Here is a 71535-nt window from a genome sequence, read left to right as displayed (position 1 = left end):
AGGAGAACTATGTGTGGAGAGAAAGAATTTGTCTTATATTAAGATATATAATATTTTTTAGAACAAGCTTGTCTCAATAGTTAGTATTTATTAGGAATCAAATGGTTTATTGTGTGTCTTATGAATATGACTGTTTTTCAATGTTAGTTGATGTGTCCGTCGGCATCGAGACGTTTGTGATCATTTTATCCATCTTCAAGCTACATACTTGGATCTTCAGTAGACGTATATGATCACTTCGTGAATCTTAAAGTTACATATCTCCGGTCTTCAATATGTATTGTATGAGTATAGGGGTATGGCGATGTAAATATATGTATGTGTTTACGAGTTATAGTGGTATTTTAAAAAAATAGATATATAATATACTTTTCATTTGCAGTTATCAGTAGTACTTTTCATTTGCAGATACTATATAATTCGAGTCGTAGCAGGTAAACCTGGAGAATTTAGGGACAGCCATTGCCGACGAATGGATGAGCGCGTGAATGCTTTCTTTTCTTTGCAGCGTTGGAGACTTGGAGTTCTGGTCTGGATCACAGTAACAGTCCTGCCTGCTGCACAAGCCACGCGTCGCCCATGCAAAATTGGCAGGCAGGCAGGCAACCCGTACACTAATTTCTGTGAAGCTACCGGCGAATTGTTTACCCGCTGCTCAGGATATGGATGGACGGACGGTCAGCCGAACTACCACAGGGTTTAAGGAAAACGAAAGGCCGGATAGAAAACGTGCTGAAGAATGGACCGAAATATATATTCTTTCAAAAAATTCTCTCGGTTGAGTTCAGCTGGCAACCATGCTTGCGTATGTGGAGTACTAAGAGAATTATGTATTACTCAACGATGGAGAACCGTGCAAATATATCAAAATAAAATGGAAATGACTAGTATGTGACTTTTTCTTCAAACTGGTAATTCGCATATGATTTATAGGTGAATTCCTCATTCGCCACTGCTAAAATCCTTAATCCTCGATTTACTATTAACACTAGGCACTAGCGATGGTAAATCTAGGATCAAGGAGTTTAGCAGTGGGCGTATCACTAACATAGACGATGGCAATCCAGGAGTAAAGATTTTAGCGGTGGAAAATGAGTAATTATCCTTGGATGATTTATGCTTCAAGTATGAACCCTTCAATTTAAACAATCCTAAATAAAAATATCTACCAACCAAGTGCAACTTTTTTTTTAGCAAGTGAGATAATATTTTGAAGGATCTAGATGACTGCCTAAAGGAGCTGAATATATATTTTTCTAATTATTATTACAGAAAAGTTCATCAGTGCCAATTTAAAAATGTCATCAGTGACGGTTTTTAAACCAATATTAATTACTCGGTATTCATAGTCTATGAATTTCATTGCTACTTTAAAAACTGGCACTGATAATAAGTATCAATGCCGGTTCATAACAATGAACATGCATTGATACGAAGACTATCAGTGATAGTTTATAGGATAAAATGGTACTGATACGAAGACTATCAGTACTATTTTTTATCATGAGCTGGCACTAATGCCCCCCTCCCCCCTCCCCTAATCTAGTTGTTCCCTGATGCAATGCACTATGCAAAATGAAAGCTACCAAATAAACTTGATAGAATAATTGCACAATGATCTTGTAGAAGAATCTAAACAAATTATTATTACTCTGTATAAAATTACTCATGATTACACACATACTCATAATTATACTATAAATCTTATTATCAATCTATGTCATGCTTCCATCAAAAGTCACTAAAGAACAAAAGGAAAAGATTGTACAACAGGTAGCATTTGTATTCATATCTCTCTCCACAAGCATACTATCATAGTTGTCCAGCATTCTTTCCACAACGGCCTCCAACCTTGGATCCATTATTTCTCCTTCCTATGTAGCTTGGAGCTCGATCTATACAAAGTGCATCTTCACATGAAATTCAGTTAGGCAAAAATGTAAAACAAATATGGAAAGGTAAATTGAACTGGCTTTGAGATGAACTAACAGTTATATTTAATTGATCCCAAAAGCAAACTCTAGTATACAACGTATTCAACCGCACAGACATGTTCCAGAGGAAATAACATAGCTATGATTGATACAGTAAAATCAGGGTAAAAAAGGAGCCAAAGCATGAGTCCATAACAACTCTGTGTTAGCAAACAGAAATCTTTTGTGATACAACAACAAGCAAGTACAAGATGTGAACTAAGCAGCAAAGGCTCTGAAATTGGCTCCAATGTCCATCAATATAAACTAAAGTTTAGAATAATTCATGTCATGACCATATAGCAGCTTGATCCTTGCTCAATTACCAGAACAAGGTAGCAATTTCTGCTCTGTTTTTCTTTTTTCCTTAGGGAAGGGTTACATAAGGCATATAGTACAGCATTTGGGTTGCAAAAAGGAGTGAAAGAAAAGCTTTCAAGTAGACAAATTTTAGCAACAGGTTTTTTACTTGCACTATGATATATGTGTCCACATTGTGCTAGAGGCATCTCCAGAAAATAGGGTGAGCGCCAAGTAGAAGACTTTCAATCAGGCAATCAATCTCACGTACAATCATCAATGCTAAAGCTCAAAAATAGGCAAGTACCACCATTGGCAAAACATAGCGCTATATACACCAGACAAGCATACCACTATACCATTCCACATATATAGTGCTTCTGACAAGATAACTAGACAAGTAATTGCCCAAAATAAGAGCACCGGCAACCTACCTATTTCGATTCTTCCCAGTGGTAGAAGAGAACGAGCCACCTCTTGCAACACATGGAATCGATTACAAGCAAGCCTCGGTTCCTCACCATCACCAGCAAATGAAGGAATCGACCCTGAGTTCGGGCTGATCTCCACCCCCACGCCAGTCCAGTGCCAGCAGAGGGCAGGGGCAAGAGGAGAGGGATGCCAACACCTCCCATGGCGACCTCGAGCCCTGCGGTGGCTAGCAGTATGCATGGCGGCGTGAGCAGGACCGGGGCGGCCTTGTCGCGCATGCGGTGACTGAGGTATGACGCCACGACAGGGATCAACAGCAGAAGGTGTGGACGCTGGTGGAGATCTCCAGCCAGAAGGTGTGGACAAGGGAGTTGAGGCTGGCGAGCGTGTGCAGCTTGAGCTCCGGCACTAGGGAGAGAGGAGATGAGAAGAGGAGAGTTCAAGAGAGGGAGGAGATAAAGGGGATCGGAGTGAGAGAGAGAGAGAGAAGAGAGGATGAGGAGAGAGGGGTGCACGACGCAGAGGAGATAGGAGAGAGCGGACGTGAGGCTTATGAGCTAAAAGTTTATTGAAGTGAATTTTCGGGTCCGGACTCATATCAGCGTCGGACATGTTTACGAACCGGCACTGAAATATTAGTGTTAGTTGGCAACTAGAACTGGCGCTGATAATAAGAATAAGTGCCTGTTCAACATGGCTTGATCGTTAATTGAGCTCATAATGTTACAAACCAGCACTGATGCTTCATCAATGCCGATTTGTGCCTAACCGACATTGATGGGGCGACATGGATGATATATTCTGTTGTAGTGAGTTTTCCTCAAAACAAGCTAAAACTTCATTTTAATGAAATTAAAGCTACTCTAAGGCAAGTTATATGATGCAATATAAGAACTTGCAATAAAGTAATAAAATAAAAGAAGTAACCAAAGACGAAGACAAGATAATGATGTTCCTGAAGTTCGGATATGTGAAGGGATTCTACATCTCCTTTGAGGGGCTCGATCATACTTGAGTCGGGTCTCTTTCAACTATTTTCCTTCCGAGACTGCACAAAGCATTCCCCAGCTTCCTTGTCTTGTGGAGGCGAAATCCAACCTTCACAATCCTCCTCACGACGCATCACAAATGAGTCAGTAGCTCGTGAGCAACTCCTAGCCGTCTAGGACTCACCAATCTCCAAGAGAAACAAATGCAAACGGAGAAGCTCAAGATGAACCCTAGTGTAAAAAATGGACTCTTTTCTTTCTAGCACTCAATCTCTCTTTTCAAATCTCTCTCTAAAGATGAATCACTTTTTAGAGAGAGGAGATGAGCTTTTGCTTCAGATGCATGCAAATAAATTCAGCAATCCAAGAACCTAGAGTTCTCAAATTTTTGACAGCCCGACTTAATGGGAAGTTTGATATACCCATCGGAACTTTCGATTTCACTAAGAAGCTTTTGACCCGGTGTCTGTGTTGTGAATTCTCTCTCTCTCTCTCTCTCTCTCTCTCTCTCTCTCTCTCTCTCTCTCTCTCTCTCTCTCTCTCTCTCACACACACATATGAGTGTAGATCATTTTGAGCCCTAAGTTCATAACCAAGCTATTATATTGCACCCTCTTAATATTATGACGATCATATACTCAATTCAAAAACAAGAGTATTTTATAAAGGAAAAACCATGCACTATCTTCTTTCTTCAATTTTTAAGGGTTACTACATCATGATGCTTTCATCAATAGAACTTTCACCAATTCAAATACTAATTGAACACATTAATCTCTTAATCACTTATCATCAATCATCAAAACCACCCTAGATGCACTTTCATATATATAGAGAGAGAGAGAGCCACAATGCCTAACTATCACTACTAAAAAAGTGTATTCACTCTCAGCTCTAAAGTGACCTTCACTAACGGTTTTGGAGCCGGCAGTGAGCAATGGGTAGTGATAGTCCCAATTATCACTGTCGGTCTGGGGACCGGTAGCGAAGATGTTATCACTATCAGCTGAAGGTTTCAACCGTAGTGATAGTCAATGCCCGAATCGATATTTTTTTGTCCCGAAAAAACAAAAAAAAAATTACCCGACTAGGCATCCCCACGCGCGCTCAGTCGCAAGTCATACGAAATACGTGCATGTGTGGTTTGTGGCATTCAAACTTGGGATCACTCAGCTCGCTTGATATGTCCTTACCATCTCACCATAGAAGTACTTATGATAATAATAGTATATACGATCCTTTTGATCTCTTCTGTTTGAAACTTTAAACGATTATTTAGACATCTAAATGACTTTAAATGAAAAGGTTTTTAACTACAAAGTTATAGATCTCGTCGAATGCTATAATTTTCGTATAAAGTTTATCCTCGTCCAATTTTGTATGAAAAGTTATGATTTTTTAAGGTAAGTTATCATCTATTATCATTGTCGGTTCATAACATATACCGACAATGATATCCATTGTTATTATCGGTTGGTAACACGACAGTGATACTTGATGAATTATCACTGCCGGTTCGTGGCTAGAGCCGCATTGATAGTCAGCCCATCACTGTTAGTTCATAAGAAGGACCGGTAGTAATAGCATCATTATCGGTTCGTGATTAGAACCGACAGTGATAGGCAAGTTTTACTACCGGTTCTTTTTAAATACACTTTTAATATCAATCATTGATATGAACCGACAGTGATGGAAGCTCCATCACTATCGGTTCGTAAGGAACCGATAGTGATGTGCCGGTATATAAGACTTATTATGCAGTAGTGTGTGTCAATTTAATTAGTTTAGCCGCAATGAAATTACTGCACTACTATTAATGGCAAAACTATACTCTGATATCATCTTCTCTTGTATGTCCTCAATATTTAGTATTTGTTGCTCATAAGTCATTACTTTTTGTATAAGTGCAAAAGATATTGGTTTTCCCATAGTTTTTTTTATTAGTTTCATGTTGTTACAAGGGGTGGATTGGTTCCTTCTACGAGCAGGTGCATTGGAGTTAGTCTACAAATCATATACATGTGCAAGCATACATAGATTCATCCATGACACAAGCACGAATAATTCAAGTATCTGCTAAAGTAAAAAAACAAAAGCCATCTAATCACAAAAACAAAAATTAAGAAGCATTATCGTAGGAGAAATCTCTATCAACAAACAACACCAATAGCCGGTTAGTTCCTGCACCAGAGATTGTGATTTCAAGTTTTCAACTCAGTCTTGGATCACCTCAGCCCCCCTGCACCTGCAGGCCTGTACCCTTTTCCTTTTCGGGCCTGTGCCTGGAAGCCGGCAGTCGGCAGCGCCTCTAGCGTGAGTGAGACGCTGACACGCCACGGCCAATGATTGGGAGTTTGGGACGAGCTTGGTTCTGAACTTCTGATCTCGTGTCTGTCTATCTTTGTTCATGCTTGATCTTCTGGGTCACTAGAAAATAGAAATAGAAATGAGTAGAGCTCTCAGGCCGGACAGATCGAATCACCTTCTCTGCAAAATTTATGGTATCTATTATCTGAATATCGATTGATATGCTTCTTACTAATTTATGAGCGAAAATATAGCTGAGAACTAGTTAAGCATGCGAGAAGTTCGTTATTTTTCTTTAATAATCTAATGGAGAACATGTACAGCGCACATCTCGAACGAGCCATACCACAGCACTACATTACGACGATATACATAACTTGCGAGAAAGCCATGCATACATCTAGTGCTATGCTGATAGCTAGCTTTTAAAAAAAAAAAGGCTGATAGCTAGCTTTACCAGCTGCTTTCGCATGGTTAAAGCTGTAACAGTAGTGCTTCTTCCTCTTGTCTGAACCTCTTGTTCTGCCATCGTTTTCCCACTCGCGTCACCGCCTGTTCATCACTGCTTGCGATGAAACTAAAGCGCTTGCTTTAATTTGCAAGAAAAAGCGCTTCATTTGTTGAACTCCCTAGTCATCCTGACGTGTTTTCGCTGCGTTTCGACATGACAATTCTGATGGTGCAAAAGGAAAGGTACTTTGATTAATCGAGAGTCGGTACACTAGTGTTAGAAATTTATCTCTTATTTTCCCCTGACATTAGATGTCTTCTTGTAAACATTAGGTAAGATCATTTTCTATTGTCCACGTGCTAATGTTTCCTAGGGGTCGACTTTGTAGGTTGTCATTTGAGAGAACAAGTTAGCGAGTGGAATGGAATATATTTTGGGGAAAAAAGTCTACTAGATCATCTACGATGAACATGTGCCCCTACTTTTATTTGGGTGGTGGAGTTGTGGGTGTCCGAACGAATAATATGTGCTGATTTTTCTGAGATATAAGTACTTCAGAGAAGCAACAAGCCATGCGGTAGCTGCATAAACACCTGAGAGTACTAACCGGAGCATACATTATACATTATATATATATTATTGTAACTAAACACGCTTTTGACAATTTTATCGATTATTGTACCCTCGACAAATCAGAGATTGACTGACCAGGCCAGAGTTGCGCAAGACAACAGAAAGAAACTATTTAGTAATAATTTAGTTAGCCGACCATCATATGCGACGAGCATACTCAGCTAGCTAGCCAGGGATGCAACGTATGCACCATGATGATCTGGAATATGTGAATTAGTAATCGTAATTGAATTTTTGTAACACTCATATATAGCCCGAAATGTCAAGCCTCCAATAGGACAAGCACGTGCTAGCATCTCGCTAGCACTTTCGTTCTTGCTTTATTTGTCCGCACTTTCGTTCTTGCTTTGTCTAAAAATGGTTTAACTCAAAAAGTGCTATTTCTTAAGGTAACATGTAATCTTAGCGGGACTGATCATTGCAAACTTGCAGCGTCTGAGCAAGGATTTGTGAGAGCTAATTAACTCTCACTTTTTCAAAAAAAAAAAAATGCGGAACAGTAAAGACCAACACATTGATTTTCCACACTATTGATTGATGAAGAAATGTTTCCAATCGCCCCAAAAATCTGAATTCACTTCCCATTAAGCAATGATGAAAAAAATGTACGGGCGAATATAGCCTGCACTGGATGCAGCCTCAAAATTGCAGGTCAGTGCTGGCTGCCACTAAGCAAGTACAGCACTCACACTCACGCCGGTGAAACAAAAAGGACATTGTTTTTTGGGTGGCCCCTTCAAGGTGGGAGCTTGACCCTACCTGAAAAAATACTATGCAGATCAGATCAGATCAAATCAAATTCCTCTTGTGCATGCCGAAGAGACACACGCATCACGCAGTGTGCCTTTCTTTCGCACACATACAGAGCTCATCCTGCAGGTGAGGTGCATCTCACAGATCTTTCTTTGGTGTGCCTTTCTTTCGCCCAAGTCCCAGCGCTAATCCAAAAGAATGTTTGGTTCGCCACCTCAAACTTTAGCTTTGCACAAGCTCATGGTTCGTACTATTTTCCCAACCAAATTATTGAAACTAGTTAATAAACCAGCTGAATCGAATTAAAATTCAGCAGATATAGCCATATAGTATCTACGACCCACGTGTCAGTGAGAAACGACCTTTTTTTCCTACGTAACTATTGTTTAAAAAAAATATTTGTCACATAACAAGTAAAGTTATTTTCATGAAAAAAAAAAAGTAAAGCTATAATAGCGGTGCTCAAGCAACATCTGGAGCAAAGCCTCGAGCCAAGCAGTTAAAAGATATATAACAGGTAAAAGAGGTGATCACTTGCACACGAAGAAAGGCACCAAAACCTTGCTTTTCCACATCAAGCTGAGAGCGAGATGCGTCTTTATCCAAATTGGAGAGGTAGACTTTGTTAGAGGGAGTAGAAACAGAAAGCACTACCACTAAACATGCACCCCACACAAGACAGAGAATCGAATCCACTCGCCGCCGGCCGCTTTATCCGCGCTCACACGGACGGACAAGAGAAGAGACGGAAAAGGAGCAAAAAGGAGAAGGTAATGCGACGTAGAACCGAGGTGGCATTTGCCCTCTCGCTTAGATCCTTCCGAGAGTCCAAAGACTTCGCCTCCCCCACACCAGATTCCTCCGGGGAGCCAACGGGGGCACGACACGACGCCGGAATCCACTCACTCGCCTGTCCAGATCGTATCGGAGATTCCGATCGGCACTCAAGTGCTGTTCGGTTCTCCTGGTGCTACTGCATGGCCGCAGCTGCGCATGGCTAGCCTCGGTTTTGTGAGGAACCAATACGATCAATTGTGACCGCCAGGGACGGTTGCTTGTCCGTTGGAGAGGGGGTGTCTCCGCAACGGCAACCACCCCTTCACCTTGTATAAATTAAACGCGTATCGATGGAATCAAACACACGTCTGTAGAATTCTCTACTCGATTCTCTGTCCAATTACTTTCCACTTGCAATAGGTTCCACTGACTCAGAGCGGCAGCTGTAACAGCCACCTCGCTTGCTCTCACCACAGTAGCATGCACTGCATGGTGGTTGATCTGAATCAGTTGCAGTGTTGCACTGCAGGAGTGGCGGATCTTCCATGGTCGTTGCAACTGAAGAAAAAGCCGGAGGTATCGCGGTAAAAGGCGCGACGACCGCGGCCGGTTCGCTTCTGCAGTTCGGTGCCATCGTACCTGCGCACTGCCTCGATGATGCAGCAGGGAAGGGAAATCATGCGGTTCGAGATGCGACTTGCTTTCATGCGCTTCAGTCCTGATGACGTTTGACGCAACGCTGGGAGGACCTGCTGCTACGTGCGTCCGGCGGGGGAGGCTTAGCTGCTAGCTTGTGCGCCACGAGTCGTGCCGGTCATTCAGGCGCACTGCTCACTCTCTCTCTCTCTCGTGATTATTCCGAGTAAAGTGGTGTAGCCCATGGCAGACACGCGTGCATGCGTTGACGCGTACTCGGTGAACAATCATTTGCAGGAAGGAAAGAGGCGTGACGTGAGAGCTGGAATGATGCAATAGAGGAAAACGAACAGAACTGGATGTGATTGAGAAGGCTGCAAGAAAAAGTTGGCTGATTCACTCCGAGTTTTGATTTGGAACCGGCCAGTGGAAGTATGCATCATTGCAGCGACTTCTGTGCCAGGAATTTGCGTACACGCGTTGAGCATACATCATAGAGAAACGACGAGCACATGCCTTGCTATTTCAAGATATTTGTAGGATGTCACCAATACTCAAAATGGCACCAAACAGTACTGACAGTGATCCATACCCTGACATGGCATCTAAACATTGTGCACATGCTCTGCAAATAGCACCAAGGTCAACATTCAGGTAGATGTGCGCACACTACAAGCTAATTAGATTAACAACAGATCTGCACTCCAGTTGGCAAATTAACTTATATACATGCAAACAGATCAATAAACTCTGAAGATACCCACCGTTAGCTTTACCAAGCATTGAAACAGTGAGGCCATTACCCAAGCAGAAAATTGCTCCTTGAAGATATTCTGATCTCCCATAAGTGGCAGTTTCGATCGAGCTGTTTTACCTCCCCTGAGGCACCCTTTAGACATTTTTCTTATCCATTAGGCAGTTAAATATAAGAAAACTATTGTCCTGTCAAAAACCTCAGGACAACTAACTCCCACTCGTAACTTATCTTCTCCTGCCATAACTGTGATAGAAACCACCCGCACCCGCGATGTGATGCCGTTGCCGACCACCTCCCCGCATAGAACCATCCCAGCTGCCCCGACCACCTGATCTAATACTGCTGGTATTGCTACCTCCTTGACTCCAATTCCCCATTTGTGATGCTCCTCCATTCAGTTCTTCCTCCTCCCTTTCGTTGTATTCAAGGATCCTCCGCTTAATGCTCTGCTTCTCCTCAAGCTCAGCAGCTTCTTGCTGCTTTGTGCTTTGCACGAGTGAGCTGTCAGCGGGAATTAACATTTGTTTTGTTTGTTGTTTGTGTCCTTTCTTCATTAGCACCTTGACACGAACCTTGCTACCACCCCCAGCATTACCACCCTCTTCATCCACAGTTTCTTCTCCACTCTCGGATTCTGTAGCCCGTGGGTCCTTTGAACCCTCGAGGACATTCATTGGGACCTTCATGTTCAAAGTGAGCCTTGAACGAGCCTCTGATTTACGCGACTCCAAGCTCTCCTGAACAAGGGCTTTCAACTCTCGATCAAAGTCTTCTTGCTCCTTTGGATCAACCTGCACCACTTTCTGTCTAATCTCAACGCTTTCATCTTCATCAGAACCAACCGGAATGTCATCATCCTCATCATCACCTTCATTATCTGATCCATCATTTGATTTCTCCTCAGACAACAGATCTTCCTCATCTTCCCGCCCATCAATGCTACCACTATCTGAATAGCTCTCACTGCCTCCTTCATGATCCTTGCCGTTTTCCTCAACTCCATTTCCTGAAGTTTGGCCATTCACAGATGGAGCAGCATCTTGTGGCTGCCTTGTCTGAGATTCGTTGTCCGAGTGTCTTTCACTTTCAGCCTTTTCAACTGGGGCTGCACATTCGCTTTCTTCTAGCTCAACTAATGCAGCATTTAGTTCTTCCATTGATGAATACCTAGACATGTTTGGTCGTAGCTCAACAAACAAATCCTGCAAGAACACATAAAAAAACTGTCCTCAGTTCTCACTGAAGATAATGCACATCTTCAGCATCATCAAACATGATGATCAGTGTAATAAATCCTAAATAAAATGATCATATGTACTCAGCTCCACCACAAAGCCACAGAATTACATTCACTTATATAAACATGATAGCAATAACACCATTTATCAACAACTGACAGCAATATTGCCTGGACCAGATGCAGTGTATTGGTCTAACTGTATAAGGCAGTACATTACTGGAGCATTCATAGTAGTGTACCCTACGAATTATGGTTCAGGTGACCCATAGTTAAAAAGTTTACATGATATGTTGAGTAAACAAGACATCAAAATGTTGACAGACATGAATCGTTATAATTTTGCCCTAAAAAAAGTTCAGTACCAGGATTTAACTATTCATAAGTCAACAGATGTAAGATAACCCTCAAAATGTCAAATATGCGTCGATTAAAATTCTATCAATTAAGGGCCAATATATACTACCAAATAATCAGAACCCACAACCTACTAGGAAAGCATCTAAGGAACTAAGCCTAGCTCAGTTGGTTGAGAGTATGGGATGTACGCCTAGACCACCTAGGTTCGAGTCCTCTTCGACGCGAATTTGGGTGTCTATTTCTTCTTATTTATAATGACACCTAGTTCCTCTTAGGTTGATCGAGTTTTTTTACTAGGAAAGCATCATTGGTCATACACAACATAGATTCAACAGATGTAAGATAACCCTCAAAATGTCAAATATGCATCGATTAAAATTCTATCAAGTAAAGGCCAATATATACTACCAAATAATCAGAACCCACAACCTACTAGGAAAGCATCTAAGGAACTAAGCCTAGCTCAGTTGGTTGAGGGTGTGGAATGTACGCCTAGACCACCTAGGTTCGAGTCCTCTTCGACGCGAATTTAGGTGTCTACTTCTTCTTATTTATAATGACACCTAGCTCCTCTTAGGTTGGTCGAGTTTTTTTACTAGGAAGGCATCATTGGTCATACAAAACATAGATTTAACTACATACATGTTACACCTTCTAGATTAGTTTTTGACTTCATGACCCTGCACCCTATAAAGGAGATGATTCACAAAAGTATTCATGCATTTTGGCAAGTTGTATACATGAAGGACTAACCTGAATGTCAAACTCTATGTCGAGTGGTAAGGGCCCTTTACTAATGATGTATCTTTGGAAATGTAGCAAGAACTTGTCGAGCTTTCTTTTTGAAGATCCCTTACTGAAGTAGTGACCACAGGTCTGTAAAAGTGTAATGATCAACCTGATCCTGAAGCAATCTTCTGGTGGATCCAACACATCTTGCTACAGAAAGAGAAAAAAGGGAGGGATATGCTCAGGGAAAAAATGATACCAGCTTAACCCTATCAGTCATCTAACTTGTTGGCGATTCTTTATCCCCACATAAGTATGCAGAATGTTTCACACATCTGTAAGGTTTGTAGTCTTATAGAATACAGCTAACAGGTACAAGCAGGATAATGCCAGACGTAGAAATATTACTACATTTTGCTAAAATTTCTTTAGTTACTGAGCTCTACCAAGCAGAGAAAAGGATCGGGTTACTGAGATATACCAAAATGCAATAATTTTCAAATATACAATTACAAACATGTGAAACCATTGTGAGAACCGCGGGAATATTTACACTTTACATGTTTGCATCTAAGCCACATTATGGGCAATAATATATCACTTAATTTGAAGATAGCAAAGGTTTTCAAATCTTTGCTGAAGGATGGATTTACTTACTTCATGAGTTCCATGACCAAACACAATGATAAGGTATAGCGTCTCAAATACAACTGATGAATCTATATGCTTGTAGCTGTAGAGCTCTCCAAGTAATCGCATGTGGGCAAGGCGCCTTTGTTGCATCCCATAGTCATTCAACTCTAGTCCAACCCTTATCTCTTCTAAAACCTATATAGAATAATAGAATAAATAACTTGGATGTTAGCTGGTTTATCCACAACGCAACAACTGAAAACTGCCACATAATAAAGGTGTCACAAGTTAATTTTACTGCTGACTTAAGAAGAAAAACAGACGCCAAGGAATACCAAGTATTTTTATGCATTGAAACAAAAATGAGAAGTGAGAGGGAGTGGGTAGAGATGCTCCAACTAAAAGCAGATCCAAAAAACTTATTCATAAATCATAACTTCTCGAAATCTAAGAATATGACCATTCTTCATCAATGAGGCCATAACTTTGCATGCCATGTAGAAGTTTGAGTCCTGAAGTATATGCTTAGGCAGTAAGAGACAATTACACCAATCAGAAACTTCTCTTGGGATCGAGAACACCATAGCGACATAGCGTAAGAACTCAGCAGAGGGAACTAACCTCATCTACCACTGCGACAGCAAAGTCATCATGATAGCGGTTGAGGCTAGCAGTGAGAAGAGCAATCAGATGAACTTGGCTGTACTTTCCCTTGTGAACCTTTAAAAAGCACTTTAAAATGTATTGCTGACACTCCGCCCAAGGTAACTTGCGTAATTGGCGAAGAACATGTTCGACACTTGATTTGTCTAGATCTGAGAAAATTAACTTTCTTATGTACTGCACAGGACAAAAAGATGAAGGTATGTTCACTGTTAAACTTTGTACATAAGTTAAATGAAAGTGTACAGTAGATATATCAGAGTACATGGAAATCTTACTTGATGCAAAGGCGGCTGAACTTTTGAGATTCGGGCAGATCTTTCCGGTGGTTTACAAAGGTAGTAGGCATTTTCTACTAGTGTACTGTGGCGCGGATCCAAATTCTTGACGTTTTTCAGTCGCATCAGTATCTCCAACATGTTGGCCATGCGAATTGTAGTTTCAGGTGAACGATACAAAAAACGGCCACAAGTCTCGAGAAGGTTGCAGGCCACATCAATGTTATGATGACTGAAATCATCTAGGCAGGCCTGCAAAATACAGAAAACAAATATTCCTTCACTAAGAGACATGTAAATGCGAGATAGATGTTACTACTTACTAGTTCCCTGTGTAACAAATGCATACCTTCAAACAGCTAAAAACAAGAGCTGGAGGTGCCATTTTGAATTTGCACAACTCCCCAATAAATCTTATGTTTTTTATTTTTGTTTCAATATTGATCTGGTCCTGAAAGGTAAGAGAACAGAGACAGAGAAAAATTAGTCACAGTAAATAAAAAAGTTTGGGGGGCGGGGGCATGTTTGGAAATTCCATAAAAAAGCCATTTTTATTGTGGCCATCTCATGAATTTCTTGTTTACATTGACTTTAATAATGTGACTCAGATTGTAAAGCAATTAACAAATACCAGGTAGCCAGCAATTAAGGATTAAAAGAAATATGTTAGGATTAAAAAACAGGAAGTAAGCACAAACAATGTAAAGGAGCAAAGTTAATATGAGCATACCTTCTTATTTATTAAAAAGTTGAACTCCTCTTCAAGCATAGACAGAAGCATACTTGGGACATCTTTCATGCAAGTTGACAGTGTGGCAACCAAACGAGAATAGTAAGGCAACAGTTCCAGTGAAGTCCTGGGAACATTGAATAAGGTTCGTACAAGTTTCTTTCGATTTGCTTTAGAATTTAGGTAGCAAAACTCAACCTGGAGAAATCAAAAGTAGCTTGCTAATGATAATCAGTCCTAAATGTGGAGAGTATCAATTATAACAACATGAGCTAATACCGTCAATTGATCAATAAGATCACGGCTGACACATCCTGGTAGCCTCTGCAGGAGGCTATCCAAACTTGCACCATCCAAGGCTCTTACTTTCTCTTTCTCTCTATCAATTTTTCTATCCGGGTCCTTCTCTTTCGATTTTTCCTTTTCTGCATCTTTTGCCTTATCTTTATCTTTGTCTTCTCTATCTTTAGTTCCGTCATCTGCCTTTACTTCCGGTTGATGTTCAGTGGCCGAAGAAGTTTGAGCGATATCATGTACTTCAGTCTCTTGTTCTGCAGTGGACTCCTTCATAACAAAATTCATACAATGGTTTAGTGTCAAACACAAAAAAGAAAATAAAAAAAATGATATGCGAATGCATATTTAGAAAAGGAGTAAGGGCATTCCTCCTGCCCTCTCTCACTGTCAAAAGCACATAATGAGAGAAAAAGGTACAAAAATAACTGTATGTTGGATATAAAAATTCTATTGAAACATGTGATCAATCTAAAAAGTAAACAACATTCACAAGACCACACTCAGTGAATCCTATGTGGGGTCGAGAGAACAAGAAGAAAATTAAGTCATATTTGACAGCTAAGAGACCTCTCTTTGAGATTACTAGGACCAAATAGAGATAACTCAAGTGACAACATAAAGATTTTGTAAAGTTACATTACATAATATTGTAGGGATTGTATCTAAGTCGCCTTAAAGCTTATGAGGAAGCTAAGAGACAATTTCAGAGGTGCCACCATTGTACATACATGTCCTTGAATGGATTTTGCTATCCAAAAGAAACAAGCAAGAGATACTAAGCAAAACCCAACCAAAGATCTAGGCTGCCAAAGATATATGAGAAAAAGATCGGTGCTGAAATGTTGCAAACAAGCAGATAGTCATAGTGTCATCTAAATTTTAACAAAGTTATTCTGAAACCTTTTCAGACACTACAGATAAGAATTTAAAGCATGTCCTAGTTTTGAGATAAAGATTCTTACACTAGATTGTTCACGGCCCTTAGAGTGTTGCTCATTTGACTTCGGTTCGACCTCTCCCAATAGTACAGCGGGCACAAATGCTCTGCTCCAAGAGGTAGGTTGCATAATCTCAAAAGAATAATAAAATAAAGCTAAAGAGTGAAACAGATACTGGAAATAGCATGAAAAGTTAACCTGAGATCAGATAAAGACTCATAAAAAGCTTTCGTATCTTCATCGTCCCAAATAGGTTCCAGCACAGATGATTCTTTTCCAGAAGAGGGGGAGACTTCAGTTCCTGTAGTAACCCTTGTTGTATTTCCATCATCTGGCATCACTGGAGGCTGCATGTCAAGAGTTTCAGCTAGCCTGCGAAAGAGGGCATTTAAGATAGCCCAAAAACCATACACAAAAACATAAGAAAGAATGATAATATTGACATGCTAAAAGAGAATTATGAACACTTGTTCAAGTCATGTTAGAAGTAATGGCCAATTTATGGTTACTGCATTGCGTTGTGGCATCTAGATACAACAACAACAAAGCCTTTGTCCCCAGGCTAGAGATGAAACCCACAAGTTCCAACTAAAAAGATGACGAGAAGACAATAATGATAATAAAGGTACTAGTAATAGTAAAAAAATAAAAATGATTACGGTACAAGGAGACTGATGCATAAGTTATGGTTCTGACACGTGGATTGCTAACTTCCACGCACTTCTATTCGTGGATAGTTCTTTGGGGATATTTCATCCTTCAAGTCTCTCTTTACTAATTTTTTCCAATATTAGGTTTGGTCGACCCTGCCTCTCTTCACATTATCAGCGTGCCTCAGTATCCCGCTATGCACAAGTGACTCTGGAGGGCTCCGTTGGATGCCCCTATTGCGTATATCATTATTTCGGATCTGATCCTTTCTTGTATGGTCACAAATCCATCGCAACATACATATCTCTGCTACACTTAACTATTAGACATGTCACCTTTTAGTTGACCAACATTCGGCGTTATACAACATCATAGGTTGAATCACCGTCCTATAGAACTTACCTTTCAGCTTTTGTGGCACCCTCTTGTCACAGAGGATGCCAGAAACTTGACGCCATTTCATCCATCCGACTTTGATTCTATAACTAGCATCATCATCGATATCACCATACCTATGTAGCATTGATCCCAAATATCAAAAGGTATCCTTCTTGGGAACCACCTCTCCACCAAGACTAACACATTCTCCCTCATGCCTAGTATCACCATGGATTTGTGGCATCTAGATAGTGACAAGAATTTTACTAATTGCAATAATTGTTTGTTTTTGTTTTTATGACTCCAAAAGAAGATGCTTTCAACTAACTGATATAACCAAAAGTAGAAGAAAATGTGATTTGAAAAGGTACCGCAACATTGTAAAAGTATGTGTGTATCAGTACTAGGACGCCGAGACAATCACACATCTTATCGGATGTGTGTTTGCAAGACAGGTTTGGTTCAAGGTTCTCAAGGGGTGGGTTTGCACCGAGTGACACCGGCAGACGATGACTCTGTCTCATTCCCGGATTGGTGGCGCGGTGCGACGAAGGAGATTACCAAGTTGCAAAAGAAAGATTTTAATTCCTTGGTGATCCTAGGAGCATGGCACATCTGGATGCACCAAAACAATTGTGTGTTTAATGGGGCATCACCCAACACACAATTGGTGGTAAGCGAGATCTTAGAGGAGGCAGAGCTTTGGTGCCAGGTGGGTGTCCGTGGCCTGCGCTCCTTATTGCCATGAGTTAGGGTTGTTGTTTGGGTCGTTTGTTGTAACTTATGTGGCGCGCATGCCAGCTTGGACCTGGAAGGTTGTGTATGTGGCGCGCAAATGTTTCGGTTGTTTTGCCATTCTCTCTCGCTTAATATAATGACACGCAGTCCTGCGTGTTCGATAAATATCAGTACTAGGACAAACAAAATAGTTGCTTGATGCAAATAGTTACTTTTGTCTTTTCCCCCTTCCTGTTTAGTTTTCAGCAATTTATGTTTTTCTTTCTCCTCGTGTAGGTTGAAAGTGAGGATGAAATTTTGAAGGATGGTACATCAATATTTCCTATATCCTGTCTTGTTTTAATATGCCCAATTTATGATGCATTTATTTTCCTAAAAAAATCACTTCATTCTAGGATTGTACGGGGTGGGGTATGGTAGGCAAGAACAAATTCAAATGGTAAATTTCAGGGGCCATGCATGCGCTCCAATACAACTCAACCAGAAGCCCGCAGACAGAAGACCAGATCTCATTACATTCAATCTAAAAGAAACAGGATTGCAATACCACATGATGTCAGTTTGTGTTGATGCGGTCCAACCGCCCAATAAACAAACAAATTAAAAATGGAACGTCATTATGTTCAATGAAAAAATGGAAGTACATAATGACAGCTTCTGCTGATATTATCCAATAAACAAACCAATTAAAAATGGCATTCAGATATACTCACGAGGATACACCACGTAGTAACTGATCGAAGGACTTCCTGAGTTTCTCATATGAGGCTGTGTTCTCATCGCTAAGTTCACCTTTGGCACTTAAAACTTTTGCATTATCTGCCTCCATCAGACGAAGAGACTGGGTGCAGCAGATAGTTTGGGTTTATGCATGAAGATATTAGAGGAAACCCGAATGACGACAAATAAGAGCATCCGAATTAATAAAGAAAAGGGATGAGTTACCGCATGTTCTGATTGTAGTAGCTCAGCTACAGCATCATAGTAAGAGTTTAAGGCTTTCTTGAAGAATTTCTTCTGATCAGCAGTAACATTTAGGTCCTTAAAGAACTGCATCAATTCAAGCTTTTTTAATAAATCACTTGACACAGTATAGATATTGTATAATGTGAATAAATTGACAAGACTTTGTAGAAATCATCGAAACATGTCTTGTGACAATATATTACGTGGTATATACAATGCACACATGTTGTGTCTAGTAAACTCCCAGGATAGTACATAAAATAGTATATAGGTGGTGACATCACAGTCATCATCTCCAATGCTGAGGCCCTAGAGTGAATTGTGCATCAACAAATCAATGAAACTTCCTGAAGTAAAGTGAAGATTTAAATTCTAATGATTCAATTTGCCTTTTATAGTGGGAGAATAATCAATTTAGTATTCTCTAGTCATATATAAAGGTTACAAAAAGTATGTCTGCTTGTTCAGAACGACAGAAACAAGAAACAAAATGATAGCTTTCGAGCACAAGGATGCACAATGAACTAAGAGCAGCTAGATGCCTAGATATGCTAGTGCAGTTGAAATGTTGTAAGTTTTTTTAGGCCTTAGATAACCTTAATAAATCATGTTGGTACTTAAATTTCTCTTACCTCATCATAAACTTCTTGACCATGAGACTGCAGCCCTACAAAAAACCTCCCTTGACGAGCAAAGGTAGAGAGAAGAGACAAATTTGTCTGAGTTGCTTCACGGTCCTTCAAATGCTCAGCTGATGTAAGATCTTTTATAATGTTTACAAAGATACTAGCATCTTCAACAATTCCAACAAAATACAGTTCAATCAGAAGTTTCAATGTGCTTCTCTTCTTCATGGCTCTCGAATTTTTGTCTGCATCCAAATCATCTCCAGATTTTCCAGGAAAGAAGACCTTCAGTAGACCTTGAATAAGACAAGGAGAGAAGTCCTTGTATCTTTGATGAAGCAGAGAGCAAACCTACATTACATTGCTAGAAAGGTTATTTGGGTTACTATACTATATAGATACACACAGAAGTCAAGCATACGAAAGTTCACACCTTTATCATCAATTAAACCTTAATCCACAAAGTACAGTAATGAAGCCATGTAGTCCAAATTAAATAACAAAAATTTGCAGCACCCATTAAGGCGATCTAGGTGAAAACGAAACTGTTAGGCCTATAGCACGTAGTTATTAAACCCGGAATGGATTGGTGGTAAACTAGAAAAAACTGGAACAAGCTGCTAGTCTGGTGTAGCCATCTAGTTTAGCTTTTAGTCATTCCCGCGATACAGCCGCTTTGAGCTGAAAAAATCGCAGTTGAACCACTAAGTTTTGAGCTAAACCGCCAAAAACACAGCTATGCCCCAGCCAAGGGTCAGCCGTCATGTATTGCCTCAAAAGCCAAAACTTGGCTTGAAGGGGCATCGAAACCACAACTTGAAGGTTGTGGAATGAAAACCAAGTGTGATAATCACTCCACCTGAGTTTACTTTGGTACAAACTGTAGGACAAACATGCTATTAAAGATTGTGCCCTATTTTTGAAATGCTAATCCAACCAAAGAACCTGTGGTTGAAACCGCAAGCCACTGAACCAGACACCTCAGGGAATCAGCAGCTGCCACGGTTACCGTAACTATGCAACAGCATACATCAGAATGGTTGGTATCCAACATACCGTAACAGAGAAAGAAGTCCTAAGGCTGTCATAGGGATAACGAACAAGCTTCATTCTGTAACCCAGAAACTTGGCATAGACAAAAGGCCTTGCTCATGTACAATGGAGAGTTCAACAGCAATAACATGATAAGCATGTCTATATGAAATGGACACTGTTGTGTAGTGTAACACAAAAGGAAGTTACTGTTGTAAATCACCTGAACAGCAGCTTGTATATCAGCAGAACGAAGTTTGGCCTCACAAATATAAGAAACTGCTTCACTGACAAATTTGCTCAAATTCACACTTTTCAACTCGTCCATTAGCCCATCCTTCTGTTCATCATTTATTGTTTTCAGCTTCTTTATAACTGTTGTATTTCGCCTAATACTGGAGTCCAGAGTCCTCAGGTAGTTTGCATCTGGAAGCAGTCAATCGTCACATTGATTACAATGATGATGTCATGATACAAACATTGTGTTTACTGATCAAGATAAGAAATTTTCTACTCTATGATCAAAAGACTAACCATCTATTTCAATGCAAAAGAACCCAGAATTACAGAATGAAATAAGCAAAATAAGAAAAATGAAACCATTGATTAATTCATCAGCTTCCATTGCCAGGACTCAAGAATATATAAGGTGCAAAAAAAATAGAACTGTCACACTGGGTTTTTAGTTGACAAAAAAATCAATCAAAGTTAAAAGTGCCATGTCAAAAAAATAGGGACATCTGAGCTAATGTGTATAAATTAACACACTGAGTTGTTCAGTAAGTAGCTTCCATGAGATTGGGGTAAGAGCTCCTTTAACCTCGTTCAACATGTCCAGAAGCCTAGAACTCCAAAATATGAGGAATCTCAAGGTACATCTTAAAGTAGAGCTAACAAAATCAGTATGATCAACCTAGAGGCATTTATATTTCTTGATTTATTTATATACCATCTACAAAATTTTGCATACATTTGCAGTAGCACTGCGCATAGGTTGTCTCCTTCCCTCAAAAACTATGGTTTTATGGTTTTACTAAAACGCATCCCCCTCCCACCCTCTGTGCATTAAATAATCCTTAAAGCACCCATTGCCCCCAAAGTCTGCAAAAAAGGCTCAGGACCGATTTGTGGCTGATGTGTTACTCTGTGGAATAAACTTAGTTGCAGGAATCTTTACTGATTTCGATAAGATGATATTGTCATGACTAAAAAAAATATTCTTCAAACTTATTATCATACCCAAAAAAAGAATATATAAGTGCTTTCAAAAAGCCACCGCAATGCCAAAAGGAGACCCGCTCTACAGAACAAGAGTTCTAATTCCTAAACACTACATAGCTGGTTACATAGTTGGTACATCGCTGGTCTACCAAATGAACAGAGTTGGAATGCACGACAAAGATAAAGCAAGCAGTCAATACTGTCGGCAGCATCTATATTACAAATTCATGCACCTTTACAATATTGTTTGTTCACTGTAGAAATTAGTTCCCCCACCAAACAAGGATAGAAACCAAGAAATTTTTCCAGCATTTCATTTAAATTGTTGTTGGTGCATCTCAGTGTTCTATGGAATAGCCATTGCTGAAAGAAATAACTACCAGGCCTTTCAGGATTTAGGTTGCTCTGACGGAGGGAGGTCTTCTGTTCAATAATTTTCTTCTGTTCTTCAAGGCGGGCCTCCTGCAAAGCAAAAAAAAAAGTTAGGATTGTTGAGCAGGATTCTTATAGCACTATATTGCCCAGATAGCCAATGGAACGAGATATTTATGATTAGGACTCTAAATAAGATCTGCAGGACTGCCAAAGGAACAGAAAATGGATCCATTCAAGCTGCAGTCGAGGGTCCAATTTTAACAAACTGCCTCAAGTTAGGGAAACTAGAAACCAACTACAAAAAAGGAAACTTTTATTTGTGCAGTACTGTCCACGATGTGTCTTAGCCCTTGGGATCGGATGATTGCTGCTGGTAACTTTTGGTTAGTTCCAAGATTGGACTCCACGGTAACACGGTGTGGTTCACATGTGTTCATATATTGTTGTGCCCATGTCTTTCTCATTATTTGTGCAATCTAGGATGTATCTTTTTTAGAGCAATCTAGGTCGTAATTTACAAGTGACCAATGCATGCGCTGATATTAAGGTCAAAATTGGGAAGCAAATAATCAAAAATTTGCAGTTTTTTTATTGAATCTCATGTCTAACTATTGTAGCAGGCCTAGCAAACACCCAACCAGTTATAGACATTCCAAATTAAGAACTCAAAATCCTCTCCCTAATCAATTCTGGCCCTATCCTTCCCAGTCTGCCAGAGTTTGCCAATGAAATAAGATCGCAGCAGATTCCCGATCAATATTGTCCGGTGGACAAAATGAAGTGAAAGAAGGCAGAGATAACCATTGGATAACGGAATTGAAAGTTTACAACAACATAAAATACTGTTAGTCCATTAACCGTTTCACATTATTACTAGAGGTGTAGAATTACCTCATCATCATGTTTGCTTTGGTGTGCCTCATCATCTTGCTTGGTGTCAGTTCGGTTCTCATTCTGAGTGCTCTCCATTTTGTTGTTCACGGCAAAAACTCAGATATATCCAGCGAAAACCTGGTAACAAAAACAATCTTAGTACATTCTGGCCCTAGATTGTCCGCGGCAGCAATCAATTAGAAGTAAATTACGTCAAAATAACACCCCTAACAAGCAGTTATCCATAAGCAGAACAATATTGCGACCTCTCACATTAAGATTTAAGAACAAACACTAGTACTCATAAGACAGAACACTGCAAAAGGCATGTCTCGTATTGATCTCAGGGACTGGCTTAACGTCGGACATAGGGTTCAGTTCAACCCCCAAAATTTTTAGGCAAAAAAAGGTGTTTTTAGTAACCCCCTCCCCTGCAAAATTTTGGAGTATCAAACAAATCCTCGACAAACTAGACGAACTGGAGTATCAATCCCAGGGATAAAATTTTGGATTCGGTTGCTCACTGCAAAACGAAAGGCTCCTGCAGGGCAAAACACACTCCTAGAGCAATCCATCAAGCCAAGCTAGGGATTCCTTACCGACAAAAGCGGAAATCAATCCGAGCGGAGATGAGGACTCCCAGGTGGCGCGCTTCACTCCGGTGGAACCGTGGGAGGAGCGCCGGGGACCTGGGGGCGCGCGCGTGCGATGGAGAGCGTTCGGCGAGCAGGCCGGGGAGCCTGGGGGAAGCACGCGAGAGACTTCGCCGCGTCGATTCGTGGCCTCGCCTCGCCTCGCCGCCGGGAGAGGAAAGGGGGAGATCGAGGGAGAGGATTGAGATTAGTTAGGGCTGGAGGGGTGTAACTTGTAAGGAGGTGGGGGGTATTTTTATAATTAATTTTTTCCTGGAGTTAGGTTTTTTTTTTTTTTTTTGCACCTTGACCAAAAGCACGTGCACGGGAGAATTTACCGAGCCCTTTACCGAGCCAAGCTATACATGGATGGGTTTTTCTTACAAGAAGCCTCCCGAGTCCTGACATGATACTAGACATCGTCATTCTAAACTGCAAAATACCGAAACACGTTACGCAGAACAAACATGCAACGTGCTTAACAGGGAGAATGACTTCATCGGCACACCATGTAACCGATCGGAGAATGGCTTCATTGGTACACCATACAATCGACCATCAAGTTCTGTATTTCTACGACGTGGCCATCAAAGAAGGTGAGAGTAGAATCACAATGTAGCATTGCCACGAAACAAGTAATTTTAGATAGTGTGTAGCAGCAAAATGAGTAGCATGAGATGATTCTATCAATATATTTAAAGATGTGATGATTTTATATGTTTGTTTAATAAGTGGGATGTAACATCCTATTTTAATATATTGAGTTTACTGTAATCTTTATATTTCAAGTGGAATGGCTACGTTTTAGAAATTTTTAGATCATCTCATCCAGTATCTAAATAAATATTTCTTTATAGAAGTAATCTCATCCTATCCTACTCTTGAAAAAATAGGATAAGATCATTTCATCCCATCTTACTCTCCAACCAAATATTACCTTAGGTAGTGTTCGTGGATGAGATAGGACGAAGCAGATCTATCATGTTTTTGAGTTGTTTGGATGGAGAATAATGGGATGGAATAATCCAGAATTAGAAAATATTTTTCAAAAATTCGAGACGAGGTTGTTCCAAAAAATGGTGTAACGCAGTCGTCCCACTTCAAACGTGACACTGACAGTGGGTCAAGATACTAAAATAGACTCGTTTCATCCCACCTACCAAACAAACATCTATATATAAATGAAATTATCTCATCCTCAAATATATAAATAGAATCATCTCATTCTACCTCGTTCTCCAATCAAACACTACCTAATTCTTTCACCAACTCGTTCTCTGCTCTGCGCCACGACCAGGCCAACCACGGCTACTGTCAGGCTATTCATCCTCAACCGAAAAGCTATGGACGGAAGCATCCGCGCCGCATCGTTGGCCGGCCGGTGTCAAGGTGATCGTCAACGTCAATGTCAATTGCCAGCGTAAATGGCATGCGTACGGGTGATGTTGCTGAACGAGGAACCACGATGGATTTGATAATAAAGCTGCAATTTATGAGAATAGCAACTGAGAATGACTAGGGCAAGGAACACCGACTCCTATGCAGAAACCAATATAGTACTCCTATTATACTTAGACATGTGAGAGAACGTCTTTTGAACCTGACGTTTGCACGTAACCAAACCAACACCTCCCATGGTGCCACCACGAGCTTGGGCGTACTTCCCCCAAGCTCCTCCCCTGCATCACCAACCACCTAGTTGCGCTGAGATTCTACTTGCCGACCATTGGACCGTACGTTCCACCTCGCAATGTTCGGCAAGGACAACCAGTGCGTCACCTCGAGCGGCGCTTGCTCACTACCATATTAAACTTGTTTGTTGTACTGAACGTTCTCCTCCAGAACCCCCTCAACTGTCTTTTTTTTCTCGAACATGTAGGAGAATTATACATCATTGTATTAAAAAGAAAGAGTAACCTAGTTTATAAGGGAAATCAGACAAAAAACTTAACAAGTATAACATAACAATCCGCTAAGCCTAGCTCGCACGTAAGTCACATAAAGAAGGAAACCCCCCAAGCCCCCCTAAGCAGTCGAACAACAAAGGTCCGGCAAAGCAGAATACAACCTAGCACACATACAATAGCAGAACGTCATACAACTGGGCCAAGTGGCATATCTAAACAGCCGATGGTACCCACACCAAACATCAACATCCCGCAAGCAACTGTGCCTAGCTAGCACCTCGACCAGAACCCCAATAGGTGAAGCCCTGCTCCCACACCCAACTACCAACTCGGATGACGGCTCCACGCCAAACCACAAGCGCAATAGACGGGGTCCCGAGACGTTACGGTACAACCACTGACGTAAGAGACGAAAGGGGGTGGGAAAACCAAGCGAACAGGAGAATGAGCAACGACAGAGTATGTCGAGCAAAGGGGTGCTGCCAGATGTAACAACAAGGAACAGATGGGCTCTCCGAAATGACGCCTTCAAGAAGGAAGCAGCGAGAACCACCGTCACTCGTCCGGAAAGCCGAACAGGGTTTTCACCCAAAGAGAACACAGGGGAAGCTTCGACACGAAGCCTCTAGGAGGTAATAATGCCCACAAGTGTCACCGTCGTCGTCAAATGATGCCTATCAGGGCTTTTGCTCGAAACCCCCCCTACCACGGCGCCATGCAGTGAACCCTTAGCTCAAAGGATCGACCGGACCAAGCACCAACAAGAGAATTAGCAGCACACAGTAGAGGAGCACGAAGGCCCTAGCGACACACCCACAAGCCGAGGAGACCGAATGACGTATTAGAGAAAGCAGAGTAACAGCCGGCCAAAAGACAGGAATGACCGAAGGCCACTAGGTGCAGACCCACAACTAGCCGAGATGGCAGGCCAACCAAAGGCCACCAGGACGGCGGTGCAAGCGTGGCAACCACGACGACACCTATCAGAGTCATACATGATTCTAAAGGTGATTCACTGATTTGTTATATTGTTTATAGATGTTATTGCTAATTTAATAGTTTGTTGTTTATATTACTAATTTATAGTTTAGACTTTAGACATTTATATTTCTTTCCTACAATCTATCGAGATGTTTTTTACATTACTAGTTGTTATGATTTCAAATGATCACGATTTTTCTTTCCTACGATATGTCTAGACGACTTTAGACTTTCATATTGTTCATAGACGAAAGTGAGCATAGCAATTGACAAAGTATTCATCATTCAACTGTCCATATGACTGCAGTTGTGTACATTTTTTCTTCGAAAAACTGTTGTGCAGATATTTGTGCAAATATTCCTTACGATTGATACGTAGTTAAAATCTTGTGGATACTAATAAATGGTACTGTTTTTCACTCAAAATTTTGGATCTTGTCATTATTCAATATTTATAGTTATCAAATATTTTATTAATTATGTATACCCAATTTGAAATTATTCAGCTCGTCAATGATACCCACCGGCTTCTGCTACCTTGTTGGTCGGTAATGCGGCAAGTTCCGTGCGGTGCTGCTGCCTTCATCCGATCCCGAAGATAGATCAGCTAAAAGAGGTCAACTATGGAGTCGCAGAAGAAATTAAGCACTTATCATATCCAAGTCACTTTTAAGTCTCAACAAAACTGAAGAAAAATGGAGCAGAGATCCCCTTTTTTTGTTTGGACAGTGGACACCGCAGCCCTGAACTGCGAGATACTGGAACACATCATGTCACCATGCAAAACGAATACGCAGGTTGCTTCTTGGTTCGATGGTTTCTAATACGGAGGAGACTGATTTGTACTTATAGAGTGTAGTAGTCGCTGGCCAAAGGAGATCCGCAATGCAAACTTGTGACCAGGAACTTGTTGCCATTAAACAAGGCAGATGCATGCCCAATTATTCATTCCGTTCCATCACTAAAGTGTGATTGATTGCTCATATTATCGTGTGCATGTGTCGTATGAGAATCATGTTGAGGCAAGCTATATATATTTAAAAGAATATGAGGTCGCAATGCAAACTTGTTGCCATTAAACAAGGCAGCTGCATGCCTAAGTATTCATTCCGTTCCATCACTAAGGTTGTATGTGTTTGAACAGCTGAGTTAAATTTTTGTTTGATTATTAATTAAATATGAGGTCGTATGAGTGGATATAAAAGTTGAGATATGATTGGTTATTTATATAAAAATAATTTATGATATTAATAAATGTGTTCATTTATATAAATAAATATAAATAAACTATAAACATATATTTACATGTATCAAACTAAACTATAACAATATATACGAACCAACGAACATATTTTTATTGAGATTATACGCTTCTACAGAGCTAGATTACTCTGGTACCAGTAACCAATCAGACCCTAACACGATGGATCACGCTCTCGCTACGGCCGGCGGCCAGGCCAACCACGCGCTCCGTCGCCCGTCGGGCTATCCTCCTCAACGGAAGCTTCGGATGGAGATTGCCGCTCCGCATCGCTGTCCGGCGTCTCGAGGTGATCGTCGGTGTCAGTGCTGCAAAACGGAACCACGATCCATTCCGGCGCCGGCGACCTGCATCCAGATGGTTCCAGCAACGCCGATCGCTCTGCCTCGGCTAGCCACGTACCGTACATTTTTCCAAGTGCCGTACTGCGAGTATTTTTCTTACTCTACCGTAGACTAAGCCCTCCGCATCTTTATTTTCTACGAAGCACGTGTCCGTACACTCGCGCGGCATCGGAGCGTTCGCCAGATATGCACGTACGGATGAACGGTGACTAGGACAAGATTTCATACCGTGCATCGTCACATCTCCGTTTTAGCATAGTGACGGGAGGCAAGACACTGGAAGCATTGTCAAGCAGAAGTCACGGATCACAGACTAAACTGCTCCACTAATTATCACCATGTTTAACCAATGGATTTCCTCGACCAAAACCAAACTAGAGAAGCCCGTTCAGGACTGAACATATGCTTGTGCTCTGAACTGCAAACCCAAGAAGCTGGAAAAAAAAAACAGAGACCAACCTGGTCTCGATCGACTCTTCTTAACATCAAAAACACGACAACAAGAACAGAAAAAATGGGACAATTTGCTAAGTGCTATCATAAAAATCATAAAAAATTAAAAATATTATCGATGTAAGGATGACATGTGGACTCTGGATTCATATATCATCATCATAACCGATGATATTTTCTAATATAGATAATTTTATGACAATATCTACCTAATCTTAACAAAAAATACACAACTGAAATGTAACCACGTCGCTGCATCTGTCGCTGGACTACACAGGCCGGTACGCACGGTTCCTCCGTCCCCTACCATTCCAATCTCCGAGGCCCACACGAAAAAACCAAAGCCGCACGCGCGCACCACACGCGCGCACCCCCGCGCGGTGCTCAACGAAGCACGCGGTTGAAGACGCGGGACACTTCCGATGGACGGACGGGCTTCACTAGGAAATCCTCTGCTCCTTCCTCCAGGCATCTGATGATCAAACAAAGGGAGGGAAGAACCAACGCAGGGTTAAAATTTGTATCCTCTGGGAGTGCACGGGAGCCAATGCTAGCTCCGATGGGCGATGGGTTACCTGCTGATTCTAGTCGGCACGTTCTCCGAGGACATGATCACCACGGGGATCTGCTTCAGCTTCGACGACTCCTGCATGAATATTTCTGTGTTAAAAGGCTCCAGATTGAACAGATTGTGGTGCTGGGTGGAGTATGAATGTCGTCAGACAGAGACATATATGTATACCTTGACTTTCTTGAGGAGCTCGTATCCCGTCATCTCCGGCATCCAGTAATCGGTGATTATCATGCTCACGTTCGGCTCCTACGACCCCAAAACAGTAAAAAGAAAAAAAAGAGCGTAAATCATCATGCAAACCATCACCAAACTACTCCTAAATCCACAGGAAAGAACGAAATTGCAAATATATATCGCATACCGAGCCTAACAGTTCCAGGGCCCTCTTCCCGCTTTCCACAGCCGTCACTGCAGGCAAGAGCAAAATAACTTAAAAAATTTCAAAATCAGCTAGGCAACTATTACGAGACAGTTGACACTAGAACTACGCGCATGCATGCGGAAATGCAGTGGTGTAATTAACCCAGCCACGCACCACGAAACCGAGAGCTCCGAAGGATGGCAGCGATGACGGCGCGGTCAACCGAACTGTCATCCACCGCAAGAACGTGCGGCGTCACCGCGCCACCACCGCCGGCGGCCGCCGCCACCACCGCTCCTCCGACGCTCGACATCTCAAGCTCTCTCGCAACTGTGGACTGCTGCGTGACTGACGTGATCTAACACTAGCCCGTCGTCTTGTACGTCGCCGCCGCGATCCAACTCGGTGACGGCGGCGCCGCTTATATACTCGCGGGAGCTTACCGCTTACGGAAGGAAACGGAAGCGATCGCTCATGAGATCCCAGGGCAGCTGTGCGGCGAGTGGATCTGCGAGATCTCGATACGGAGTGATGCACACGTGCCTCCTGTTCGTGCGGGGGAGTAACACAGAAATCTTTTCTTGCTGCAAACAGACGAGCACAGGAGTGCAGGTATTAACTCCTCCCCGCCTGTCAAAGCACAGGACAGGATCTTCTCCTTTTTCCAAATCAAAGGATCTCCTCTGTTAAATGAGCCCCTCTGATGTGCTTCTATCCTACATTATCAACGATTTAGCTGGCCAGATATCCTGCATTACAGCGCTGTAATTCATATCTGCATGTGCCATATGCCGTTTCACGCGTAGCACAGAATCGTGAAGCCTTGGCGTCGCAAGCTCGTCCATTTGACAAACCAGCATACTGGCACGCCAATGCCCATGTTCATGCACAGGTTTTCTTAAGAGCTTGTTAAGAGCAGCCAGAGCCAGTCGTGAGCAGAGGAAGGACACACTCGTAGTGCGCCACGAAAAGCTAACTATCGGGTCCATGCAGAATCCGTCGGGCAAGTACAGGCATAATGGGACACTCGGGGGGATGAATCCAAGAGTCAAATCCCTGTACACAAACAACGTGTCTGCCTTGACGCGAATGCTGCATGCAACCGATGAGTACGGCCGCAGAGGAGAGTGTCACTGTACGTGCGCGGTACCGTAGCGGCTACAGGAGGCATGGATGGATAGACGCGCGATGAGGATCCGCGTGCGTGTCAGGCTCGATCGATCGAGTGCCTGACAACACGCAAGATATCTACGATCTATCGCCCAAGATCGTAGCGGTACGCTCGTCCGTGCGCTGGCGTGCTCCGCTCGCCGCGCCTGCCGTCCGGCCGAGCCGACGTCCGCCGGCACGGCGATGCAGCGAGCGAACGCATGATGGCGCCCGATGCGTTTTCCGCCTCCCCCATCAGGGCTTGCTGGGTTCTTTGACATTTAATCTCAAACGAGGATATAACTAGGGAAAGATTGAGTGAATCTCTCTCGTATAATTTAAACCCTATGGGATGAATTTCTTGCTTCCGCTAATCTCTCTCTTGAAGAATATATTCGGTTTCAGGAACCTATCCAGGAAGAGTTTGAGTATTATTTCATACGAATAGAAGAGCTTTGACAAGCTAATTCTTCAAAGGTCACCAGGAAGCAGAGCATCGTTCATCAGAAAATGCAGCAAACTATGAAGTTTGCAAAATATTCCAGCTGGTAGGAGAAATGAATTGAACCAGTTCAATGTTGTGCACCAGGACCAATGAACAATTCCAATGTTGTGCGCCAGAAACAAAAAGGGGGTCCAGAGTTCAGATAACATGGCAGGACACAAGGTTTTCATGCACAATAGCAGGATACAAGGTGGGCATCATATATGTATATAGCTTGAGCTAGATAAACATTCAGATAACATGGCGTTATTCAAAAAGATCAATTGTTGCAAAAGTATTCCTTCTTCAGCGTTGACCATAAAATCAAGCCAATCACCTCATCCTGGCATCAATTTTTTCCAAACCAATCACCTCATTAGGCTTATTGACCTGAAAATTTGCAGCCAGTGAATCACACAACAAGGCGAACTTCTCCGAGATTAGGATGTCAAAGAGAGCATTATTGCACATTGCCTTGTTGGCTTCCAAAGATGCTGCAGTTCCATCTTCAAACAAAACCTTGACCGTTAGAAAGGTTCCCCTGGTGACCACAAAGAATAATTTTGTCGGCAGGAAAATTCTTATCATACACCACCTTTGCACAAGGCTAATGAGTTTCTACAACCTGCGTGACAGGATTAGCGAGTTGTTGGAGGGGCTGGCAACCATTATATCTGAGCGCATCACGGATGCAGCTCCGAATTCCTCCAGAGCCCTAGTTCACAGCGGGGGACTGCAGGAAGCCCTCCAGCGTGTCCCTCCAGCTTCTCCAGTGCCTTGCCAGCGCTTGGTGCCCATCTTGTTGAGAATTGCTGCTACATGCTACTACCATGCTCAGCTGAGCGCAGAAAGCAAGGGGATAAATCTAGTTTAGCACAAACAATTACTACAACCAAAGACAAATCGCCACCCAGTATATACATACAATTCCCGGGAGGAGAGGGGGGGGGGGGGGTGGGGGCGGGGAGAAAAGAAAGAAATTAGCTCCCAGGATTCCTAACCCCAGGTTGGTAGCATTGCAAGAACCCAGTAAAAATAAAATCTTGCGACATGGAACCGAAATCTTGGGATATCGAAACGAAATCTTGACGGACTGATGGTATCGCGACGCTAGACAGATGCTTGAACTATAACAGCAAAGAAGAAATATCCATGGAAAGAAGAGGCGGCTAGGTCTAAGAGGAGAATGCTTACCATGTCAGAGCCGGGGTTGGCGACGCTGCCGCTGGAGTTGGAGTTTGTGGCGTGGCGGTGGCGCTTGTAGGTGACCCTAGCTGTTCCCAGGCCAACCGAAAGGCCTCAAGCGGTTCCCTGCACGCACTGCCCTTCAGTCTTCATTCTCCCGTGATGGCGTACACTCACGGGTATGGGATCAGAACGAAAATTACTACTAGCACCTCAGGCACGTATGATTTATGTATTTATTTGTATTAAGATTTGTATTAAAAAATATATAAAAAATTATAAAATATATGAAAGAATTAACGGATAAAATAAAGTATATGTCCATATGACATATAGAGTTGTATTTTCTGCACGGGATCCGCAGGAAAGATCATCCATGCGCTAACCAAGGTTAAGGTTACCGACCGGAGCTCGGTTACCGAGCTCCGGCGGTAACCAAAAATTCGCGATAACTATGGTTACTGGTCAAAAATTTAAAAAAAAATTGGCAAAATTTGAAATTTGGAAAAAAAAAATTGAAATTTGAAAAAAAAATCACGATTTTAGCCGTTCGGTAACCGGTCGGTTTGGACCGGTTACCGAGCGGTTTTTACGATTTATCGAGCAGTTTTCTCGAATTTTCCTTATTGTCGGTAAACGCTCGGTTTTCTCTGTAACCGTTCGGTTTTCTCGATTTATCGAGCGGTTTCTCGATTTTCAGTGAAGTTCAACAAAAAACCTAAAACTTATCTCAATCTTGTAAAATTAATAACTAATTCATCTGAGCTTCAAATCAAATGAAACAAATTTTGTTGGTTTTCTTGTAACATGATCTACATGATAAAAATATTTATACTCATAAAAAAGTTATTGTACCATGCATGATTGTGTAAATGTGTTGCGACTAGATTAATTCATAACTGACCCATCACACCTCAAAAATTAGTGAAACCACTTTCATTAGTTTATTTATACTATGATTTACGTAGGAAAAATAATAGTAGACATGAAAAAGTTAATTACAGTGTTGTTTCTTAACATATTCATTTTATGCTTGTGAACTTTGTAAAAATCATAGAGTAATTAATAAAACTTTAAATAAAGTGAAATCAATTTTAAAGATTCTCTTAAAATACGTTCTACACAAGAAAAATATGTGTTTAAACGTTTCCTTAACATGAGTTAATAACTGAGCCACATGCTTCAATTTTTTTCAAACTTCCTCCCTATAGAATATGATGCAAACGACATTATTTTTGAATTTTTTTTTCACACAAGATCTTAGAATTGTGTCTAGTTTTTTAAAGATTTTTCTGATTTTTTTTGGATTTTTTAAATTCAAATTCGGTTACCGTTCGGTTTCTGAAACCGGACTGGATCAAGAAGGTCTGTTATCGCGGTTTTTGAGCGGTTACAGTCAGTTTTTTGAACCATGGCGCTAACTCATTTCTTAATAGGTAGTAGATGCATATTTTTCTTCCAAAAGGGGCCTCTCATTTCTTAATTTTTCTGTTTAGGTTTACATCCACAACACAAACCCAGCCAAGAACTACTTCTGCACAAAACTACAACCATTTGTACCTAACTATATAAAAACTATAATTTTTAGGATTAATTTTATAGAACTACAACTATTTATGCTCGTAGTACCATAAAACTACACTTTTGTGTGGTGAAAAACAGAGAAAAATAATTGTAATTTTATTTTCAAAAGATGTAGTTTTATGCTATTAGTGGTGCATATAGTTGTAGTTTTATAAAACTGGTCCCAAAAGTTATAGTTTTTTTATAGTTAGATACAAATAGTTATAGTTTTGTGAAATTACTCTTTTATTTATTTATGCTTTCATGGTATCACCATCTCTTCAATTTGATATTAAGGAACTGGGCTTGGGTTGAGCATTCTTCACTCATGTTTCATTTTTCGTCATTTTTTTCTCTGATGTCAAACCTTTTCCCCTGCAGACCTCAGCAAATCACAGGTTGATAGAACGTCTTTTTGTTATACGATAAAAATGGCCCATGTTTTCTTAGTACATTTGTTTCCTCAGTCACACAATATGTGTTGAGCCTTACATACTGCCTTACTTCCTGGAGACCAAGTGCTTATATGTGGGACTCATGCACACCTAGTTTGAACAACTAAGCCTTTCTCTTACCCTTTAATTTGCTCTGCCTCAACATCAACATGGTGAAGGCTGCCTCACTTGCTTTATTCATTTCATTTGCTACTATTTCTTCCTCGCAGGTCAATCCAGCACCCAGCAATTGCTACACAGGATGTGACTACAATAACACATGGAGTCAGATAGCTCAGAGCTGTGGCCCATTTCTATTGAACCAATCTGATGATCCAACGAACGAGTGCTGCTCGGTCTGCCGGGCTCTTTCGAGTGATCGACTCTCATGCGCATGCAGTACCTGCCCACCCTACGTGCACAAGTTCAACATGACGCGATTTCTCACACTAGCCAATGCGATCGATCCCAGGTTTGGAACACCGCTGTGCTGTGAATGCGATGGTAAGTTTGTTCTTCTTACCTTCTGGTGGCCCTTTTCTTTCATCGTAAGTATGCTTCTGAGTTCTGATTTCCACTGAATTTTAAACTTTTTTTAAGGTATACCAGCCAGTTTCCCCTTCCCATCAGGAAATTGAGAAAAGTGTGGGGTTCAGTGCCACCTATGTAGGTGGTCTGTTTTAGACGGGACAGAGTGAGCCGTGAGGAGCATGAGCCATGAAGTTGATGAAGGCAGTATGTTGTGGATGTGTCGTGGAATAAGCACTGAAACTGGGGCCTTTCTGAACCTGGAAGCCCAAAATGTTCTTGTGCATGTTTGAACTATTTTAATATATGCTTGTAATGGTAATCCATATTGATGCAGAGCTTTTATCCATAGTTCCATGGATTCATAGTATTTTGCAGCGATATGTTTCATCTGTTGGGTTTCGTGATGTTTCCCTCTCGTAAGATGTTTTGGAAGTTGGAGTTTCAACGATCGGTTGCAAACATGCTCCTAATATCACTCGGGCATACATTTTCCAGTAGAGTCTCTAGGGGGAACAAGAGAAATCTCTTGCTCTGTGGCTGTGCTTGAAGTCAAGAGATTTTATAAGTGTGTTTGGTTATATGAATTTGTTCTACTATGATCCGATGGACACATGTAATCTTGAAAATGGTTTGTTTGGTTGTTTACATCCACGGATACAGTCTGACCCGGTGGATGCAAATATACGATCTCATCTTGGTAAATCGAGCTTTACGACGTAGGCTAGCCCAACAGATACAGGCTCCTGCATCCACTCATATAGACAGTCTCACTTGTCAGTGTTAAAAAAATCATCTTTATATAAATAATCAATTATAATCTCAACTTTTGCATTCGCTCGTACGACCTAAATTTGATCAACTAAACATAAACTCAGCACAATCTATCTAGATAAAAATAACTAATCAAATATTTTGTCTTTCAACAAATATAATACTACTCAACTTATTTACACTCAATTTACCTATACGCTCCATACGAACAATACTCCCGTAAAAACGACCAATCACACCCTACCAGATCTAATTAGAAGTACCGTTGGCATACTGCAATCCAAAGCCCAGAAAGACAATCAAATCGGCTCAGCCCATTCTCCACCCCGGCACTCCGCAGCCCATCAACCCAGCAGCGAATTCAGTCGCGGGTCCGATTCAAAACCCACCGGAACCAGTCCAACCCGGACACTGCGCAGCTGGCAGCCCACATCGAACAGCGCCACCGACGCCACCACAACGTACAGGAACAGGACAGCAACTGTCCGACCGCACCGCCGCCTCCCTCTCTTCTCTTCCTCCCTCCCACCTCCCGCCCACGCCCAGATCTCCGCGAGCTTCGAGAGAGCGGCAGCAGCAGCCTCGCCTCCGCACGACACGAGGACGGACATGGCGACCTTCACCAAGCTCGAGGACTCCCCCATGTTCCGGAAGCAGGTGCCCCCCCACCCCCGCCCTCGTCTGCCCGCCAGGGCTCCCTGATCCGGTCCCTTCGGGGGCATCGTTTCGTGTTTCTTCAAATTTCGGTCATTTCTACGTCGTTCGTTGGATCAGGGTTAGATTCGGATCATCGAGGTGGAGGGGTTCGAGCCGTGGTTGGAGTTTGGGTGGTTTTGACGGAGCTGGGGTGGATTTGGCTCATTTTGTGTGCGAGATATTCCGAGTTGGTAGCGTGCTCCAGTGGGTGTCGATCGTTTTGGATCAGAAACGCGGGAGATTTCTGAGCAGATTTGAGGTTTTAATGGGATGTATAATTAATTCTGTGTTGGTTTGAACGAATTGGGAAGGTTTGTGTTGATTTTGCCGCATGAGTAAATCGTCCTCCGATGGTTCCGGATTGATTTGTTTGAAGGGATTAGGCCTCTCTGATGGCAACTGTGCCACTTTCAAGATCAAAATTTTCTGTTGCGCCACTTATTTGAACAAAACGGGTAGATCATGTTTGAATTGAGCTCATGGACTTGTAAATGGCGAGGCTTGCTTGAGCAAATGTTCAGAACTGGCCCTGGTCGTTGCATTGGTTTGCTGCTTTTCTTTTCCTTTCGCCGAGGACCCTTTGGTGATTTGAATCGATGGCTGAATTGTTGATGCATCACCTACTGAATTACGACAATTCATTTTCTATTTATACGCACCTATCAAATTGCATGCTTTGCTTTCAGTAAGTTATGATATGCTTGCTTTTAGAATGAATATTGGACCTTCTCAAGTTCGTCTGTTTCTTAAAAATCAAAATAAAAAGACACTCTGGACATTGTTCTTAATAATTTTGCTGGATAAATTTGAGTGCTAACTTCTCCCCATAATTATCAAACCGTATCTATTTTTTGCCCACAAAACCTTGTATTTGCACTTTAAATGAACCTATACATGCGTTTAAGTTATTGTCTCTGACTTATTTCTAATATCCACAGGTCAATTCTTTGGAACATCTTACTGATGAACTGAAAGAGCGGTGTTCAAACCTACATAAAGGATGCAAAAGATTCATGTACATTTCTTTCTTACCCCATGTTCTATATTTGTAAATACGTTATCTAGAGCACGTTATCTAGAGCAACTTGGCTGCGTATAAAATTGAGGCAAATGCCATATATATATATACAGAACTACAGATTTCTTTTAGTTCAAGAAATTTATTTATTGTTTTTATCGTCTAACTTGAAGTTTATGCCAAAATAGATAACTTTGCACACACCTTTTTATTTTTATTTTGTTGTTTTAGGTTTTCCATTTTATTTGTCATAATGTCCACATGTAACTGTTGTAGTTTTGATAGTTTGTATGATTAACAAGAATATTAGAAACCATTTGTGAGCTCTTGCTTTTTTATTGTGTTGCTCATAACCTTAGTTTCAGGGGATCACTTGATGAAGGATATGCTGGAGATCTTTCATTCGCTGATGCTCTGCAAGCATTCGGTGCTGCTCAAGATGACCCTGTTAGTGTTGCCATTGGAGGTTATTTCATCAAAGCTCTGATGTTCTATTGCTTAATTCTGTCATTGCATATTATACATAGCAAAACATTGAATTTACCGTTTCCAATTTCTAAATATCTTGGTGTCACTTTGTGTATTATGAATGTTTACTGCATCTTGATTCTGATGTCTGACAATCAGAACATCAGATCAGATATATCAATACGTATTGATACAGACATAACCACACACTTGTTAATTAATGAATTTTTCTTCTACTTTGTTGCATGTCATAGCATGATAATGCAACTACAATTTTGCAGTCATTTATTGATGTTTCTATATTCAAATTTACTCAGTAGACCATAGTCTTTTTTGCAACAGTAAGCATATTTGGCTACATTAAGATGCAACTTACCATGTCATTTCCCAGCAATTACATCTGACAGGTTTCTTTAATAAATTGCAATTCCACTAGACAATTTAGATTTCAGAGACAGAGGAAACTTTCAAATTCTTTAATATGTTGCAGGGCCTGTAATGTCCAAATTTACTACTGCTTTTAGGGAGCTTGGAACATACAAGGAACTCCTTCGTTCTCAGGTACTACTGTCTTACATCATTGAAACTTGACCTACCATTTCTCCTCCATAGGTAGTTTCACTTGACATATGAGAAATGAGGAATTGGAAAGAAAGTAGCATGTCTTTTTTTGGACTGTAAATTTTGAACTCAACACCCCGGGTTTGCCTCTGTGACTGTTGGCAGGACTGCATGATATGTATTCTTCAGTTTACAATGTTTGCACCAGCGGTACACGTACTCATATACTTTCCTTTATTTACTTATTTTTTCAAATTACATCTGGCACTTTGAGACTTGGTAATTGGCCACCTGTACCTCCATATATTTTAGCACATAACATTCTGGGATTATTTGGTGAATTTCAAACATATGCAATAAACTGAAAGTACAGGTGTTAATTTACATTTTCAAGTAAGGGCAGGAATTTGCAAAATCCCAAAAGACAAGTATGAGCCATGCAATTCTCTCAATTTGTTGTAGGGTATATATTTTTATGTTGCTACAAACAAACATGATGGGAAGAAAATGCCAAAAGGGTTCCTTTCATCATCAAATCATTCTTCCTTTCTGTCGTTAAATGTTCCTCAGTCTTTATTAAAATGCACAAGTTTTCTTATTGGAGATGAACAAAGTAACTTAAAGGATGATGATTCATGATTGAACACCTCAGTGTTGAAGGTTTGCCAATAACTCATAAAAGCACTCAAGCACTCGAGCATTGGTTATCAGCTAGAGCATCTAAAAAAATTCCAGTAAAAAGGCTTGTCAGCATTGGTTGAGGGATATGACGGGCTTTATACAGATGGAAAGTTGCATTGGAATAGAAAGCAATTCCATATGCCTAGCTGTGAGCCTGTGACTGCATTATCCAGAAGCTGGAATTGCGTGTTGAGTGTTGAAATAGAATATTCATTTGTTCTGTGATGAAATTTCTGTTTATCCTCACAATACGCTGATGTACTAATCCGAATTTCTCTAAATTTGGCAAATTCATTCTTTCACAGTGTCCTGATACATATCACTAGTATAAACAGTACAAATGACTATATGACTATTTTATACATTCTAATTCTCATCAGTATTTTCCCTCCAAACAGGTCGAGCATATGCTTAGTGAACGTCTGTCGCAGTTCATGAATGTGGATTTAAATGGTGTGAAGGTAAACAGCCTCCTCTCCACCCCACCCCACCCCCACAAGACATGCGCACACGCACACCCACCCAAAAAGAGAAAAACAGAAACATGTCAATGTGTATCTTGTAGGTTGTAGATGAAGTAATCAACATCTATTATCAAGTTGTGTGAATGCATATAGTTAATAGCTCAGGTGTTGATATTTTCGATGGCTAGGCGAGTTTTATGTTTGTGGGGCCAAACTTGAACCCTCTTGCTTCTGACAAGGAGCAGAAAACCTGAAACAGTCCTAAAAATCTGTCTAGTTTAAATTTCTGTGACTTCCATCTCAGAAAATAGAGACAATCGCCTTACCATATTGATGTTCATATGGAAGTTAGGAGTTTTGATACATTGCTTACTTGATATATATAAGTTAGGAGTTTTGATACATTGCTTACTTGATATATATATATATATATATATATATATATATATATATATATATTTTCTGCAAAAATCTGCCCCTTTATAGGATTGCCGGCGACGTTTGGATAGGGCTGCGGTGAGTTATGATCAGGTGATGCCTCGGTTTGAGCTATGTTATTATCTGATTGCCTTCTTCTTTTTTATTCCTTCATGTTGGCATGTGTTGGACAATAGATTAATGAACAGTGTGACTCGTTTCTTAATACAATGTTGCTTTAAGATTTTACTGTAATATACGCCTTGTGTCCTATTAAAATTCTGGTTCTATCTTGCTTGTCAGGCACGTGAAAAATTTGTGTCAGTGCGAAAAGGGACTAGAGCAGAAGTAGTGACAGGACTTGAGGAGGTAAACTGTGACTAGTTTTTTCGTATATGAATGTATATTCAGCTTGCATACCATCTCCCTAATTCCAAGTTTACAGGATCTACACAATGCCAAGTCAGCTTTCGAAAGATGCCGCTTTAACTTAGTATGTATCAACATATTTTTCATCTGGATATATATTGTTCAACCATGCCAATGATTCTCCTTTGCTGTAAGGAATTCAGGTACACGCCCTTGCAAACATTGAGGCAAAAAAGAAGTTTGAGTTCTTGGAATCAATAAGTGCAGTGATGGATGCCCATTTGAGATATTTTAAGCAGGCATGATTACTTTGTATGTTCTAAGGAATTTATGATTCTATGGTTTCTTGGGTCCTTGATTTCGTTCTTTATGATATAGGGATACGAGCTATTGAGTCAAATGGAACCATTCATTCACCAGGTTTAATCATATCTCCTGTGACTTAGTGTTCTTTAACTAAAAATGTTCAATCTGATCAACATGAATCGGCTGACCATGAGTTAGCAGGAATGTGCTAACCTTGAAATCTTTATGCAGGTTCTAACATATGCACAGCAATCAAAAGAAATGGCCATCAATGAGCAAGATAAACTTGCAAAGAGAATTCAAGAGTTTAGAACTCAAGAGGAAATAGCAAATGTGAGAATGGCTAGTAATGTGGACACATCTACTAGTGGTGATGGTATCCACGTTGTTGGTCTTCAATCCTATAAAAAAATTGAAGCCATGATGCAGTCATCTGCCAATGGCGAGGTAGTTAATTATCCACTATTCCGATGTGAAGTAAATATTCATAAATACTAGGCTAAAATATCCTAAAGCCTATGGATGGTGGTTTACATGATGATTGAAGAGACTGATTGCTGATGGATAGTGTATGTGTTAAAGTGTTTAGCATCTTTCTTTCTAACGTAGTGTTAATTTGTTTAAACATAGCCTTCCTATAATAGGAATCCAGGCAAGAGGTATCCATGATTACCAACGTTTTAGTTCAAATTCTACTATTTACTCATATATCATTCCCCTTTTGTAATTATACTGGGCTGAGTTTAATTTTTTGTACCATTATTACTAGTATTATATTTACTATTACGAACATCTTTTTAATTTTTTTTCATCCTCTTTATTGTTGAATCTTGTTGGGTTTCATCTCTAGCCTGCCCCAACTTGCACTGAACTAAAAGGCTTTATTGTTGTTGTTGAGTTTTATTTTTTGGTGATTCATAATTGTTTTTGTCAAGTTTTTCATTTCTTCCCCTTACTAATTTGTTTCTTTGCCAGGTTCAAGTTATTAAACAAGGTTATCTATTTAAGCGTCCTCAAAATCTAAGAGGAGAATGGAAGAGGAGATTCTTTGTTCTTAACAGTCACGGGACTCTGTACTACTACGGGAAGGGAAATAAACAGTCGGTATGCAATCTAAATTTGTCTATTTAGTTGCATCTTGAGAACATATTTAGAGCATTCAAGTATTAGAAACTCCTTATTTTTTGCTTGCATGAGTAGGCAAACTTGTATTTTTGGACAAATCTATATTTGACCTGCGCATTCGTAATTTAGGTATAATTTATCTATTTTTCTAATTATCCTTTTTCTAGTAGCTTCTGGTCCATATTGATTTTGGTATTCATGACACGTGTGCTTTCTGTGTTATTTATGCGGTTATGTGCCCTTTAGTGGGTGTATCTGACCTATGCATATTTATTTTCTTCCACCGAGTGGAGCGTCTTTGTTTAAGGGCTGCAGTACATAATTTGTACTCCAAAGTTTCTGTGCAGTAGAATATTTAGAAGGGATGTGATTTTAAAAGCAGCATGTAAGAAGTTGTGTTTTTAAGTGTGTTATATACTTTATTCTAATATTCCAACCATCTTATGTTATTTATTCTGTACTTTATATGTACCTCTTTATTTTTATTCTGTTGGAAGCAAGGAGTGGCATCACAACAGACAGCTGGGGAAGGAGCCGGTGTTTTTGGTCGATTCAGATTCTTAAACCAAAGAGCTTCATCTCCGGGTGAAAATTCACTATCGAGCCATACAATTGACCTCAGAACTTCAACAATTAAGATTGATGCGGATGAAAATGATTTAAGATTTTGCTTCAGAATAATCTCACCCATTAAAACATACACTTTACAGGTAACTGTAACTTTTACTCCTTAGATGTTGAACTTTCTATACGCAATGCAGGTTTTTGATGTTTCAAGAATAACACATTTTTATGATATTTTTTCATACTTTTCAGATACACTGATGCCACAGATGTTAATTCTTTTCACTTTGTTAATGGCAGGCAGAATCAGGGGTTGATCAAAAGGACTGGATCCAGAAAATTACTGGAGTTATTGCATCACTACTAAATTCACCATTCCCACAGCAGGTTTTCTGTAGCCATTCATCTTTCGATGCATCATTTAACTAATCTTGGTTTACCTGTTTGGTAGAAACAAAGCATAGATCTATCGAACTCTATGCATTGACACTGGATAACCATGTAATAATCAAGTAATAATGCTTGTCCTGCACTCCTGCCTAGATTGGTTCCATTTTACTGTATTACATTTACATGCACATGTTCAATCTATTGATTATCCAAGATAGGATGGTACTAATTTTATTCTGATTTCATTTCATTTCAGTTGTCATACGGGAATCTATCGGCAGAAAATCTCCGATCTTCAAGTTCTGTTGATTTTGTATCTCTTGAAGATAACAAGAGTTCAGAGGGACATGATGATATATTCAACCTTCTGAGGAATATTCCTGGAAATGACAGTTGTGCGGAGTGTCGTTCTCCAGATCCTGATTGGGCATCTCTAAACTTGGGTATTCTGATTTGCATTGAATGCTCTGGGGCTCACAGGAATCTTGGAGTACACATTTCAAAGGTGCTATATCTAATTTTCTTATACCATGATAGATGCTAATCAGTGATAAATTTCGGTTGACCTGTCTCCTTTAGGAAAAAAAATAAGTTCAGAATCTTAAAAGTATTAACTTAGTGATGATACATACAGTAAATATGATACTGAAATAGCTTACTGTAATACAATACTGTAGTTCTTGTTTACTTGTCGTTTTCGACATCAATGTCTCCGTTACACAGCTTTGGCCATTACATGTTCTAATTGTTTGTAGCAAGAATTATTGTTATTTACACTTTTGACTTGCATATAATAACATCATTTCCACATGTCAAATTTAAATACTTCAATGCATATTAGCGGTCACAGTTGTAAAAAGGTTGACTACACAAAAATTCTAGAATGATAAGTAAAAAAGAACATATGCTGTGGTGAACCAAACATAAGTTTTAAAAACTTACATGGTAGGATTTAGTGCATTTGCTTGGTTTTTAATAGGTGTTATGTGACGTTCAGTACCAATAATCTTTGTTATATACGATATTTTGTGGTTTTTAATATTTTTAAAATCTTATAATTGTGAGATTAAAATAATAGCTATTAGCTAGTTCCATATTTCAACATTGCAACTAATGTTCTTACTTGATGTAGGTTCGATCCTTAAGATTAGATGTGAAAGTATGGGAGCCTGTAATTATGGATTTGTTTCGTGCACTTGGAAACGATTACGCTAATTCCATTTGGGAAGCTCTGCTTCCAAAAGAAGATCAAGGGTATGTTAAAGCATATAATCAGATTTATATATTTGCTTAACTACTTTTTACCTTGACTTTTTAAGCATCTCCCCTCCCAGCCACACTGCATTTTGTGTAAGCTGTGGGACATTGGTTAACATATACTAACATAGAAACCAACCAGTTAATGCTAGCATGGATTGCCTGTACGGGCTGTTTATTCTCCTACATGTTGGCTCTTTGAAACAACACAAACCATTTTGGTAATAATCATTTTGATCTGTTTTACCAAGTATTATTTAGGCATTTCCAAATGTTTTGAGCTTTCTGAATATTGTTGACTTATTGTTAGCGTGAGCTATTGTGGGCCGGCCACATGGGCCTTGGCGCCCAAGCCTGGCGGCTGGGCTGCCTCAGGGTTTTATGGTAGTTGATCATAGATTAGGCAAGGATCTCCGTTGATTGGGTGTATTCTATAAACCCTTCTATAAACCCTAGACGATCCTTGCCTATATAATGTACACCCCTGTACCTCTATTAATCAATCTACTATTTTCCCGAGCCATATTCGCTTTCATGGTATCACGAGTCCGGGTTTCCCCTCGGATTCATCTTCCGCTGCCCTAGCGCGCCGGCCTCTCGCCGTGCTGCGCCTGCGCGCCGGCTTCCTGCCGTGCTGCGCCTCCCACCTCTCCTCCCCTGCGCGCCGGCCTTCCTGCCGTGCTGTGCTAATGGCCGGCTCCCAGCCGACCTCTCCCACCGCTGCCGCTGCAGCTACTGCCGCCGCCGCCGCGGCCACCCAAGAGGAGGCGAACGCCGCCACGGCCGCCGCGCAGCGCCTCGCCCAGGAACGGCAGGCTGAGCGCGACGCCGCCCTGGCGCGCGCCCTCCTGGCCGAGGAGGAGGCCGAGGCTGCCGCCAAGACCCGAGACGCCGCCCTGGCGCGCGCCGCCAAGGAGAGGGCGGCGCGGCCGCCGTCGCCCCTCCGGAGTCCTCCGGATCCGCCCTGGGTCCCCACACTGCCCCGGCCGACCTCCATGCTGCCATGATCCTCCACGAAGCCGCCGCACTTCTGAACCTGCATGCCCAGGCGGTCGCCGTCCACAACATCCGGAGTCTCGTCCCTATCGTCCTCGACGTCGACTCCGGTAATTTCAATCGTTGGCGTGATCAGTTTATGCTGACCCTCGGCAAGTTCTCCCTCCAGGATCATGTCCGCCTCGCCTCACCGACCCCTGCCTCCCCGGACTGGGCCCGGATGGACTGCGTGGTCAAGTCCTGGATTCTCGGCACCCTCACCGACGACCTCGCCGAAGTCATCTCCTCCCAGGGCTCCACCGCTAGGGATGCCTGGCTCGCCGTCGAGTCTCAGTTCCTCGGCAACCGGGAGGCACGCGCCATCCAGCTTGAGACGAAGTTTCGCACCTTCGTCCAAGGCGATCTCTCCGTCACCGACTATTGCTGCCGGCTCAAGAAGATGGCGGATGATCTCGGTGCCCTCGGCGAGATAATCACCGACCGCACCCTCGTCCTCAACGTGATCCGCGGCCTCAACGAGCGCTTCGCCCACGTCGGGACGCTTCTTCGCCGCAGTCGGCCCTTCCCCTCCTTCCTGGAGGCGCGCGACGACCTCATCCTGGAGGAGCTCACTCTGGAAAACCGGCAGACCTCCCCTGCCGCTGCTCTCGCCGCCTCCACCACCAAGTCCTCGGCTAGCGCCCCTCCTCAGCAGTCCGGCGCCGGTTCCGGGGACTCTGGCACCGGGAACGGTTCCAAGGCCGCCAACAGCCGTCGCAGCAAGCGCGGGAGCGGGCAGCGCTCCACCACCGGCGCCCCACATCAGCAGCAGGCTGGCGGCGCCCAGCCTGCGCCCGGCGCCAAAAGCGCCGCCCCTCCCGGCGCCACGTGGCCCACCTTCTACAACCCCTGGACGGGGACCATCCAGATGTGGCCTGGTCCCCGCCCTCCGCTGGCGCCCATTCCCCAGCCTCGTCCTCAGCAGCAGCAGGCCTTCGTCGCGCAGCAGCCGCCTGCTGCCGCACCTACTACCGCTGAGGGGGCCGGCCAGTGGGCCGCACCAGGGTTCTACAACCCCATGGCCGGACTCCCCTCCTGGGATCAGCAGTCCCTAGCCTCTGCGTTTAGCACGGCATCGCTGAACCAGCCTCAGGCCAACGAGTGGTACTTCGACTCAGGTGCTACTTCTCACATGACCTCTACTTCCAGCACTCTTTCGCATGCCTGTTCCCCGCGGTATCCTACTCCTTCATCCATTGTTGTCAGTAATGGCTCTATGATTCCTGTCATTGCCACTGGCTCAGCTGAGTTGCCTCGCTCCCTGCTTCTTAATAATGTTCTTGTGTCCCCACAAATTATTAAGAACCTTATTTCTGTTCGCCAGTTTACTACCGATAACAACTGCTCTGTTGAGTTTGACCCCGCTGGTTGTTCTGTGAAGGATCTGCAGTCTCGGAACGAGATCGTCAGGTGCAATAGCTCCGGGCCGCTGTACCCCCTGCGTCTCCCTCCAGCACACTCCCTGTCGCCAAGGTCGCCTCCCCTCTGTGGCATCGGCGTCTTGGTCACCCCGGTCATGAGGCTTTGTCGAAGCTTGCGTCTAGTGTCTCCAGTCAGATAGAGGATTGTTCAGATTTATGTCATGCTTGTCAGTTAGGGCGTCATGTTCGTTTGCCCTTTTATGTTTCAGCATCTCGTGCGTCTAGCAAGTTTGATCTCATTCATTGTGATCTGTGGACATCTCCCCTTCCCAGTGTCTCAGGTTATAAATATTATCTGGTCATACTTGATGATTGCACTCACTATTTGTGGACTTTTCCTCTGCGCCTTAAGTCTGACACTTTCAGCACGCTCGCCAACTTCCTCGCCTACGCCTCCACCCAATATGGCGCCTCCGTCAAGGCTCTCCAGTGCGACAACGGGAAAGAGTTCGACAACTCTGGCACCCGCACCTTCTTTCTCACCCGGGGCATCCATCTTCGCATGTCTTGCCCTTACACCTCGCCTCAAAACGGTAAAGCTGAACGCATTATTCGCTCCATTAACAATGTTGTTCGCTCCCTACTGTTTCAGGCCTCCATGCCTCCTTCCTACTGGATCGAGGCCCTCTCTACGGCGACCCTCCTACTTAACATTCTGCCTACCAAGACTCTCGGCTTCTCTACGCCGCACCTTGCCCTCTTTGGCACGCCGTCGGTCTACGATCACCTTCGAGTCTTTGGTTGCAAATGTTACCCCAACCTGTCTGCCACAGCTCCTCATAAACTCGCTCCTCGGTCCGCCTTGAGTGTTTTCCTTGGATATTCCGCTCATCACAAAGGATACCGCTGCCTTGACCTCTCTTCCAATAGAGTCATCATCTCGCGGCATGTCATCTTCGATGAGACTGCCTTTCCCTTTGCCGAGTGTGATGGTCCCCGCACTCCCGCGGACTTCGAGTTTCTTGATACTACTGACGCTGTGCCCGTTCCTATTGGACCGCTGCACAAAGTTTTGCCTGCAGGTATCTCCACCAGTGTCGCCGTTCCTCGCCCAACCTCCTCTGGAGACTCGGCGGCCTCCGCCGGTGCCCCCAGCGCCCCCGCCAGCCCTCCTGTGGTTGAGCCTGGGGCGCCCCTGGCACCTCCTGCGTCGCCGGCGTCCTCTGCCGGCCCCTTGGCGCGTGGTCCACCACCCGCCCGCGCTGCGCGCGCCAGGGTCCCCGACGCCCTCTTCCGCGCCCGGCACGGCCTCCCCCGTACCCAGCGCGCCCTCGGACCCGCGCAGCCCTCCCCCGGCGTCCTTGGCTCCACGCGGCCCGCCGCTGGGCTTCCCGCCGCTGGCGGTGCCCGCCCCCCCTCCGCCTGCGGTGCCTGCCCAGTGGGTTGCCCCGGATCGCGCCATCACTCAAGTCTACACGCGCCGGGGCCGCCCGCCGACTGCCGTGTCGACCCCGCCTCCCGCTGGGAGCTCTCCGCCGGCTTTCGAGTTCCGTCTATCTTCCATGCCGCGCCACTGTCCCCCGTGCCCAAGACCTTCCGTAGTGCACTTGCCGACCCGAGTTGGCGTGCCGCTATGGAAGAAGAACATGCTGCTCTCCTGAAGAACCACACCTGGGATCTCGTGCCACGTCCCCCTCGGGCCAATGTGGTGACGGGAAAATGGATCTTCAAGCACAAGTTCAACGCCGATGGGTCTCTCGAGCGGTACAAGGCGCGCTGGGTTCTTCGAGGATTCACCCAGCGTCCTGGTGTGGATTTCGCCGAAACTTTCAGTCCTGTGGTGAAGCCTGCGACTGTCCGCACAGTGCTCTCTCTGGCCCTCTCTCTTCGATGGCCTATTCACCAGCTGGATGTAAAGAATGCGTTCCTCCACGGCACCTTGACCGAGACAGTCTACTGCATGCAGCCGTCTGGTTTCGAGGATCCCGTCCATCCAGGCTTTGTTTGTCGGCTCAACAAGTCTCTCTATGGGTTGAAGCAGGCTCCTCGTGCTTGGTACAGTCGGTTTGCCACACATTTGGTGTCTCTTGGATTTGCTGAAGCCAAGACAGACACCTCGCTCTTTGTCTATCGGCGCAGTTCAGAGACTGCCTATCTGCTGCTTTATGTTGATGACATCGTCCTCACAGCTTCCTCACCCGGTCTTCTTCGACGGATTATCTCAGCACTTCAGCAGGAATTCTCCATGAAGGATCTCGGAGAGCTGCATCACTTTCTCGGTATGCATGTTCAACGTTGCGGCGATGGCCTTCTCCTTTCTCAGAGGCAGTACATGATGGACATTCTTGATCGTGCTGGCATGGCAGAGTGCAAGCCGTGTTCTACGCCGGTTGATACAAATCCCAAGGTTTCTGCTGCTGATGGTGCACCTGTGGCTGACGCATCGGATTTTCGCAGTCTCGCTGGTGCCTTACAGTATTTGACGTTCACTCGACCGGATATTGCATATGCTGTTCAGCAGGTCTGTCTTCACATGCACGATCCCCGTGAGCCCCATCTCGCGGCTCTCAAGCGAATTCTTCGCTATATTCGAGGCACTCTTCATTTGGGTCTTCTGCTGCGACCATCTACATCAACTGACCTCCTGGTTTATACTGATGCTGACTGGGCCGGTTGCCCGGATACGCGCAAGTCCACCTCGGGCTATGCTGTGTTCCTCGGTGATAATCTCATCTCTTGGTCCTCCAAGCGTCAAAACACCGTCTCGAGGTCAAGCGCTGAAGCTGAATATCGCGCAGTGACCAATGGAGTTGCCGAGGCCACCTGGCTGCGCCAGCTCCTCCAGGAGCTCCACGCCCCTCTTCGCCGCGCCACACTGGTGTATTGCGATAACATCAGTGCTGTCTACATGTCCTCCAATCCTGTTCAGCATTAGCGCACCAAGCACATTGAGATTGATCTTCACTTCGTCTGAGAGCGAGTTGCAGTTGGTGATCTTCGAGTCCTTCATGTGCCGACGTCATCTCAGTATGCGGACATCTTCACTAAGGGCCTTCCTTCTTCGGTGTTCACGGAGTTCAGGTCCAGTCTGAACGTGTGCAGTGGCTGACGATCAGACTGCGGGGGCGTGTTAGCGTGAGCTATTGTGGGCCGGCCACATGGGCCTTGGCGCCCAAGCCTGGCGGCTGGGCTGCCTCAGGGTTTTATGGTAGTTGATCATAGATTAGGCAAGGATCTCCGTTGATTGGGTGTATTCTATAAACCCTTCTATAAACCCTAGACGATCCTTGCCTATATAATGTACACCCCTGTACCTCTATTAATCAATCTACTATTTTCCCGAGCCATATTCGCTTTCACTTATCATCAGCCATTACATATAGGGAGCGTAGCACCACATTTGTATGGACCTGAACATAGTATCACAATTACAATGGACGTAGCATTGTAGACTGAGCTAGAACTTGAATTTCCATTCAGTTTTTAGTATGCACTGATAGTTTCACTGCTAGTGGGAATGCTCAATACATAATCAACATCATCCAACTAGGTTCTTTCTCATCTGCAAAAGTGTCAATAAATTGTTCAGTAGATGTCCATGACGTAGTGGTTTAACTTCTTTCCTTTTCATCCGTGGTACAAGATTCATAGCTTTCTTATTACTCTCTCCGTCCCAAAATATAGGGTGTATTAGGATTTGGAAAAGTCAAAGTTTGACTTTTCCAAATCCTAATACACCCTATATTTTGGGATGGAGGGAGTATAATCTTCCACTGGAGTCAGAAAAAGAACTCTTTGAATCTTATACCCTCATTGAACATATTTCTTTTCATTAAGAGCATTGTCAGCTAATATGTTCAGGAGTGCATGCAAGAAGAACCAACTCTGCTCTTTTTCTTCTGTGTAATTTCCTTCTTGACATATAAATTTGGAATGGATAGTTTGTGATTTTATTCTATGTTCATGCAGAATGGACGAATCAAATGGAGCTATTCTTTTCATTGAAAAGCCTAAACCTAGTGATGCTTTCTCAATAAAGGAGAGGTACATACAATCAAAGGTAAGCTCTTATTTGCTTCCTTTTATCTTGGATCAGCCTACTGATGCTTTCTCAACAATTAATATTTGGCCTGCCATGCATTTGTTGTCTGAAGTTACCAAAAAACATTCCCTAAGTTTATGAGCATAGTGCTAATTGAAGTTCTGTTGTCAATATCTATTGTTTTAGTTTAGAAATATTTTTTGCTATAGTTTCCAGATTTATGGAGCCAATCACCCACTTGTTTTCTGGAGAATGCAGATAACCTGCATGTATGACAAATCATCTTTGATTTCAAGGCTTATTTGCATTAACTATTTAACTAATCAAATGGCTAGCTATTCAATAACCAAAGTATGAATACCTCAATCTTTCAAGCTGAAACTATGTGCAAAGAAGTAGTGTCACACCCTTCAAATTCTGTTTTTCCACAATACTTAGGTTTGCTGGGGTAGGTAGTATTTAGCTTTATGTATGAATTACTCCCTCCGTATCATAATATTTGTCTGTTACCACCATTCACACAGACCAAGGAAGTACTGAATCTAGGAAGAAAAAATTAACATACGTAGGGGTATAGAGCAGAAATATTGCAACAACTTCATTCTAAATTTGCTTAGTGGACAAACATTGTGAAATAACACTTTCCAAGAAAATGGACAGATATTCCGAAACGCAGGGAACATGATATAGTGTTATTCCTTAAGTATTTTGCTTGATTCTGATAATCATTTTCTGTAATTATGCCATTACTCATTCTCATACATGATCCATGCAGTACGTAGACAAACTTCTTTTTGCCAGAGACACCGATCAAACTACTATCGATATATTGGAAGCTATAAGGACAAACAACGTGAGAGCAGCATATCATATTCTTGTAACTGCTGACGTGAGCGCTAACGTGACATATGATGACTTGAGCAAAGATGTCCAGCATGTTCAGCCAGTGACAGACAAGATGTTGTTTGACCCTGCATCTTGTGAGATAACTGAGGAGTCTGGGAAACCAGAAGGCTGTCTACAAGGCTGTTCCTTATTGCACTTAGCGTGTCAATATGGCAATCCTGTAATGGTAGAGGTTCTGCTACTTTTTGGCGCGGATATTAATATGCAGGACTTCCATGGACGGACACCATTGCATCGTTGTGTCCAAAATAAAAATGATGCTCTCACTAAGCATCTGCTGAAGAGGTAGGCTTGACTTCTCGGTAATATGGTTCATGATTATTTTTGGTTGCAATATCATCAATGCCTTGAGTCACAAGCTCCTCTTCCCACTTAAATTTTAACCAATGTTTCAGTGTAAATAAATTTATCTTTTTTTTTTGTATGAACGTATTTTTTTTTTATTTGAAGAACTTGTATTTTTCCTTTTCTTCAGTATGAACTAGGCAGTGAGACATTTGGAGTCACATATGATATTTCATTTATGTTTTGACATTGTATTTGTGCAGTGAAAACCAACATTTTGGTGAAAATTATTTTCATTTGAACACCAATTATACATGAAAAATTCCAAAAAAATTGAGTAGATAATCTATTTAGTACCTGGTTGAACATTTGGATTCATACAAGTGTGTCATTCCATGCCCAGATCCACTGATCACTGTAAAAAAGCAGGCATGATGGTTTACCCTTCATTTTTGGTCTAATCTAAGACTTTACATTTCAGCATACAATATTCTGTCAATATCCATGCATAGTGACCACTCGCTTTTTCGCTACGATGCCTGTACCAGAATATATGATATGATTCATGTCAAGTGTGTGGTGCCCTATGGTTGATGTGCAGGACAAAAAAAAAAAAAAAAAAACACACTCTTTTCAGTTTATTTTCCCTTATTGCTGTGATGTCCTTGATTCTGTGACCACCCTCATTTGCCTCTACAGAATACGGAACAAAAGTACTTAGATGAGAGTGGTTTTTTCAAATAAACTTTTATGATCCTTTCTACAGGGGTGCAAGAACAACAATTAAAGATGGCGGAGGTCTGACTGCTTTGGAAAGAAGAATGGAACTTGGAGCAATAACTGATGAAGAATTGTTCATATTATTTGTGAGGTATGATTAAGATGGTATTTATAAACTTGAATTGCTCATAATCCTTACTTTAACAGATTGATCCCCATGGGGATGATCTTCTATGGGCTCAATACCTGCCATTTTTCTTGGATGTGTCACATCAGTTTGGATTGCATCATTAACTGATTGCACTTCAATGCATTTTGCCGGGCAACATCTCACAATGTGAACGAACATGTTTGTGCAGGTGATGTTGCAAGAACAACACAGGGTTGTAGGAAGCGGCTTTTTGTACCTGATAGCTTTGTATACCACCTATCTTAGCTTCTTCTGGAATGAATTCAATTTCTACACGTGAATACAAATGCCTTCAACCTTACTATGATATAACTTATCTGACCTTTGCCCTTTACGATGTTGTAAATTGTACTCTTCCACATGACGACATCGCTGGTTTGTATAACAATTATAGGTTAATATATACAGCATTCATTTATTTGGATATGATCATTGAGAAGAGTTTCTGCTGTCAAGAATGTAATAACACGTGCGAACCATGCATGCATGTCATTATCGTGCAATTTTGTATTCATTTATTTGTGGCTTTGCAAGTGTATTGCATCTGGTCGAACTCTCGAAAAAACCCTTAATCTGATCCCTTGTCAGTTACCTGCGAGTTTGCAAATACTTTTGCCTGTATACGTATCACTTTGAGTGATATCCTGAGCATATACGATATGAATCAACTCGGGGAGCACAACGCCACGACGGGCGCGGCTGAGAAGCTCCTCGCAGCGCCCGTGGCGGCGTGACCTCGGCTCCTGTTGCCTGCTGGAATCGGTACGCTCCCTGGGCAAATGGCGATCTCTGAGTCTACGAACTGCTCGATGTAGTAACAGGCTTATACGTGCATAGCTTGGTTGCAGCGAAATGTTCTGAAGTTAATTAGGCACTGTCCCACGCGCACTCACAATATTGCAGAATTACTATGAACCTAAAATATGACAAGCTAATCTGGAATTTTCTATATGAACTTGAGCTGTGCAATCCTAAAACCTAGTACGAGTTTCTGTCAATTGGGTCTATGATATTTCAGTTTGTCAGTTTGATTAGAGGCTATATGAGCGTGGAGCTATCACCGTGGAATTTTCTATATGACTAGTATGTTTTGCCTGCTACTCTGTTCCGACTGTCAATCCATTAATCATGCTAATACTTGAAAAATCCAGCAATATTCTACAAGTTAAATCTTGTAGTATCACCAGTCCGATGACTACTGGAACAACTGATTAAGCCCTTGGTTAGTCGGTTGACAGCACAACTTTTCCTTTTCAGCACCCTAGCTTTAATACAACTAGTGATTTTCTGTCAGGCATCTTCATCACAGATAATAAAAGAATATAAGTGACATGGTGTACAATGCATTTTGTAAATACATAGGAAATGCAACGAGGGAACAACAACAACGACCAAGTAACCCTAAAAAACAACAACAGCCAAGTCCAAAGGGAACTAAACATAGCAAATATAATTCTTCACTGATGCATCCTAGCAAGCCCTCAGCTATGTTCCACATATATAGTTAGCGTGGCAAACTGATTGAGGACGCAAATTCTTGTTCCAGACTGTAGCACCCAGAGATTCCTTGCGATGTTAAATGGGCTTCGTTGACAAGATTGATATGTTCATGGTGGTTCCTAGCATTTGGGCTTAACAAAGCCTCAATCTCTCCATCGTTTCCATGCAAATTTTGTGTTCTTCTCGGCCTCTTAGTTCTTATGAACTGCAATCTCATCTCTACTTCTTTCATAGTTGGTCTATCTCCTCCTTTGATCTTCAAGCATGCTTCTGTAAGTGAGGCAATATCATCAATATCTTCCTGGTCTGCCTCTTCCACAATGTTTGAATCTATTATTTCCTTCAAAGCTCCGTCTTGAATTCCTTCAATGAAGTAATGAGACAAGCTTTGTTTTGAACCTGAATCATTGATAAAAATCGGCTTCTTTCTTGTCAAAAGTTCCACAAGTATTACTCCGAAACTATATACATCACTCTTCTCAGTTAGTTGGCCAGTTTGATAGTACTCTGGATCTAGGTAACCGAATGTTCCTTGGACAATTGTCATCACATGAGTTTCATCGAGTGACAGAGATCTTGAAGCACCAAAGTCCGAAACCTTTGTGGTGAAGCTGTCATCTAGTAGTATGTTGGAAGACTTCACGTCTCTGTGGAAAATTGGTATGGCAGCTGCAGAGTGCAGATAAGCAAGTGCTCCCGCTGCTTCTACTGCAATCCTTATGCGATCATCCCATGACAGGATACATTTTACAGTAATATCTGTGTGAAGAAGATCATAGAGAGTACCGTTGGATACGAACTCATAAACTAACAAGGGCACCTCAGCTTCTAAACAACAACCAAAAAGTTTCACCACATTGCGATGGATGATTTGAGTCAAGATAGCAACCTCGTTGATAAACTGGTCTATTTCAGTTTGCTCCACAATTTTGGATTTTTTTATAGCCACCACATGCTGATCAGATAGAATCCCTTTATAAACTGTGCCATGCCCTCCACGACCAAGAACACGAGTAGCATCAAAGTTATTGGTTGCCTCCTCTAGTTCCTCCAAGGAGAATATCTTTGTTTTGTTTGTGACGCTTTCATCCGAGATTAGCTGCTCTAAGAGTAGGCCTTGATTTTTCTTGAAGTATTCTCTTCTAATTCTCTTTTGGATGCCTTTCTTCCACTTATTTACAAGTACAGCTGCTCCCAATGCAATGACTATGGAACCAAGGCCACAACCGATTCCAATGGCAATGCCTTCATTAATTCAATGCTGTCATTAAATGATTTTGCATTTTGTTAAACTGTAATAACAATGAAGGACTTAGCACTATGTGTTACCTAGAAGAAGGTTGCGTTTGTACGGAGTGCATTTGTACCCTCCTTCATAATTCTGGCATGTCTCATTGCAGTAATTTGGCAGTGAGCATTCGTTGATATCTGCATCACCATGGTCAGTTATATATTGGTGGTCATAAATAGATCATTATTCGCTGAAATACAGCATCTATAATATCTGAACACGCTGGGCAGCACCATGGCATATTGTGGAATTTTACATTATTTTCTAAGAAAACATATGCAAGTATAGCAGTGTTGGAAAGAGTGCGGATTTCAGAAGGAAACCAGACCTGTGCAGGCATCTTCGAGTTCGAGGTATGGATTTCCTTGGAAGCCGTTATTACACTTGCACCGATATCCAAGAAATATTTTTCCACGATAGACATGTACGCAACTGCTGTGGTTGCTGATGCACGCGTACGTAGCACTTCTTGTAGCTGTTTGACAAGTTAAGTTGGCAACGACCCACCTTATTTTAATTTCGTCCTCTTTAGAGAAATCAAAAAGATCTTCAAAAGCTTGGCCCTCGTACACGGCGTGATCTTTATATTGAGCTGTATAGGCTGTTATCTGTGCGTTGTTAGAGCTTGTGTTGTTCAACATGTTACTAACAGTTAGAGAACCATTATCAAGTGACACTTTAGTCACACGATATTGTGCGTACCCACGGTCCAGAATAGTGATCTTATTTGCTGTGCAGTTGAGTCGAAAGTTACTTTTTCCGAAACAACCTGCTTCAAACCCAAAAGGGAATGGAATTGTCATGTTTCCACATGATTTCGTACAGTCCTCTTTGACCTTTGGATTGTAAGCTGCTTCATGGTAGATAGAGAGAATAATTACAATTTTATCCAAATTTTATATATACTAATTAAAAGCTCCTCCAATTAAACGCCATCATTAATCCTTGATTAAAAAAATAGAATTCTAACGTTAATCAGGAAATAAAAAGAGCTAGAAAATTCCGCATTAGTCTAGGAAAAGGGAAAAAAAAATCTAACTTTCGACTATGGTTCGACTACTATTTTATTGGCCCAGATTACCTTATACACATCACTGATTTGTATTTGAAAAACAAACTCTATGAGAACCGAGCAATAGCTCGGTTGTTGCTTGATTGGTAGAGCATCCAGTTGAGCGACCACCTACCTGGGCTCGAACTCGAGTGCTTGCAGGTTTTTCTAAAACTTTTCCATCCAAAAATTTGATACATCTCTCTCTTAAGACAAAGCCAGGAGATATCTTCTCCCCGTGATCGAGTTTGTTTTAAACAAACTCTATCAATAAATATTTGGATGGAAAAGTTTTAGAAAAAGTATACAAAAATTTAAAAGTCCACAAAAGACTCCATGCCAAAAACTATTCATTTGTATATGAATATCTACTTATATATAGAAACTCTGGAATTTAAAAGTCCACAAAAGATTCCATGCCAAAGACAATTCTAGCTATTTCTAGTTATAGTTTCTTGGATTTAAAATTACAAGAACGTGCTTCCATGTTAAGCATTCATATATAATTTTCCTCTATATATTTATATTAATAAAATCTTGATTTAATAATTCTAGAAAATATTGACTCCGTTCCAAGTACAATTACATTAACGCTAAATATCAAGTAGCACATGTTAAAACTTGATTTAATTCTATAAATTGTAGTTACGCGAGGAGTTAAGCTAGCTTCTCCTATAAATTTATTATAGTTTCAACTGAAATAGTGTGACATTTTAAGATTTTGATCATTAAGACTTTATATTATAAAAAATATATGTCTAGGCCTCGCGGATGAACGGGTTGGTGACTCACAAAATTAATGTGATTACCTTAGAATAGTAATTGGTATGATAGTTTTTAAAGTTTTGTTTTTCTGAGATGAAGGTTTCTTAAAATATTTTGTAACATAGGGTATGATGCCATCTTATTATCGTACAAAATTTGCATTTAAAACATGATTAATATAAGGAGAAAGAAAAAAAGACAATAGTTTTTTTTGGGGGGGGGGGGGGGTTAAATTGAGATGAAAAATAGTTTAGGGGGATATTCGGACAACTGAAAAGTTCTTTTTTGGGGGTGTAAATAGACTTTTTTCCTTTTTTTTACACGAGCTTTTCTTTATGGGGACTGAAAGTTTAGAGTTTTGTTCTAATAGAGGGTTGGTTACGAACTTAATTGATCAGCAGCTAATTAACCTGGACACATGCGTTAAATCATTTAACCATTGTCATTTTAAAGTTGTACTACTTTTGGAACATATGACAAAATTATTGAATCATGTGTTTGTATGTGAGAGGGACCTTGATTGTATCCATCCTGAATGTAGGGATTGTTGCCTTCCAGCATGTAGCCGCCGGGGCACGAGCAAGAGTAGCCTTGTCCGGTTGGCAGATTTATGCAGTCACTATCAAGACTACAAGCATAACTCTCCATATTCATTTGGGCACTTTCACAGCTTGGTTGATCCGTGATTGTAATCTCAAACTCGACCGGCTCTTGGGGATCTACCCAACTCGAGTAAAGATTGCTCGCATTGAAATAATTTTCTTGTGATGAGAAAGCCGTGACATTAGAGATATCTTCATCTGATTTTGTTATGGTGCCGTTATGGAGACCAAGTTTGAACCCAAAAGCTCACAGGCCTCGTTGCACCGGTCTAATGTCGCAACAGCCAATCCGGTGGCAGTACCCGTCCACACTCGCATTCTCCAGGACCTCTGCCATCCACACATACACTTATGCAATAACCGATGGGACCTTAGCTAATGTAGAGGGACTCAGGGATGACCTAGTCCTTTCGATCAGTGCTTAAGGACATTCTGCTTACTGATTCACCATGAAAATATTTTACTTAACTGGGTTGCAGACTTGGCATGCCACTTTGAGCCAATGCCTTTTGTCATTCCTGTCAACTTGTTGCATTTGATGATTGGAAATATTAGCTCTGTATGGTGTTCATCGTACTGTGACTTGCAGGATGTTATGGAGGCATGTTACTGCCATTCGTTTAGGAAAGTAATGACATTGATGCGGTCCTATAATATGCAAGGAGCTGTCCACAGGGATGGGTTACGCTTTGGACGTAAGGTTGGTCGGCCGGTGGAAAATGGACTGGTTGAGTACTTCTTTGGCAAGGATGGGAATGAACATCTACACTATGATATGTTCTCTAAAATATTGAAGCAATTGCATGACGAGGTGATTTATTCTTTTCATCCTTTCTTTCATTAATATAATTATGCTGCTAGATAACGTTTGTGTTGAAGCAACAGTTGACATACTTAATAGAAGCTAAATAAGTCAGTGTTGTGCATCAAGCGACCCCATTTCGTGCGTATTTGCTTGTTGATATTTGGCAGTGGCACCAAACATCCATCTTTTTATGAATATTGTTCATGCCACACAAACAGTTTCAAGGCTACATTGTTGTTTCTAGAAAGTATTGATGAGCATTAGTATGCTATATATGTAAGTTTGCTGATTAATATGTACAGAGGTTATTTGGTCTGTAAAACTTGCAAAAGAAGTAAAATGTAGAGAAATCAGAGCAAATCATATGTACGAGGGAGAATACTGAAAAAATAGCAAATGATAAATTGACACCACTACATTGCAAATCCTCCCCCCCCCTTTTTTTTATTGGAATCCTTCCAAATTATCAACACACACAACTTGTGCTGAATTTGCTTGTTTCATACTTTGTAGTGTGTTGTCTAGAGAAATAAAGTTTTGTCAAGGTCAATGTTCAACATTTTTTACTATGCATGCGCATCAGTCTCCTTTTGTAATAGTGTAACTAGCAAGTAGTGATGTATTGTCATTGTATTCTAACTTTTAAGAAGCATCTGGGAAATATGCTTGATAAAAAAGGCCTTGTTAAAGGGTTGAGTGAAAACATGATTTTTTTTTCTGTGCTCTACAAGCCTAAATTAATGGATATGCCAAGTTCCTTTTCCCCTTATATTATCTTTGGCCTGTGCTGATAGAACTTTCTACTCATTGCTTTTGTTGAATTAGCAAATTAAACACTACAATATTTTATGGAGCGTATTTGCAAGTAACACAATGTATGGTGTAACAAAAACCTAACAATGGCTATGCAATTTTAGAAACTATTGCAACACACACATATTGTACTAGTAGAAACCTATGTCTAAGTCTAACCACCATTATCAGTGTTTAACTGGCGAGCATTGCCAGCCACTACAACCGTTGTGTTAATCTAAGGACGATTTGAATTAGGAATTCCAGGGGCACTAGTCACATCAGATGTTACAGTCGTTGGCAGGGCCAAAACAACTCGCCAAATTGCGTCGCTGACTGGTGCTCTCTGATGGCCACATGTACACATGCTCATAAGCTATCTCTTCCATGGCCACGTCACAAACTATCTCTTCCCTCCATGTACACATGCTCATCCTAATTTTGCTACCGCAAACTGTATTATTTGAATTGACCTTGAGACACTTATGCAAGTTTAAAGCCACATTAAATATTTGAATTGACCTTGAGACACTAAAGCTAAGGTGCAAACTTAGGGGCTAGAGGTTGCATTATTCTTGTTGAAAACTGACATTGTATCCTCCTTTTACTAAAAAAAAGAGACATATTTTTTTTGTCACGAACTATTTGGCCGTTGACACCCTTTAATGGTCGTAGTGATGTCTACCGTACGCAAAACAACAACAGAGCGATTTCTTACTATATGAATTGCCGTATTTCCATATGATCTTGTACAATTTCTTTGGACTTTGGATTGTAAACTGCTTCATGGTAGATAAAAAGGGGATTAGTACTATGTCAATGGGAAAATAACCAACATGATTTCTTTAGGACCAGCAAAGGATCTAACGATCCACATAGCTAACAAATTTGGTAATTGGTGGGTGTTTCCAAAACATAATATGAACTGGCGTTCCGTTAAAAAAATAATATGAGCTGACAATGCAAAAAAAGGGGGATATGTTGTGCTCTAACAGAGAGGTAGCGCGTGCATGTATGTCTTCGGTACTTTGGATTGGGGTACATACCTATGCATCCATCCCGAATGTAGGGATTGCCATCCATGAGGCTGTTGCATGAGCAATAGTAGCCTTTCCCGGGCAGTAGATTTCTGCAAGTGCTTTCATCATTGCAAGCATAATTGTCCTTATTTATTTGGGCACTTCCACAGCTTGGCTGGTCCATGATGGGAGTCTGAAGCCACACACCTCGCAGATTGCTTGAATTTACCCAACTCGAGTAAAGATCATCTGTATGGAAATCATAATACTGTGACATGATAACCTTGACATTAGGGAGCACTTCTTCTGGTTCTGCCACTGCCCCGTCATGGCGAACAAGTTTGAGCCAAAAGGCTTGTAGGTCCTGTTGCAACCAGATGCTGCAGCAGCCATTATTCCCTTGACAGCTCTCCGCATTTGTATTCTCCATGGTCTGTCTGTTGTCTGCGCAAGAACTTGTGCAAGCACCAATGATATCGGTGGTATTATGGCTAAGCAAGTAGAGGTCAACATCGCAGCCCACAACATACAAACTGCTGTCTTCACCGAGCATGAAGCCCTTAACAGGGGCCTCCCATGTCCTGTTGTAGGTGTGCACCCCTGGGATCAAGGTGATGTTGAATCCGATAGCAGAAGCAACAACTCCAACTGCATCGTCATCAACGTAAGTGATCTGAGTAGTACTATTTCCCAAGAACAAAGTGGGAGGACGAGTGGTGGTGTCGCAGGTGAGCTCAAAGCCCTGTCGGAAGCAGTCGGGCCCTATCCCAAAGGGGTAGGAGATGCTGATGTTCCCACACTGGGAGTGGCAGTGAGCCAGGGAGGCAACGGAAGGGATATGCAAGAGCCCACCACCCCCTCTGGCGACTCCATGGACAGCGGCCCATGCCTGCGGCACAGTAGCCAAGAACATCAGAAGATGCAACATGCTAACCATCATGGCACTGGTGGAGGAGCGCATTCCTGCTGCTGGGGTGGCGGCAGCGGCGTGTGTTTTAGGGAAAGCTCACCGTGTTGTATTGCAGCAACTTGCTTTGGAGTTGTGAGGTGTTGTCACTGTGAGGGTGCATATATAGGATATAGGGACGGTAGTAAAACGAACCGTAGGTATCTGTAGATATATTTAGTTGAATTTAATCAACTAACTAGTTAAATTAATTAGTTAGTTGATTAAGTTGAATTAAAGTGAATCTATGGATCACTTCACTTGTATCCCTCATAGCATATAAAGTAGAGGTTGAAAGTCGAAATCGGATTCCGTATGAAAAATTATGACTGTTTTATTGTATGGCGTATGAATTTGTCTTCGAAAATTCATAACTTTTACATACAGAGTCGGATGGAGATAAACTTTATATAAAAATTATATCTCTCGATGAGATTTACAACTTTGTAGTTGATAACTTTTATATTTGAAGTCATATAAATATCCAAATAATTATCCAAAAACTTATGCAGAAAAGTCAAAAGAATAAATTACACTATAGTCATCAATTAAAACTATGAGGTAAGATGGTAAGGAAGCTTCAAGCGAGAGATAAGATCACGTGTTTGACTGTCGCAAACTGCTTGAGCACGTAATTAGTTATATTCGATAAATTGACTCCCACATAAACCACTGGTGGTCACAAGTCACAAAAGTAGAGTGAGAGAAAGTTTATTGAGTATAATTTTTTTATAATAATAATTTTATTACTGACAGTTTCAAAATCACCAACGTAGTGATCAATGCTTCAGTAATCTAAGGATGATGAGAATTAAGAATTTCAGGGCACTAGTCACATCAGATGCTACGGTCGTTGGCGGGGCCAAAAGGACTCGCCAAATTGTGTCGCTCACCGCTGCTCTCTAATGGCCACATGTAATTGTAGACTCAGTGCGAAGTCTTGGATGGCTAGCGACCTTCCATATCCTTGAATAGTTCTGCAAAACTCTCTGTTCTCGAAGTTAACCAGTGGCATACTAGTGTGTGGAACATGTAGTTGCACTACAAGTCTGAAACAGAAAGGTTATCTGACCCTTTATTTTGCGTATGTAGACACTTTTAAATATGGTGTAGCATTACAAAATGATACCCCAAAGGTCAGTTGCATGGCAAAAATAATTCCTGTAGCGTGTTGTGTTAATAGAGAATGACAACGTGAATTAGGAATTCCAGGGGCACTCGTCCCATCATATGTTGTATGGTCGTCGTTGGGGCCAAAACGACTCGCCAAATTGTGTTGCTAGACGCTGATGGATTGCTGACGGGCGGTGGCCATATGAAAATATAGATTTAGGTACTCCCTCTTACCTCGAGGAGGTAAGAAAATCGAATAAATCTGAGCCGTTTATTCTTAAATTACGAGAAGCAATTAAAAAGGTGCTGATTATTTTAATCGGTTTAGCCGGTTCCCCTCCCATCCACGTTCCCTTTATGGTTTTGTGCTCATTTTCCCAACGTCAGGGGCAGCAGCGGCAGCGACTTCTGTGGTTATGGCCATCTGAAATGTACCATTCGAAATTACTTGAAGACCATTTCAAAATGAAAAGAAATGTACTTGAAAGTGATTGCAGCTTTTCTATACTATACAGATCAGATCCTTACAGATGGGGGTGATCGGATCGAAAGAAATTATTATGAAAAAGACTCAAATCCACCCGGCGTATATGGTCCAGGTAAATTAGAGGTTATGGAAAAACTCACAAGTTTTTCACGATCCTTACAGCAACAACGAGGACTGACTACAGTATGGGTCGGTATTTCCTACCGAGCAAGCTGGCATTGGCATCGTGCTAGTGCGTGCCTCTGATTCGTTAGAACGTACTAGAAACAGATTTAAACACAAATCTAGCTGTACTAAAGCGAAAAGGCCATTGGCCTCATGCTAGGTAGATCGAGAGGAATTGGACGCCAGACCTGTAGCGCACAGGAACAACAACATGCCACTGCTCCGGAAAGTACATAATTTGTACATTAAAAACTCGAAAGAAAAGTACTTTGTATGCACATAAGAGTTGATTTGTGGAGCGGATCGAATGTTCTTAGGAAGTCTCTCTAGTGGAACGTGGAGTCACTGCTGATTACGACCCACGAGTCGATAGGTGATGTGCGTTGAATAGGGGCCGGCCGAAGAGTCCTGTATGTCTGGACGGCAGGGAAAGATGTGAGCTTCCGGCGTGCGTGCGTGCAGCGTGCGTGGGGGCTGAGGAACGCCTTGCCACCGCCAGCGACCACCCACCTCCTGTAATTTTGGCTCTAGTTTGATGCGGAAGAGGCAAGATTTGTGTACAGGTTGGATCGGACGGGTAAGCACAGTGAGTGGCAACAGCGGCTGGGCAACCACCGGTCTCGATGCTATGCTATGGAACTATCGAACGAAGCCATATGCATCCGACCACGCATGTTCCTCCCAGGATCCGACACATGCTCCACCGGTTAATCCATCCACCTTACTGAAGGAATGAGATTTACAATTAGAAGGGTGAATATACATCTTAATAAATTTTTTACAAAATTGATGACCTTCTTTTATTTGGATTACTCAACGCACCTCAAAACTCAAACGAAAGTAAAATACCATTTGATCGAAGATTGCTAACAATTTTATCAAAGTGAGTAAATATGGCATCAAAGATTCTCTAGGGCCTTGCACAAAGACACTCAGAGTGGTCTAGATCTCCTGGCCAGTATGGAGGTACTGAACCCTGTAATACTCATTCTGACTCAGGCTTGTGAACAAAATATTTCTGACCTTGTTGTTGGCCTCATACTGTTCGATTTTAACCTGAGTCATGTGAGCAACATGGATCTTATAGTTGAAATCAACTACCTCCCAAATTGCACTTCCTTGGTTTAAGAGATAAGCCTCAATGCGCACCTTCCAGTACGAAAAATCATGGGCATCAAATAGCGAAATCTTCTCACTTCTCTTCACGTCACCTACGAATCACAAAGTCGGTTAAAATCAACAAGTGATCAAATCGGCTATGATACCAATTGTAGGAACGAGATTGACGACTAGAGGGCGGTAAATAGGTGTCTCAACAAATTTCTTACGAAATCGATGGTGTTCTCCTATTTGGATCACCTAACACACCTCAAAACTCAACGTAAGCAAAAATAGAGAGAAGTTTTAACAAGAGAAAATCGAGGCAACACGACTCAACAGATGGTATATGAACCATATGTTACATTTAAGATTAATCCATATGTCTTAGCACTCAAAAAATCATAACTTGCAAAGAAACCAGAAAAGATGAACATCAAGCAAGAAAACTCTCCAAATTGATTGTCTAGAGGAAAGAGAATTCAAGACCCTATTACACAAGTGTGTATGTAAATTTTATGTCTCTAGCAACAAGAAAAATGACCTCACAAGGTGCTGAAATTTAAGCCCAAAAATCAAAACAAAAATCACAATGGAAAACTGAAAAACTTGTAAACTTGCAAGGGAACCAATAGAGGGAAACTAGAAGGAGATGAATTCAAGCATATACAAAAACATAAACTTCATTACTCAAAGAGGTCAGCCCTATTATACACGGATTACAAAGATTTATATGTCAAAATTCTCAACTATTACATAGGCTAATCACTCATCATTCTCTCCTCTAAAACCCTAGCTCTAAGCTCTCAAATGGGTGGCACAAGAGGGAATCAAGTGGCTGGTTCAAACTCTCCCATAGTCCTACCACTATATTTATAGCAGTAGGAAACTCGATCCATAAATTTACTAGCTTTTCCCCAAAATCCCCATCTCTTGTAGTACACTCCTACCTACTACCGAGGGTATTTTGGTCTATTTTTTTCTCCATTCATCGGACGGCCGCGGTGCCTTCACGACTTAGCTTCATCTTAACACAAGCTTTGCGATGGTGCCACGTACTCCTCCAGTCCTCCCATGGTTTTGAGGCCAAACCGCGAAATCACTCGCACGCTTCTCAAAGTGTGACTCGCCACCTTGCTTACACCTTAAGCAAGCGCTTCGATGTTAACGCGTGCACTCCATCATGCGATCCTCATCGCCGGCAAGTCTCTCCCGCTCCCGATCTCTCGGGCCGTCTTTTCACTTGCACCGGCATCCCCTTCGCTTGACTTCATCAACACGTCATCTACATCTGCATTCCATGCTTTACTTGGCCTCCACGTGTTCAGGTAGAATCACACTTGACTCCACCCAGCCTCCTTGATCATCCAACTCCAATTCCAGTTAGTCATAATCAATATGCTCAAATGAAATCCCAAATCAATTCAAATAACATAAAACCCATGCAAAACTAAAGATCATCAAGCCAAATAAATACCAATGTTAATCACTTATCACAAGTAAATCAAGGTACATTTCAACTTAGTTTCTCAAACTCCCCCTTGATGAGTGCATTGACAACCCTCAAAACACAAAGATTTTGGTTTGAAGAAATTAAGATAAGCTCATCCAAGTGACCAAAAACTCGAGAAAAGAGCAAAATATGTCACTTGGCATAAGAAAGATTGCAAAAGCCCTAAGAGAGGCAAAGATGAGCCAAAAACCTCAAAAAAGCAAGAAAAACTCAAAAACCCAAGAACACATGCTCTTCCTTAATGATTGCACACATTCCATTTTTTCTTTCATTTCTAGATAAATGCAATTTTCTCCACCTTTATTGAATATTTGTGCATAATATCTTTGGGCATATTTTCTCCCCCTTTGACAATGCAAATATCAAGGATATAAGACTATGCGAAAGATATGCAAATGAAATGCACGCATACAAAGCTTCACATATAGATTATAAAGCATTTGCAAGGACTAGAGATGTCAAAGCACTAGGAGGAGTAAACAATATAACTCCAAGTCACACAAAGTCTCGAAGTGAGTTCATGTCACAAGCACCGAGAGTGAAGCAAGTTTTGATCATATTGTTCAATTATCCAAAAGATGTCACCATAAAAGCATCCACAATTTCATGATCAGTGTAAAGATTAGAGAGACTAGTGCTATATCAAGTTCAAACTAGGCAACCATGTTCAACTTGACAGGCCATGCAAACACTCAAATATTAATCCAAGTCTTAGTTTGACAACATGAAAAATAGCATTCTTAGCACATTAAAAAGCACAAGCTAACTTTCTCATTTAATCATTTAACTATCCTCAAGTGAGTTTTAAGCAATTATGGGTTCACTTCTTTGGCACATGAAGCCTGACACCACTGTATTGGATTCAATTTTAGCTCAAAACTTGATCATTCATTTTATTGACTCAACATAGGATTCAAGATATGCAATTTTTCATAAAGCCAAAGCAAGTTGTGCCTTTACGACACAAAAGAGCACATGCTCTTACAAAGGTAAATCATGGGATAAACATTTACATAGACAAAGGTCTAAGATCCCCAATCCGCTGAACTAAATAAAGCGGCCTAGCACAAGCTTTTCACAGAACTAACCCTAATTTAAGCACTGATCAAGCTAAAGCAAACACTCAAGGGTGACAAGAGATTATGTTCACATTTCAAGTTCATTATTAGAAAATACAAGCTAGCTCAACAGATTTTATACCATGTTTCAATAAAAGCCTAAGTTTATACAAATTATTATACATCCACTACACTTAGCACAAATTCATAACTAGTACAAGAAAGTGCAAAGAACATATAAGTGAAGCTTGCTAACATGCTAACATGATTATCTTACAAAAATGCTATGCAATGCAAATGAAATAGAAGAAAGATAAAGTATGTATAAAGGCAACTCCCACTCACATAATGCCATAGGGATGACACACACCAAGCTCTCCCCTCAGAAGGGCAAACCTTGTTGCATCTAGAGGCTTAGTAAAGATGTCGGCTAGCTAGTGTTGGGTATCTATGTAGCTCAACTCAATATCACCCTTCTCATTATGGTCTCTTAGGAAGTGGAATCTCACATTTATGTGTTTGATTCTGGAGTGTTGAACTAGGTTATTGGCTAAGCTTATGGCACTAGTGTTGTCACATAAAAGTGGCACACTCTTAAAATCTAATCTAAAATCCCTCAAGGTAGCAATCATCCACAAAATCTGTGAGCAGCAGCTACATATTTAGCTTCAGCAGTAGACTGCACAACGCTAGACTGTTTGTAAGAAGACCAACACACAAGAGAAGTACCCAAGAAATAGCAAGTACTAGAAGTACTCTTCCTGTCAATTCTACACCCAGCAAAATCTGCATCCGAAAAGCCACGAAGAGAAAGCGAAGAGGATGTAGAAAACCAAAGGCCATACTCGAGAGTGTGCTTGAGATACCTCAGAATGCGTTTCACCGCTTAGCGGTGAGATGTCCTTGGTGAAGCCTAGAAGCGAGCATATAAGCAGACGACAAAGTGGATGTCGGGTCTTGTCGCCGTCAGGTACAGGAGGGAGGCGATCATGCTTCTGTACTCCCGTTGGTCCACCTCATCGCCATCTTCATCTAGATCAAGCACAATCGAGGTAGACATCGGTGTCGCTAATGGCTTTGCATCATTCATGTCGAACTTCTTTAGCAAATCCTTGGTATACTTTGTTTGGTGGATGAATGTACCTTGCTTGCATTGCTTGATTTGGAGCCCAAGGAAGAAGTTGAGCTCACCCATCATCGACATATGGAACTCTCTGCTCATAGTTTCTGCAAACTTGGCCACAAGTGCATGAGAAGAGAAAAAAAATAATATCACCCACATAAATCTGAACAAGTAAGAAATCATTTCCATACTTGATAGTGAATAAAATTTTATCAGCTGACCCCATCACATACCTATGTCCTAGCAAGAAAGATCTAAGCCTATCATATCTAGCCCTAGGTGCCTGCTTAAGCCCATACAAAGCTTTCTGAAGCTTGTATATGAGGGTATTTGAGATACTCAATGAGGGTATTTGAGATACTCAAAGCCTGGGGGTTGTTTGACATAAATCTCTTCCTCTATAAAACCATTTAGGAAAGCACTCTTGACATCCATTTGATACAACTTAAAATCTCAGGATGCCACAAATACAAGAAAGATCCTAATAGCTTCTAGCCTAGCTACTGGTGCAAAGGTCTCTCTAAAATCTATCCCCTCTACCTGAATAAAACCCTGAGCTGCTAGTCTAGCCTTGTTTCTTATTACAGACCCATCTCTCCTTGTTTGTTTTTGAAAACCCATTTGTTGCCTATGGTGTGAAAATTTAGGGGTGGCTCTACTAGGATCCAAACTTGGTTTCTCTTAAAGTTTTCAAGCTTTTCATGCATGGTATTGACCCAACTCGAATTAGATAAAGCATGTCTAACATCATGTGGTTCAAAAGAAGCAACAAATGCATCTTTTGATGAGATTTACAACTTTGTAGTTGATAACTTTTATATTTAAAGCCATATAAACATCCAAATAATCATCCAAAGACTTATGCAGAAAAAAATCAAAAGAATAAATTACACTATAGTCATCAACTAAAACTGTGAGGTGAGATTGGTAAGGAAGCTTCACGCGAGAGATGAGATCACGGGTTTGACTGCTGCAAACTCCTTGGACACATAATTAGTTATATTTGATGAATTAATTTCCAAAAAACAAAGAGCCACAACTCACAAAAGTCGTGAGTGTACGTTTGCCAAGTGTAATAAAAAAATTGACAATGATAATTTTATTAAACCGCCAGTATAGTGATCAGTACTTAAGTAATCTAAGGATGACATGAATTAGGAATCTAGAGGCACTAGTCACATCAGATGTTACGGTTGTTGACGGGGCCAAAACGACTCGCCAAATTATGTCGCTGACAGCTGCTTTCTGATGGCCACATGTAATTGTAGACTCAGTGCGAAGTCTTTTTTTTATAAGGTACTATTAAAGACGTACACAACCCATCTATATTATATTCACGCCTCACATACCTATATATGTGTGCATGCTAACTACATACTAATTATATATTGGAGGTCTAGACTCAGTGCGAAGTCTTGGAGGGCTAGTGGCCTTCCATATCCTTGAATAATTCTGCAAAACTCCCTGTTCTCGAAGTCAACCAGTGGCATACTAGTGTGTGGCAAATGTAGTTGCACTACAAGTCTGAAACAGAAAGGTCATCTAGTGATCCTTTATTTAGCGTTTGTAGACAGTTTTAAGTATGGTGTAGCATTAAAAAATGATACGTACCCCAAAGGTCAGTTGCTTGGCAAAAATAATTCCTGTAGGGCGTTGTGTTAATAGAGAACGACAACGTGAATTAGGAATTCCAGGGGTACTCGTCCTATCATATGATGTATGGTCGTCGTTGGGGCCAAACGATTCGCCAAATTGTGTTGCTAGATGCTGATTGCTGATGGGCGGTGGCCATGTGAAAATATTGATTTAGGTACTCCCTCTTACCTCGAGGAGGTAAGAAAACCGAATAAATCTGAGCCGTTTATTCTTAAATTACGAGAAGCAATTAAAAAGGCCGGTGTTGATTATTTTAATCGATTTAGCCGGTTCCCCTCCCATTCACGGTCCCTTTATGGTTTTGTGCTCGTTTCCCCAACATCGGGGGCAGCGGCAGCGACTTCTGTGGTTATGGCCATCTGAAGTGTACCATTCGAAATTACTTGAAGACCATTTCAAGATGGAAAGAAATGTACTCGAAAGTGATTACCGGTTTTAGTCTATACTCTACAGATCACATCCTTACAGCTGGAGGTGATCGGATTGGAAGAAATTATTACGAAAAAGGGACTGAAATCCACCGGCGTATATGGTTCAGGTAATACTACTACAAAAGTTATTTTTCAAGACACCTACGGTTCATTTCTACAAGCGATTCATAGTACAAACCACCTAAGTACTCGGCTCGGGTCCCGTGAGGTTGTGGACCGTCTATAAAAACTTGTTCACATAAGGAACCACCTGTGAAAACAAATATTTTCACAGGCAGTTAACATTAGAAACCGCCTGTGGAAATATCCTATAAATAGTGCCTACCTGTAGGGAGCTCGATTCAGATCGAGCTCACTGTTGTTCGAACAGTGCAGTTCAAGTGGCGGACGCGAATTTTGAAAACAAAGGGAAATATTTTGTTTTTGAATTCTTTAGAGTAGACATCTAAGGTAAGAGTATCTCATTCTAGGTACCATCTTTTTGAAATATAGATTTAGATTTATGACTTATTTAGGGTTTAAAAATATTATAGAGTGCTCATGATTCTAGCCATTTAGATCCTTAAATTTGCTAAAATTTATGGAAATGTTGATTCCACTATGTAGATTCACATGATTCTAGCATTATATTCAAAATTGTAGCTTCAATTTGATATTTTTTAAGCCTCTAGGAGGTTTCATCTTGAATGGGAATTTTTTTTATCTAGATTTAGATCTAGATGTAGAGGGAGAGAGAGTAATGAATCTATATTGTTTTGAGCCATAAATTTGCGCCAAGATGTAGATTCAATTGCATAGACATATTATAATTATAACATGCCTAATTTTTTCTATATTTTAAAAAAATTCTTTTTTAAAATTGATCTTATTAATTAATTAATTAATTTATGTATCTAATTCTGTGGTTGAAGTTAAAGATGGACAGAGCATGGATATACGATGTGCCAAGACATGGAGAAATTATGAGGATCTGTCCAAATATCCGCATTTGCTGAACTTGACATAGAGTTGATGATCTCTGAGTCAGCCAAGAACAGCACGGAGGTGCTCAACATACTCTTCTTCAGTCTTGGAGTATATAAGAATGTCATTGATGAAAACCACGATAAACTTATCCAGTTCCTCCATGAACACGGTGTTCATCAAGTACATGAAAAATACCGATGCATTTGTCAAGCCGAAGGACATGATGGTGAACTCATAAAGACCGTAACGGGTAGAGAAAGTCGAATTCGGAATATCCTCCGGTCGGACCTTAATTTGATGATAGCCCAGTCTCAAGTCAATCTTCGAGAAAACCCGGGCACCGGTCAACTGATCAAACAGAATATCGATCCTCGGAAGCGGATACTTGTTCTTGACAGTGATCTCATTCAGCGGGCGGTAATCAACACACATCTGAAGAGATCCGTCTTTCTTCTCCACAAAGAGTGCTGAGCATCCCCAAGGTGAGGAGCTCGGACAAATGAACCGCTTCTCTAGCCACTCCTTCAACTGCTTCTTCAGTTCCGCCAATTTATTAGCGGCATCCTATAAAACCTTTTTGATACTGGGGCCGTTACAGGCACAAGATCAATAGAAAATTTCACGGTGCGGTCGGGTGGCATCCTTGGCAACTCATCCGGAAAGACATTCGGAAATTCACACACCATAGGAATGCTTAACAGATCCATGGTGGGGACAGCCTTCAGGGTATAAAGATAAGGATTGACATCCTTAAGCTTCAAATGAACTCGAGTGCCGGAAAAACCATTAAGAGTGACGGTCCGTTGAGCACAATCCATGACTGCCTTATTCTTGGTGAGCTAATTCATCCCCAATATTATGTCTATCCCTTTGGAGTCCATCATCAACAGATTTGCTCTAAACGTCATCTCATTGATAATAACCAACGCTTCGGAC

The 71535-nt window shown here is 41.6% G+C and overlaps 4 protein-coding genes and 1 long non-coding RNA gene across 6 annotated transcripts; 2 read left to right on the top strand and 3 right to left on the bottom strand.

The window, feature by feature from the left end:
* Positions 1 to 9745: 9745 nt before the first annotated feature.
* Positions 9746 to 23589, bottom strand: LOC133921717 (regulator of nonsense transcripts UPF2-like). 2 transcript variants are annotated; one of them, XM_062366703.1, is made up of 17 exons: positions 23333 to 23589; positions 22752 to 22871; positions 21866 to 21947; positions 20488 to 20690; positions 19239 to 19583; positions 18586 to 18690; positions 18354 to 18481; positions 16072 to 16245; positions 15898 to 15979; positions 14918 to 15202; positions 14639 to 14836; positions 14258 to 14359; positions 13909 to 14160; positions 13589 to 13807; positions 12992 to 13162; positions 12359 to 12544; positions 9746 to 11210 (listed from the first exon to the last, which is right to left on the bottom strand). In XM_062366703.1, exons 2-17 carry the CDS (start codon positions 22827 to 22829, stop codon positions 10233 to 10235), a joined length of 3588 nt encoding a protein of 1195 aa, XP_062222687.1. In that variant the 5' UTR covers positions 22830 to 22871; positions 23333 to 23589; the 3' UTR covers positions 9746 to 10232. The 2 variants fall into 2 exon arrangements, with proteins under 2 accessions (XP_062222687.1, XP_062222688.1); XM_062366704.1 differs by having other exon boundaries at positions 14918 to 15199.
* Positions 23590 to 28695: 5106 nt separating this feature from the next.
* Positions 28696 to 29562, bottom strand: LOC133920465 (two-component response regulator ORR11). Its single transcript, XM_062365082.1, has 5 exons — positions 29421 to 29562; positions 29247 to 29293; positions 29054 to 29131; positions 28887 to 28957; positions 28696 to 28783 (listed from the first exon to the last, which is right to left on the bottom strand). The coding sequence occupies exons 1-5, from the start codon at positions 29557 to 29559 to the stop codon at positions 28696 to 28698; spliced, it is 423 nt and encodes a 140-aa protein (XP_062221066.1). The 5' UTR covers positions 29560 to 29562.
* Positions 29563 to 33861: 4299 nt separating this feature from the next.
* On the top strand, positions 33862 to 34925 carry LOC133920464 (uncharacterized). The gene is made up of 2 exons (XR_009910103.1): positions 33862 to 34565; positions 34662 to 34925. It is a non-coding gene; the product is annotated as an uncharacterized LOC133920464 (long non-coding RNA).
* Positions 34926 to 35770: 845 nt separating this feature from the next.
* On the top strand, positions 35771 to 52636 carry LOC133921716 (ADP-ribosylation factor GTPase-activating protein AGD2-like). Its single transcript, XM_062366701.1, has 20 exons — positions 35771 to 36020; positions 36998 to 37074; positions 37443 to 37543; positions 38036 to 38106; positions 39186 to 39248; positions 39738 to 39782; positions 39972 to 40037; positions 40114 to 40161; positions 40241 to 40336; positions 40416 to 40457; positions 40575 to 40790; positions 41319 to 41447; positions 41966 to 42178; positions 42333 to 42419; positions 42679 to 42927; positions 43555 to 43676; positions 50045 to 50135; positions 50893 to 51308; positions 52075 to 52179; positions 52388 to 52636. Exons 1-20 carry the CDS (start codon positions 35973 to 35975, stop codon positions 52389 to 52391), a joined length of 2289 nt encoding a protein of 762 aa, XP_062222685.1. The 5' UTR covers positions 35771 to 35972; the 3' UTR covers positions 52392 to 52636.
* Positions 52637 to 53526: 890 nt separating this feature from the next.
* LOC133921712 (wall-associated receptor kinase 4-like) lies at positions 53527 to 61072 on the bottom strand. Its single transcript, XM_062366699.1, has 4 exons — positions 60071 to 61072; positions 55338 to 55862; positions 55048 to 55146; positions 53527 to 54963 (listed from the first exon to the last, which is right to left on the bottom strand). The coding sequence occupies exons 1-4, from the start codon at positions 61002 to 61004 to the stop codon at positions 53723 to 53725; spliced, it is 2799 nt and encodes a 932-aa protein (XP_062222683.1). The 5' UTR covers positions 61005 to 61072; the 3' UTR covers positions 53527 to 53722.
* Positions 61073 to 71535: the final 10463 nt, after the last annotated feature.

The sequence above is a fragment of the Phragmites australis genome, chromosome 6, assembly GCF_958298935.1.
Source record: "Phragmites australis chromosome 6, lpPhrAust1.1, whole genome shotgun sequence".
In the NCBI taxonomy this organism is placed as follows: Eukaryota; Viridiplantae; Streptophyta; class Magnoliopsida; order Poales; family Poaceae; genus Phragmites; species Phragmites australis.
The sequence above is the reverse complement of the archived record's forward strand: the minus strand, read 5'-3'. Positions and strand labels throughout refer to the sequence as shown.

Coding starts and splice junctions, on each gene's coding strand:
- LOC133921717 (XM_062366703.1), bottom strand. CDS start 22,829: ATGGAGAGCACTCAGAATGAGAACCGAACTGACACCAAGCAAGATGAT. Junction 20,691..21,865: donor CCTAAATCCTGAAAGGCCTG/GTAGTTATTTCT, acceptor GACTGCTTCCAG/ATGCAAACTACCTGAGGACT. Junction 12,545..12,991: donor TTGGTCATGGAACTCATGAA/GTAAGTAAATCC, acceptor CTCTTTCTGTAG/CAAGATGTGTTGGATCCACC.
- LOC133920465 (XM_062365082.1), bottom strand. CDS start 29,559: ATGTCGAGCGTCGGAGGAGCGGTGGTGGCGGCGGCCGCCGGCGGTGGT. Junction 29,294..29,420: donor TCGGAGCTCTCGGTTTCGTG/GTGCGTGGCTGG, acceptor TCTTGCCTGCAG/TGACGGCTGTGGAAAGCGGG. Junction 28,958..29,053: donor AGCTCCTCAAGAAAGTCAAG/GTATACATATAT, acceptor ATATTCATGCAG/GAGTCGTCGAAGCTGAAGCA.
- LOC133921716 (XM_062366701.1), top strand. CDS start 35,973: ATGGCGACCTTCACCAAGCTCGAGGACTCCCCCATGTTCCGGAAGCAG. Junction 41,448..41,965: donor GGAAGGGAAATAAACAGTCG/GTATGCAATCTA, acceptor TTCTGTTGGAAG/CAAGGAGTGGCATCACAACA. Junction 51,309..52,074: donor ACTAAGCATCTGCTGAAGAG/GTAGGCTTGACT, acceptor TCCTTTCTACAG/GGGTGCAAGAACAACAATTA.
- LOC133921712 (XM_062366699.1), bottom strand. CDS start 61,004: ATGCGCTCCTCCACCAGTGCCATGATGGTTAGCATGTTGCATCTTCTG. Junction 55,863..60,070: donor CATTCGGGATGGATGCATAG/GTATGTACCCCA, acceptor TCTACCATGAAG/CAGCTTACAATCCAAAGGTC. Junction 55,147..55,337: donor ACTCGAAGATGCCTGCACAG/GTCTGGTTTCCT, acceptor ATGGTGATGCAG/ATATCAACGAATGCTCACTG.